We start from the raw sequence: 72,089 nt of genomic DNA on the forward strand, positions 1-72,089 counted from the left end.
TTCCCAACTTGATCTGGAGATGCTGTGCATTGAGACTGGAACTTTCTGCAGATAAAGCCCATACCCTTTCCCCAAGTTGTGACCCTTCCAGTTGTGACTGTGGAACCTGGTGTTGTAAACCAAAATCTGCCCTTTTTCCCTTATGGAGTATCCAAGAGCCCATATAGAGTCCTTATGTAGGTTCCCTATCGGTAGGAGAAAATAACAGAAGCCAACCAGAGAATATTGAGAAGCAAAGCAGCTAGTAAGCCTGATCTTTATTAGAACTGTTGCAACAGGGTGCTCCCCCCACACGCAGGAAAGGAGGAGGACCCAGAACAAAGGTATGCCTGCCCTTATATAGAAATTTTAAATTCCCTGCCCTGGAGCTCTAGACCACCCCTCCATACATCATACATACATCACAGAAGGGGTGTAACCCAAGACCACCACCCCAATACATCATACGTACATCACAGAAAAGGTGGTCTACAGCAGAAATCTGAGTGCGTTGTTTATCTCGTCTGACAGGTTACCTTTTAATGCTCACTTGATTGGATACCCTGGGGAGCCTGGCCAGTCTTTTGTAATGATAAATACTTAGTTTCTGAGCCAGGTCACTTTCTCACCCTATTCAAACACAGACAGACATACCCTTAAGACAGGATTTGTGAAGGAAATGACAATGGGGAGGCTTTTCCATTTTCCTTTGACCTTGCAGAGAAAACATTTGGTCAGTTTAGGAATCAAAAATGGTTTCAGGTCGGTCTTCCTGTGCTGATCTATGTACATGCTTGGTTGGTACGTTTATGAACATTTATTATATATCTAAGACTGCTGATCTATGTGTGTGCTTGGTTGGTACATTTATGAACATTTATATATCTAAGACTTTAAAATTCTTATCACACTGGTAAGATGAAGGGTGAGCTAAAAAATGACTTTAAGCTGTCTGTTCACAGTCTGCCTGTCCTCTATTTAAACCTTTTGTGGGATTGTCCATATAAGATGACACCAAACTGGGAGGGGTGGCTAACACCCCAGAGGACAGGGTCACACTTCAAAATGACCTTGACAGATTAGAGAACTGGGCCAAAATAAACAAGATGAAATTTAACAGGGAGAAATGTAAAGTATTGCACTTGGGCAAAAAAAATGAGAGGCACAAATACATGATGGGTGACACCTGGCTTGAGAGCAGTACATGTGAAAAGGATCTAGGAGTCTTGGTTGACCACAAACTTGACATGAGCCAACAGTGTGACGCGGCAGCTAAAAAAGCCAATGCAATTCTGGGCTGCATCAATAGGAGTATAGCATCTAGATCAAGGGAAGTAATAGTGCCACTGTATTCTGCTCTGGTCAGACCTCACCTGGAGTACTGTGTCCAGTTCTGGGCACCACAGTTCAAGAAGGACACTGACAAACTGGAACGTGTCCAGAGGAGGGCAACCAAAATGGTCAAAGGCCTGGAAACGATGCCTTATGAGGAACGGCCAAGGGAGCTGGGCATGTTTAGCCTGGAGAAGAGGAGGTTAAGGGGTGATATGATAGCCATGTTCAAATATATAAAAGGATGTCACATAGAGGAGGGAGAAAGGTTGTTTTCTGCTGCTCCAGAGAAGCAGACACGGAGCAATGGATCCAAACTACAAGAAAGAAGATTCCACCTAAACATTAGGAAGAACTTCCTGACAGTAAGAGCTGTTTGACAGTGGAATTTGCTGCCAAGGAGTGTGGTGGAGTCTCCTACTTTGGAGGTCTTTAAGCAGAGGCTTGACAACCATATGTCAGGAGTGCTCTTTTGGTGTTTCCTGCTTGGCAGGGGGTTGGACTCGATGGCCCTTGTGGTCTCTTCCAACTCTAGGATTCTATGATTCTAAGTCTTCCTAGTACATTTCTGAGTGTTGGTTCAAAGTGTTGCTGCTGACCTTTAAAGCCGGCCTAAACGGCCTCAGCCTAGTATACCTGAAGGAGAGTCTCCACTCCATCATTCTGCCCAGACACTGAGGTCTACTTCTGAGGGCCTTCTGCTGTCAGAAGTGAGAAGTGAGGTTACAAGGAACCAGGCAAAGGGTCTTCACGGCAGTGGCACCCACCTTGGGGAAGATCCTTTCATCAGATGTCAAGGAGATAAAGAACTATACAACTTTTAGAAGACATCTGAAGGCAGCCCTGTATAGGGAATTTTTTTTAATGTTGGATGTTTTATTATGCTTTTATATTTGTTGGAAGTGGCTGGGGCAACTCTGTCAGATGACCGGAGTACAAATAATAAATACATTATTAATATTATTGTAAATCCTCAGGCAAAGGCAATAGCTCAATATTCAGGTGCAGAATAATGACTGGGGGCAGCATTGAAAGAAAAGAAACACTTGTTGGATGTGAAATAACTCTCCCCCCCCCCCACAAACACTAGCGTGGAAAAAGACTCAAGGCATTTAAAACAAAGAAGCACAGATTTTATTCTCAAGATATACAGTACTTTGTGTTTGTTTGTGTAGTGAAGAGTTTTTCCCCCCAGCACTGCTAGCTCTTTCAGTGAAGCCAACGTTTCAAATGTGTCACATAAGTGAGCTGCATCCGGACCCAACCCTCAAGTCCAGTGGAGCAGGGGCTGAAAGGAAGGTCAGTCATTTTAATCTGTTTTGCTCTTTGTGCTCCCTGATGGACAGCCAAGGATGGGCAGAAAGAGGTGAGCAGTGCTCTCACTATTTGTCAACTGTAGTTATTTATATACATTTTTTTAAAAAAAACCACACCACTTTATTCCAAAACCGAAAAAGAATTAAAAACATCAAATTCAAATCCATATTCGTTTTGTAACATAAGCCTATTACATAGTTGACTAGCTTAAAATACAGTGCTGCCCCGCAAGACGAATGCCTCGCAAGACGGAAAACTCGCTAGACTAAAGAGTTTTCCGTTTTGGAGGTGCTTCGCAAAACGAATTTCCTGTGGGCTTGCTTCGCAAGACGACAATGTCTTGCGAGTTCCTGCTGGGTTTTTTTCCTCCTCCCCCCCTTTTTCTAAGCCGCTAAGCCACTTATCAGCTGATCCGATCAGCAGATAAGCCGCTAAAAGCCGCTAATAGCGCTAATCCGCTAATCCGTCAATGGGCTTTCTTCGCAAGACGAAAAAACCGCTAGACGAAGAGAATCACAGAATGGATTCTTTTCGTCTTGCGAGGCACCACTGTATACCTAATTGCTATAGACTTCCCTTTGCTATATATAAATGCAACACATTTAGAAATATTATATTAGAAATTTTTATAAATTCCTCTATACCCCCCTCTCCCCTTCACCCGTGTGTGATCTCAATATTTTTTACTTCTTCCATCTTGTTGTGTTGTTGTAGTTTAAGAATTATTCAATTGATTCTTTCCTTGCTTACCCCTGCATGTTTTACATATTATCTATTAATATTCCAGTTCCGGAACCATATTTTTTCATGTATTCCTTCACTCCATCCATTATTTATATATAATTTTATATCCCACCCACCTTCCCAAAGGATCCCAGGGTGTTAAACAACAAGGTATAAAGCAATAAAACATATCTAAAGTGATTCCAATCCAGATGCACACTGGGCTGAAAAGCTCTTGTTTCAAAGGTTTTCTAAAATGGGAAGGTCTTCAGCAGGTGGTGAAAAGACAATAGAGCTGTTATGTACTGAGCTGAATCTTAGAACAATAGGATCCAGAATGCAGCAGTCTGATTGGTCCACAGGAGCCACCCAATCCAGCTCCACATGGAAGTGAATCAGCAACCTGATTGGCCTGCAGGAGCAGCCAATCAGACTCCTGGAATAAGTGAATCAGCAACCTGATTGGCCTGCAGGAGCAGCCAATCAGGCTTCTGGAGGAAGTGAATCTGCAACCTGATTGGCCTACAGGAGCAGCCTGGAATTAGCCAATCACGTGGGACCAATGTGTAAATAATGTATATATAGCTAAACGTTTTGGGGAAAGAGTCATTCATTGCTACTACGAGCTGAATAAAGAGCATGAAATTCACACTCGACTCCAAGTATATTTCAGAGGCCGTGTCTGTCTCATATTCGAGGGGTGGGAATTCCAAAGTATAGGTGCCACAACACAAAGGGCCCGATTCTTAAATTCTTAAATGGGCCTCATAAGATGGTATGATAAGAGGTCCTCACCTGCACAGTGCAATGATCAATTGGGTATATAAGGTGTGAGATGATTTTTCAGGCTTCCAGGTCCCAAACTTCATTGGACGCTATATACCAAAACGAGCATCTTGAACTTAGCCCAGTAGCTACTTGGCCGCTCCCCCTGTCTTGCCATTTCTCCCAACTTTTTCAGCTCCAGAAACTGAGGAACCAAGGAAGCAGAGCTGTACAGAGTCAGACCAAAGACGGATCTAGGGGAGCGCAACTGGTATGGTCGCACCGGATGTGGAGCTTCTGGGGGACTGCACCACAACTATGACATCCAACAGAAGGTGGGGAGGGGGTTTGTTGGATTTTGGTGTTGCACAGGCTGCCACTGAAATTTGAGGTGCCCAAAGGTCTGCCACCGGTCAGGCCATTGACTAAGATGGGTGGGGCCCCTAACATCTGGTGGCTACCAGGTTAGGTAAGGGCTGCTCTACACCACCTGGCAGTGATGCTCTAGGGTAGGGATGGCTAACTTGCGACCCTCCCATCATCCCTGTCCATTAGCCCTGCTGGCTGGGGCTGATGGGAATTGGAGTCCACCCACACCTGCAGATCCACAAGCTAGAGACAACCGTACTCAAGAATGTTTGAGTCTTTCTTAGTCTTAGCTCTGCCACTGAGCTACTTCCCTGTCTTCATCAAATAAAGATTGATGCAATGCATATAAACTGCCGTGATATATATATGCATAAAGTAATCTGGCATGAAGATTATTTCATTTAGTAATGCCTCCCCCCCCACCCCCCAAAAAAAATTCCTGATCTACAATAAAAAGTGTGGGTTGTCTTGACTTTCAACAAAACAGCCCATTCAAATGCAAGCATTGAAACTAAGAACAATACACTTTGCATCATATCATATTGTATCATATCATTATTATTATTTTCCCCACCCTTCACCCTAAGGTCCCAGTACATGTTGCAGCATTAAAGCACAATAATAAAAACAATTTAGGGTTAGAATTAGATAATGATGTGCATGGGGGGGGGGAATGTGAAAGGAAAGACCATCTGTTTCCCGAAGAGATAAAGAATTGCTAACTGCAAAATCTCATCACCTTCAATATTATCACTGGGTTTCTTGATTCCTGAGCAGGGTCATTTCCCAGAAAGAAAAAACAGAGTGTAGTAGAATGCACGAGATGTTATTAATATTATTATCTATGCCCCATCAGCCATTTTCAAGCGTGAGTACCACGAAAACAAACGGAAAACTCTGCAAAAGCACAGGTTGCTCCTCACCACTCTTGTCCCTTTCAATGGGGCTTGTGTCAGAGAATAATAATAATAATAATAATAATAATAATAATAATAATAATTTATTATTTGTACCCCGCCCATCTGGTTGGGTTTCCCCAGCCACTCTGGGAGGCTTCCAACAAAGATTAAAAATACATTAAAGTGGTTTTCCGGTCCATAAACAGGCGGATAAGTGTTCATAAGCAAGGTATGGGATGGTTGGTTGTGCCTTTCACATCCGCCTTGAATTCATGAGGTCCTCTAGGCTGGTCTTCCCTGTTCCACTCTGCACCCAATTCAAATGCCACCCCTTCTACCTTCCTCCATCCTCTGGGTGGGAAAAATGTCCTTCATGCACTTTCATCCACCTTCCCTCTGTATTTTTGTTGGTAGCCGCCCAGAGTGGCTGGGGCAACCCAGTCAGATGGGTGGGACATAAGAAATCTATTATTATTATTATTATTATTATTATTATTATTATTATTATTGCATATAATATAAAAGAAATAAACAACTACAGTGGTACCTCTGGTTGCGAATGGGATCCATTCTGGAGGCCCGTTCGCAACATGAAAGGAATGCAACCTGCAGCGGCGAGTCTGCGCATGCACGGGTTGTGATTCGCCGCTTCTACACATGGGTGTGGCATCATTTTGCGTGTCTGCGCATGCGCGAGCGACGAAACCCCAAAGTTACCCTTTCTGGTACTTCTGGGTCGCCACGGGACGTAACCTGAAAGAACATAACATGAAGCGGATGTAACATGAGGTATGACTATATCTGACTTTTAGAAGACATCTGAAGACAACCCTGTATCGGGAAATTTTTTATGTCTGGTGTTTTACAATTTTTTATACATGCTGTAAGACACCCAGAATGGCTGAGGAAACCCAGTCAGATGAGCAGGGTATAAACAATAAAACTATTATTTATAAAATTATTATTAGTATTATTATTAGATGTCACATAGTCCTACTTCAACCATGGAGGGGAAACACAATCATAATGTACACATAGAATTTGTTCTTCCTAAGCATCAAAGCTTTCATTTTTCTTTTTTGAAGTAAGCTATACAATTGCAAAAGAAAAGTGGGTGGGTGCCAAAATTTCAGAAGCGCAGGTGGGTGGCTGTCAAGTGGTTCAGGGTAGCAGCGGTTCAGTGCCTCACTCATTCTTGTGACTTGCACATGATAAATGATGCAAAGACAGTAGAAATGTGCGCACAAAATGAGGCAACGCCGCGCAAATCGACTCCATTTGCACAGCGCATACCGGTTCCAGAATTCAGCAGCCCTTACTTTTTTCTTTTTTTCCCAAAATAACTTTTATTTAAAAAAAGACCAGAACCTTTTCTTTTGGAAATTATAGGGACAGAACTACCTAAACTGTATAGAAATTTATTCATGTATGCTACTACATCAGCAAGAATGCTACTTGCCCCAAAGTGGGAAGAAGCAGAAGTCCCAGCAAAGGAAGAATGGATACAAAAACTTATGGAATATGCAGAAATGGCAAAACTTACTGAAATAATAAGAAATCAAGATAACAAAATTTTTTTTGAGGCATTAGGGGGAGAAGAAAAGAAAAAAGAAAAAAGAAAGGGGGGTGGAGAGAGGGAGGATGGATAGGGGTGGGGTCGGGTGGCGGTGTTTCTATTATGTTTAATGAAACTGACACGGGGACAAACAGAAGAAGACGCCTTCATCCCGGTATGGCTCCCCTTTATCACATACACAGCCCAACAGGACAGTGACAATAATCCACCAACAGCATACAAATCAATATGGCTAACCTGATCCAAAACACCCACCCACCCCACTCACACACGACAACAAAGATCACCATAGCCAATCACAAGCAAACAATCACACCCTAGGCCAACCCCAACCTCTCTCACCACCAAAGGAACACAAGTGAACAACACAAGCAACGCTGACACCAAGCCCTTCCTTGATGCCGAAACTGGATTGCCAGAGAGTGGATTTGGCTCTTACCGTAGTTAGAGGGGCTTAGCAGAAAATCCTTTTACTGAGCTGAGTGCTCCTTCTGTAAGGGGGAAAAACCCATTTGATCGTCTGATGAGTTATGATATGTTCACAGACATCCTCCTCCTGGCGTCCTCTTCAAAGCTTACCCCTCCCCTGCTCCTTGCGAATATTATCTTGCCCATTCCTCACATACCAAGGTGGGCTGGCCGTGTGGGAGAGGAAAGGTTATCCACACATCGCTTTTGTGACTGGCTCCATTGTGCGGAGAGAGGCTGTGGAGCCAGATAAGTCAGAAACCGGCGTGCTGTCATGACTTGGAAGCTTGCCACCTGAGGGAGATACTGCTGACCCGACAACCTTATCTCATGCCATGCAGTTCCTGCGAGAATGAAAGAGGACCAAAGCCGCTCGCAGGTCTGGCTGGCTTGGTTTCAGGTAACAAAGTGACCAGGCCTTCCTTTGAAACAGGAGATGTGGGGCCTCCCCTGAACCTTCCGATAGGAAGAGAATCCATTTGCCAGGCGTTTCCAACCTGTTTGCATAGATGAGATGCCATTCTTACAATTAGCGATTGCACGAATGATTTTTTAAAAAAGGAATATTAAACAAAAACCAGGTTTAGGAGCCCAGTCTGGATCAGGATGTCGCAAGGAGAAATAAAGGAGATTTAATCCTCTGAAAGTGGGATGTGAGTGGTGCTGTGGGTTAAACCACAGAGCCTAGGACTTGCCAATCAGAGGGTCGGCGGTTCGAATCCCCGCGACGGGGTGAGCTCCCGTTGATCGGTCCCAGCTCCTGCCAACCTAGCAGTTCAAAAGCACAAAAGTGCAAGTAGATAAATAGGTACTGCTCCAGCGGGAACGTAAACGGCGTTTCCGTGCACTGCTGTGGTTCACCAGAAGCGGCTTAGTCATGCTGGCCACATGACCCGGAAGCTGTACGCCAGCTCCCTCAGCCAATAAAGCGAGATGAGCGTTGCAACCCCAGAGTCGGCTATGACTGGACCTAATGGTCAGGGGTCCCTTTACCTTTAATCCTCTGAAAGTCAGTGTCGTAGCAGCTGAAGCAGGGTTTCCCAAACTTGAGTCTCCCTCTGATTTTGGACTATAACTCCCATCATTCCTAGCTATCAGGACCAGGGGGTCAGGAATGGTGGGAATTGTAGTCCAACAATAGCTGGAGACCCAAGTTTGGGGAACCCTGGGTTAGAATGCTCGAATAGGTCCACAGGGGTCAGCAAACCTTTTCAGCAGGGGGCTGGTCCACTGTCCCTCAGACCTTGTGGGGGGCTGGACTATATTTTGAAAGAAAATAATGAACAAATTCCTATGCCCCACAAATAACCCAGAGATGCATTTTAAATAAAAGCACACATTCTACTCATGTAAAAACATGCTGATTCCTGGACCGTCTGTGGGCTGGATTTAGAAGGTGACCGGGCCGGATCCGGCCCTCGGGCCTTAGTTTGCCTACACATGGAATAGGACCTGCGAGACCAGGGTTCAAATCCCCACTCAGCCATGAAGTTTACTGCATGACCTTAGGCCAGTGACTGACTCTCAAGTGAAGCTACCTCACAGGGTTGTTGTGAGAATTAAATGAGGAGAAGGAGATCCATGTACAGTGGTACCTTGGTTCCCAAACTTAATCCGTTCTGGAAGTCTGTTCCAAAACCAAAGCTTCTAAAACCAAGTCCCATCGAAAGTAATGCAAAATGGATTGCAGCAATTTAACATGAATTTTGCTGTCTAACAAGACCATTGATCCATAAAATGAAAGCAATAATCAATGTACTGTACTATAAAATAAATAAGACAGTATTGTAGATGATAAAAATTAAAATAATATTATTTTTTTCTTACATGCAGTGATGATGGTCCTTGTTTGGATGTGGGGCTTTTATCCATTTCTGTAGTCACACAACCAATCCATCAGTAGCTGAACTGGGTTCCACACAGTCACAAAAACAAGTCACAAAAATGAAGTCACAAACCACAGTCACAAGTCAGTCCCATAAAACGAAGAACAAGTCACAGTCACAAAAACTAAAAAGCCAAACAAAGAAAAACGCCAAAAAAAGCAAAAATGAAAGCTCCAGATATCACCTCTGTGTTGTGTGGGTGCTCGGAACTCAACAGCTGACAGACTCAACAGGAAGCCTCTGATTAGCAGCGGGGGGCTCAATTTACAAACGGATCACACTCAACAGAAAACAGAACACGTTCAGCTTCCAAGGCAAAGTTCATAAGCCGGAACACCTACTTCTGGATTTACAGCGTTCTATTTCCAAGTTGTTCATAAACTAAGCTGTTCTAAAACCAAGGTACCACTGTACACTGCATTGAGATTCTTGGAGGAAATGGTAAACATAAAAAAATATAAGTGTAACATGCATAAATAAATATAAATATAAATAATAAACACTTTCATCACTGATGAAGATCAGGAATAGTTCCCCAACCCACACTCCTGTGCCTGTGATTTGCATGGGGGGGGGGAGAGCTCCCATTGGCACCAATGGGAGTTTTCCTTTCAATGCAAGTAGCCAAGGGGAGGGGGTCCAGTCCAGACTGAGACTATGATGGGGGGGGGATAGGTTGATGCACCATAACCCCCATCCACCAGGTTTCAAATTCAGATCAGTCCACATGCACACACCCCTTTTTTACTTGCATGAATGGCTTTTTGAAAAAAAGTCATTATCAGTGGAATGAATGGCATTTCCTGTACTTTGCCCAAAGAGGTACCAACGAAATGAACTCTAGCCGAGTTTCATAGTCCCTGTTTGCTCGATGCCATTGAAGGATTGCTAGGCTAGCTGTTGCTTTGATAAAATGAGCAAAGATTTCCCAAGCAACTTCCTGGGAACTCTGCCCTCTTTTATCATTTGCTTAGGCTAAGCCGCGGAACGGAAGGGAGGAGGGATTTGCAGTGGCATAGCGTGGGTTGTCAGCACCCGGGGCAGGGCAAGTAATTTGCGCCCCCTAACCCGTGGATTTGCGCCCCCTAACCCTAACCCCCAGATGTTGCACCCGCTGCGGCCGGCCCCCCCTGCACCCCCCACGCTACGCCACTGGGGATTTGGATTGAGGCTGCCACTTCCTGCACCTGATCGTGTAGAGAGCTCTGCCCACATTCAGGCAAATGTGCACAGAAGCCGAATGCAGCCTTCCCTCACATAACACAGGGAAGTTTGGGCACTAGGGGGCAGGTCATGCACATGGACAGTGGAGCTTGCATGTGTCCCCCTGCTTCTACATACACCTGAACACACCTTGGATGTGTTTATCCCTCCCACCAGATGCATGCAAACATAGGAAGAAGAATGCAAATTGTTATGGGTTGAATAGGATCCAAAAGGCAGCAGTCTGATTGGTCCTAGAACAATAGGATTCAGAAGGCAGCAGTCTGATTGGTCCACAGGAGCCACCCAATCCAGCTCCAGGTGGAAGTGAATCCACAACCTGATTGGCCTACAGGAAAATCACGGAATTAGCCAATCACGTGAGGCCCATTGTGTAAATAATGTATATAAAGTTTCTGGGGAAACTTCCATTCCTCCTCGCCACCATGAGCTGAATAAAGAGCATGAAATCCACTCTCGACTCTGAGTATATTTCACAAATGCAGCTGTTAACCATTTCCTCCCGTTAGGTTGAGAATGAAGATTGCTCCCCCGGAGCTGCTATTTGCCTTGGGAGGGAAGCTGGTCCCCAAAGTGGCTCTGAAAAACATCCTACATTATGAAGTGCCGGGTCAAGCATTTCGACTTTGCATTCAGTGAATGACAGTAGGACAGGCAAGTCTTTAATTTTTAAAACTTTGGCTGATGGACTACATGGAACTGGCGGAAATGACTGGCAGAATCCGAGACCAGGGAGAAGAGTCGGTGGAAGAAGATTGGAAAAAATTTAAAGACTATTTACAGAAACACTGTAAAATTAATGAATGTTAGAAGGATGCTGGAATGAAGTTATATGGCTTTAGCAGAAATGTTATAAAGAATTAAGTAAAAATAGACTGTTAATGGGCTAAAGGGGGAAAAAAATAAGGTCAGATTGTGTTAAGATAAATTATGGGACAAAAACTGAGAAAGATGGAAAGGATTTGCTGAAATAGCTAATTGAACTAGAATACAAAAAAGGGAGGTGTGAGGAGGTCGTCGAAACAAGTAAATGAAAGATAAGATATGGAAATATTGGATGCGTTCTTAATTGTTTCTGTTTTTGTTTTTGTTTTGTTAAGATAAGTAGTGTTTTCTGTTTTATATGTATTGTATTGTATTGTATTGTATTGTATTGTATTGTATTGTATTGTATTGCTTTGTTTAACTTTTTTCTCTTTTCTGTAATTTCTAAACTCTTAATAAACATTATTTTTTAAAAAAAAATTTTAAAAAAACTTTGAAATTACCTTTCCTCCTCTAAAAACTATGTGCGTGTTATGGTCGGGTGCGTGTTATAGAGCGAAAAATACGGTAGCTAATGTTCAGTGCGGTTTCCTTCTCTCTCCCATTGGCTGCAGACAAATGCTGGAGGAAGTGGGAGCTGTGATGCATCCAGGAACAGGAAACAACAAAACTGAATGACAGGAGTGCTCAGAAACCCAGGGGCCACGGCCGTCTGCCAGACCCCTCCAGCCTTCTTGTTTGCAACCATTCTGCAAAACTTGCAAACTGTTTTTCATTAAGATGTGGCATACCTTGGGTTTCTCTCCTGTACATTTTCAACATGCAGCATGAAGACAGAAATCAAAGCTGTTCTCTCTTTTGAAAGAAAAGGCTGCCCCCTCCTCACCTGGCTTCATTGCTAAGGCAGTCTGCGTTGGCATCCTGACTTGGCATGCGCCACAGCTGTGCCGCGCTGGTCCAAACCGCTTGGACCAGTTCACTGGATCCAGCTGAGGAGGTGCAGTCAATGATATCACTGGAAAGAAATGCTGTCAGGTGAGCTGCAATCCAATGGAAAAACAGGAGGTATGTTTTTTAAACAAACTGTTCGGAGTGGTTGAGAAGAAGTAGGGGAAATGGTAATAACTGAGGATAAAAAGACAGCACATATACAATATGAAATATACTCAGAGTAGAGAGTGGATTTCATGCTCTTTATTCAGCTCATAGTGGTGAGGAGGAATGGAAGTTCCCCCACAGTATCTGCTTTATATACATTATTTACACAATGGGCTGCACGTGATTGGCTAATTCCGGAATTCTCCTGTAGGCCAATCAGGTTGTGGATTCACTTCCATCTGAAGCTGGATTGGGTGGCTCCTGCGGACCAATCATACTGCTGCATTTTTCTAGGACCAATCAGACTGCTGCATTCTGAATCCTATTGTTCTAGGACCAATCAGACTGCTGCATTTTGGATCCTATTCAACTCAGTACATAACACAATAGTTGGTAGAATGAAGATTATATGCCACATAGATCTGTATCAGGGGTCAGCAACATTTTCCAGCCGTGGGCCAGTCCACCGTCCATCAGACCATGTGGGGGCCGGACTATTTTTTTTGGGGGGGGGAATGAATTCCTATGCCTCGCAAATACAGTGGTACCTCGGGTTACATATGCTTCAGGTTACAGACTCCGCTAACCCAGAAATAGTACCTCGGGTTAAGAACTTTGCTTCAGGATGAGAACAGAAATCGTGCTCCGGCGGCACAGCGGCAGCAAGAGGCCCCATTAGCTAAAGTGGTGCTTCAGGTTAAGAACAGTTTCAGGTTAAGAATAGACCTCCAGAATGAATAAAGCACACATTCTACTCATGTAAAAACGCCAGGCAGGCCCCACAAATAACCCAGGAGATCCATTTTAAATGAAAGGACACATTCTACTCACGTAAAAACACGCTGATTCCCGGACCGTCCGCGGGCCGGACTGAGAAGGCGATTGGGCCTTAGGTTGCCTACCCCTGATCTATATATTTAAATTCATATATTGCTCTCCTCCAGGTTTTTTCCGGAGGTCAATGCTCTACCTGACAGTGCATGAGCAGCTCAGACATCAGCAGGAGTCTGGCGCATGAGCTGGTCGGATGCGTGCAAAGCTCAATTGGTCAGAACTGTTAGGTTCCATATAGTAATCCATTTAGAATAAATTCCTCTTCCATCCCTTGTTGCAAAACTCTTTGGATGTCAGATGAGGACACAGCCTCTTGCAGAATATTCATTGTATAAGTGCATACCAAAAGAATATTTAGAGAAGAATTGCTTTCAAAATCAGTGGAAGAGGATTTTGAATAGATTTTTTGGGGGGGTGGGGTGGGGGAGATATTCTTAGCAGGAAGGCAGATTTGGGGCACTGCCCTCCTGTTCAACAGTGGCAGGGTTGTTAAAACACTGTGCATTGTATTCAATGCTAGTTATCTGCACAGGCTAACTTAGGTCCACTGGTCCCATCACCTCCTGGCAAATAGAAGGGGAAGAAATGGAGGCAGTGAGAGATTTTACTTTCTTGGGCTCCATGATCACTGCAGATGGTGACAGCAGTCACGAAATTAAAAGATGACAAACCTAGACAGCATCTTAAAAAGCAGAGACATCACCTTGCCAACAAAGGTCTGTATAGTTAAAGCTATGGTTTTCCCAGTAGTGATGTATGGAAGTGAGAGCTGGACCATAAAGAAGGCTGATTGCTGAAGAATTAATGCTTTTGAATTATGGTGCTGGAGGAGACTCTTGAGAGTTCCGTAGACTGCAAGAAGATCAAACCTATCCATTCTGAAGGAAATCAGCCCTGAGTGCTCACTGGAAGGACAGATCCTGAAGCTGAGGCTCCAATACTTTGGCCACCTCATGAGAAGAGAAGACTCTCTGGAAAAGACCCTGATGTTGGGAAAGATGGAGGGCACAAGGAGAAGGGGATGACGGAGGACAAGATGGTTGGACAGTGTTCTCGAAGCTACCAACTTGAGTTTGACCAGGCTGCGGGAGGCAGTGGAAGACAGGAGTGCCTGGTATGCTCTGGCCCATGGGGTCACGAAGAGTCAGACATGACTAAACGACTAAACAACAACAACAAACTTAGGTCCATTAACTTCAGTGGGTCTGATTAATAGCTGGCTACAAGCCATCAGTTCCTTTCCTGCCTTTGCTGGCCCCAGGGGTTGGGGAATGGTCTCCTGGAGTAACTTCTGAACTTTTAGAATGTAATTATGGAAGTGTCTGGTTCTTCTTTTGCTCTGCTGCATTACTTTGGTGTTACTAGTCAGTTAGTCAGATATGGCTGGTGTTAGTATGACTACCTTGTTTGCTGCGCCCTGAATCCCAAGCTCATCTTTTATAGAGAATGTCAGTTTGTAAAAAACTATTTGAGTTCCACCGAGATTAGAGAAGCCATAAAACAGGATCATTATCATAATCCTGTTGCATTATTGAACACTGAAGTAAGGGCCTAGAGAATATGCAGGCATATTTGTGGAATGACCTTTCCAAAGCAGACCCTGACCTTCCAGATAGCTACGTAGTGAATATTAAACAAGCCCTTAAAAGTTTTAGGGGCTGATGAATTGGCAGCTTGGTCCTCACTACTTCTCTGGGCAGACTGGAACCACCTCTTCTGAACAGAAAGAAAACCAGGGTTGCAATATTTAGTGGACTAATCAGTTGCACAAATTGATTAAAAGCATTTGGATGGATGTGGCAAGCAACCCTATGCACAAACAGCTGGCATAAAGCAAGTCAGATAGCATGAACTGGTTGGATGCAGAGGAACGGTGGAAGGAACCAACTGGGAAGGGAAGAAGCCTCAGAGCCAAGGGATTGGTGGTGGGACAATGATGAGTGGTCACAGAGAGGATCAGGAGAAGACTGGAAGAATGAGGTGTTGGCGGCACTAGCTGGGGATGCCCCAAGGGAACCCCCAGGGGAAGAAGGCTCAGAGCCAGGGGATTCCTGGTGGGACAAAGATGGGTGGTCAGAGGGAAAAGAGGGAGCAGACTGGGAGGAGGAGGAGATGTTGGAAGCGGAAGAGGCAACAGGGTTTAGTGAGCAGGAAGAGGCTGGGGCAGAGAGCAGTCCAGAATCAGAAGCCTCGTGTTCAAGATACAGAGTGGAGGCAGGCTACTGAAGAAGCCAGGGAAGCTCTCCCTCCTGCTGTGACCAACTCCCCTTTTCAATGGTCTCCTAGAACACAGAGAAGAATGAAGAGGGTGGAGCAAAGAGAGACAAAACGAAGGAGCCTTAGGCTGCTTGGGAAAACCCCCAGAGAGGAGGGGACTTGGGAAGGCAGAGACCTTCAGTCCTCACAACTGCCTCATTGGGGCAAGACCTACTGCAGAGCTTTCCAGACCTTTCATGTTGGTGGCACACTTTTTAGACATGCATCATTTCACGAAACAGTCACAGGATAACAGGGCTTCATGAGAATCTGTGGCAGAGAGAAGTCCAGGATCAGGGTCAGAAGCTGAAGTAGGAGAGTGGGATGAAGGGAGGCCAAAAGGCAAAGATAAGTCCAGCTGATGAAGAGTCATGGGTGTCTCCCCCTCCTGCTGCAACAAGCTCTCCACCTGCCTTGTCTTCCGGAACCAGAAGAGGCATGAAAAGAGTGGATGGGAGGTTGGCTGCATGCAGGTGTAGTCTCTGATTCTTGGAAAAAAGCCCTGAGTAAGAAGGACTTTCAGACTCGGCAACTGAGTTTCATGGAGGATGACCACCAGGAATGAACAAAACAAAAAAATTCCTTCCAGTAGCACCTTAAAGACCAACTAAGTTAGTTATTGGTATGAGCTTTCGTGTGCAAGCACACTTCTTCAGATACACTGAAACAGAAGTTGCCAGATCCTTCTATATAGTGAGAAGGTGGGGAGGGGTATTACTCAGAAGGGTGGTGGGAATGGGTGATTGGCAGATAGCTGAGATGAGCCTGTTGACGACTCTTAACGACTGCAATAGGTCTTACAGGAAAAAGCAAGGGGTGAGAAGGTGAGAAATGGCTTTGTCATGTATAATGAGATAAGAATCCAATGTCTTTGTTCAGGCCAGGTCTCTCCATGGTTTTAAGTTTGGTAATGAGTTGTAATTCAGCAGCTTCTCTTTCCAGTCTATTTCTGAAATTCCTTTGTAGTAAAACAGCTACTTTGAGATCTTGTATAGAATGTCCTGGGAGATTGAAGTGTTCTCCTACTGGTTTCTCTGTCTTGTGATTCTTGATGTCAGATTTGTGTCCGTTTATTCTTTGGCGTAAGGTTTGGCCTGTTTGTCCAATATAGAGAGCTGAAGGACACTGTTGGCATTTGATGGTGTTTTGACTATGGCAGACCAACACGGCTACCTATCTGCACCAGGAATGAGTTGTTCTTCTCATTAGTCCTGATGCTCAATTAAGTCTGTGGAGATCATGGTATTTTTTCCTAATGAAGAGTTAACTCCATCTTTGAACTGTGGGATTACTGACTGGCAGGCTCGTGTGACACCAGGGTAGGTTAAGCCGGTGTAAAGTTACACCTGAGCCAAACCCTGCTTGGCAACAAGACTGCAGCTGCCAATCTGCCTAACCCTTGCAGAGAGGGGGAAGAAAAGCCTTTAAAATAAGTGTTCTACGCTAGGTTGCCAGGTCATGTGTGAATGGGCTTGGGATCCGGCCTACATAAGTTCCCCTCACAGTTCTCAGATCAACCCCTCTTCCCAGATAACTCTGGGAATTAGAATCATGGAATTGTAGAGTTGGAAGGGACCATGAGGGTCATCTTAATCCAACCCCTTGCAATGCAGGAATCTTTTGCCCAATGTGGAACTCGAACCCACAACCCTGAGAGTAAGAGCGCTCTTGTGCTCTACCGACTGAGCCATCCCAGAACTGCAGCCCTGTGAGGGGCTCTCCTAGCAACTCTTGCACCCTTGACAGACTACAATTTATAGGGTGCTTGTGGTGGGATAATGTGGCCTGAAACTGCTTTAAATGCAGCATATTGCAGAAATGGGGCCTTTGTGACTGGGCTGCGTTGTGCAGAGTGGCCCAGGATTATGGAAGATGCCACGTTCAGTGCTGTGTGCTCACTTATCATCATTCATCTTCATTCCTTTTCCACAGTTGACATTACTATTGCCACTAAGGGGAGCTGATACCTTCCTTCCAGCTTCGGGGGAATGTGGTCAATGAGATGGAAAACACCTGATTGCCCATGATCGAAACCAGCGTTTATTCATGTCTGAGCCCTAATAAATGACTCATCGGACAAAGCTGGTGTTCAGCCTGCAGCTTGGTGGAGCAGACTCTTTATCCTTTTTCTGCCAAAAACACCAGTCAGAAAAGAGACACCGTCTTTTCTTGATCATAAGGTATGCTAACCTTTGCATTGCTTGGAACTCAACGAGGCAGGCTGAGGGGGAAATCGTGGCTGTCTGTACAAAAGGGTGTTGGTTTCTTTAAAACTCAATCAATTGGTTTAAAATAAGGCGGTAAATTGGTAGAGATATGCAAACTGCTCAGCGCTAGGGGTAGCAGAGGCAGCACACTTTCACAGAAAGGAAGTGTAGTTCTGCGGAATCCTTTTCCTGTGGGTTTGTTTTTTACATATATATACCAGCAGTGGGTGACTTCAGGTGCACGGAAAAAGGAGCTTTTAATTAACCATTTCCTTCCCAGCTGTTTGCTTGACATCATAACTCTGTTCCAGGTGCTTTTCTCCTCAAGAAGGAAAAATATATATACAGGATGCTTATCCTTTTCTCTCTGGGAGAGAAAAACAGCTGGGGAAAAGAGGCAATCTGTTGGGTAGACTTTTAGGACTGTTATGTACTGAGTTGAATAGGATCCAAACTGCAGCAGTCTGATTGGTCCTAGAACAATAAGTTTCAGAATGCAGCAGTCTGATTGGTCCTAGAACAATACAGCAGTATGATTGGTTGGCAGGAACCACCCAATCATGCTCCAGATAGAAGTGAATCCACAACCTGATTGGCTTACAGTAGAATTCCGGAATTAGCCAATCATGTGCAGCCCATTGTGTAAATAATGTATATAAAGCAGATACTTTGAGGGGACTTTCATTCATTCCTCCTCACCACTATGAGCTGAATAAAGAGCATGAAATGACTTTGCGACTCCGAGTATATTTCACTGGCGATGAAGGTGGGATCCCACTGAGCTGACTGCCACACACAGCACCGCAGCACCGCCACCTGCCACACCGCTGCCTTGCACAGTGTATCCAGGCTTCAGCTCCGTGACACAAGGAACTCAGAATGGCAACCAACAGCAGCTTCTCGCCATTCAACCCAGCATCTGGAGACTGGGAAGTGTACGCCTCCCGTTTCACCTTCCTCCTAGAAGCCAAGGGGGTCACCGACAAAGAAGACGCCAAGAAGAGGGCGATATTCTTCAGCGTCTGCGGAGAGGAGACGTTTGAAATCTCCCGGGCTCTCCTTGCGCCTGAAGACGTCGCTACTGTTCCATACAAAACAATAATGGAACAGCTGAAGGGGCACTTTTCGCTGCAGTCCTCAGTGGTGGCTCGTCGAAATGCCTTCTACGCAAAGCGGCAAGCCCCTGGGGAAACCATAACTGGGTTTGTGACCTCTCTCCGCCAAGCCGCCCAGTTCTGCAACTTCTCAGAGCTGGAGAACATGCTTCGTGACCGCCTCGTCGGTGGCCTGAAGGATGAGAAGCTGCAACGACGCCTCTACGCTAAGAAGGACCTAACGTTCCAGGTTGCTCTGGAGGAGGCCCTGGCAACGGAAGCTGCCGAGAGGTTGACGCAAGAGGCACGGCCGAGCCTGCCATCCCAACCGAGGGTCCACCACGAAGACCTCACCGACAACTCAGGATCTGACAGGGAGGAGGTGCACCGAGTACAGCAGCGCACTCAAGCAGTCCACATACCACAGCTGCCTCGACGAGAAGGAGGGAACTGCGCAAGCTGTGGGGAAAGTCATGAGAGGAGGACCTGCCGTTTCCGCAATGCAGAGTGCAGGCAGTGCAGAAAATTGGGACACATCGCGCGGGTGTGTCGAGCTCGGCCCACCCGACGCCAGGCATCAGATGACCAATCCAAGAGCCCCAGGTCCCGGGGCCCAACGCACCAAGGCAACTCTATGGAGCTCACGGACTTCCAGGTATACCAGTTGCCCCACCCCAACGTAGAGAAAATTTATGTAGAGGTACAGATAGAGGGGGGCCCATGCCGCATGGAGCTTGACACGGGTTCAACTCTATCCATAATCTCGGCAAGGACCTTAAGGAAACTGTGTCCTACTGGGGGTCCCAAACTCAGGCCGGCCCCATTCACCCTCTGGGACTTCCAGAAACGTAAGGTCCCCACAATGGGGGTGGGGACCTTCAGGGTGCAATACCGAGGGCGGACGCGGCAACTGGACTTGCTTGTTGTCAAGGGCCCCTACATTAGCTTACTGGGATTGGCATGGTTTGGACCACTGGGGCTAGCTGTCACCAGGGTGAACCACGCTAGCTTACAAGTGGACGTGGACTCCATATGCAAAGAATTTCCGGGGATTTTCGATGGGAAATTGGGACAGTATACGCCCCCCATTGCTCTACAGCTTGACCCCGCAGTACGACCGGTCAGGCTCAAGGCCCGCCGGGTCCCGTTCGCCCTGAAACCCCGTACAGACGAGGAATTGGACTGACTCGTGGAGCAAGGAGTGCTGGAGCCGGTGCCTAATGCCCCCTGGGAAACCCCAATCGTCACACCCGTCAAGCATAATGGTTCGGTCCGCATCTGCACAGACTACAAATGTACCATAAACAAGGCCCTCACGGCCCACGCATACCCAGTGCCAGTGGTCAGCCATGTCCTTGCCACCCTGGCTGGGTCGAAAATTTTTGGCAAGCTGGACTTGGCCCAAGCATATCAACAGCTGCCAGTAGATGAGGCCACAGCAAAGGCACAGACAATTGTGACGCACAGAGGAGCGTTCAGGGTAAAGCGGCTGCAATTCGGGGTCAGCGTGGCACCAGGCATATTCCAGAATATAATGGTCTCTCTCCTTAAAGGGATTCCTGGCAAGAACCCACCTTATTTTTTTATGATTGTAAGTTGTTTTAAACTGTTGTTAATGTTTGTGTTTTAGCTGGCTTTTGAAAACCTCCTCCTCCTCTTCTTCTTCCTCCTCCTCCTCCTCCTCCTCCTCCTCCTCCTCTTCTTCTTCTTCTTCTTCTTCTTCTTCTTCTTCTTCTTCTTCTTCTCCTCACAGAGATCCAAAGTCCCCTCCCCACTCATTAATGCAAAGGTCAGCATACCATAATATCAAGAAAAGATAACGCCGCTTTCTGGCTGATGTTTCCTGCCATAAATGAAGCAAGAGCTGGATATCATGGGAATATAGGGTGAACTTAAAAATGGAAAGCGTAATGCTGGTGGTCAACAAAAGAGGTTTAAAGACTGTCTCAGGGCAAATCTAAAAAAAATGTAGTATAAACATTGACAACAGGGAAACACTGGCCTGCGAGCGCTCCAGTTGGAGAACAGCCTTGACCAAAAATGTCATGGGCTTTGAAGAGACTCGAACTCAGGACACAAGAGAGAAACATGCTAAGAGGAAGGAACGCTTGGCAAATCCACACCATGATCAACTCCTGCCCGGAAACCAATGTCCCCACTGTGGAAGACTGTGTGGATCCAGAATTGGCCTCCATAGTCACTTACGGACACATTGGAAGACAATCTTGCTTGGCTACGAGTGATCGCCAAAGAAGAAAAAGAATAGCGTGAAGGTCAGGTAAGAAATAAATAATGATGAAAATAATAGTAAATAATAGTAATTTTGACCAAACAGCAGGGAAAGAAAGGGTTAAATATGTCCCTCCCTCCCTCCCTCATGTTTTTTTTACCCTCCCCACCCAGGTTCTCCACATAATCTGTACCCACCCATAGCTGTTGTACCTGGTAAACGAAAGCTATCGGGGGGGGGGGGATAGCACTGGAAATATGAGTAGAACCTACATCTGTCCTATCCAGTGGAGACTGGCCTATTAGGGCAAGTGGGGCACTGCCCCACCAACTTCAGTCTGTCCTGTGCATAACGTAACGGAGAAGAAGATCATTAATTGGTTCCACCTACCATTGGGATGTGAGTGGTGCTGTGGGTTAAACCACAGAGCCTAGGACCTGCCGATCAGAAGGTCGGCGGTTCGAATCCCCACAACTGGGTGAGCTCCCGTTGCTCAGTCCCTGCTCCTGCCAACCTAGCAGTTTGAAAGCACATCAAAGTGCAAGTAGATAAATAGGTACCGCTCTGGCGGGAAGGTAAACTGCGTTTCCGTGTGCTGCTCTGGTTCACCATGTCATGATGGCCACATGACCCAGAAGCTGTACGCCGGCTCCCTTGGCTATTAAAGCGAGATGAGCGCTGCAACCCCAGAGTCGACCACAACTGGACCTAATGGTCGGGGGTCCCTTTACCTTTACCATTGGTTCTGGTGCCACCTACTGTTGACTTCCCTGCCTTCTGTTCCACCTGTCCCAATGAGCGCCATCCTCTGCACGTCCCCTGGCTCATAGGATATAGGACATATTATTTAGAAGAAGAAAAAATGGGATGTGGGTGGTGCTGTGGTCTAAACCACTGAGCCTAGGGCTTGCTGATCGGAAGGTCAGCGGTTTGAATCCCCATTGCTCGGTCCCTGCTCCTGCCAACCTAGCAGTTCGAAAGCACGTCAAAGTGCAAGTGGATAAATAGGTACAGCTCCAGCAGGAAGGTAAACGTTTCGCCAGAAGTGGCTTAGTCATGCTGGCCACATGACCCGGAAAAACTGTCTGCAGACAAACGCTGGCTCCCACAGCCAGTAAAGTGAGATGAGCAACTCAACCCCAGAGTCGTTGACGACTGGACTTAACTGTCAGGGGTCCTTTACCGTTTTATTTAGAAAAATAATATTGATGTAGATACAGATGTGCATCAAGATTGTTGACAAAAAGGCATTGGCAAGTTGTATCTTGCAGCTCTGAAGCAGACCCTGAAATACTTCTTGATTCAACTCCGAGGTTCTCTGTGCACATAATTTTCACATCTCCACAGAATAACCTGAGTAACTGGAATGTGGTGTGGCCCTTGGGGCAGATAAATCTGTCTGGCAGATCTACTGTGATCTGTGAGGATGCGGAGGATGACTCTGATCCTACAAAGCCAAATCCTACTTTGACAACAGGAGATTTTGAGCAAGTTTCTGAATATATTTTATTGGTCGGAGACTAGTCATTTAGCTTTGCTGAGGTTGCTAAATCCTTGCTCTCACCTGAAAAATTCAAAATGGATTCTGTCCTCCTGATTTAATAGTTCAGTTAGAAATATAATGACAACAACAGCAAAAAATCTATGAAGCCAGAAATGATAATGGCAGGTTTCAATTATTGTGATTGGTTTCTTTTTTCTTTCCCAGACTTGTTCAAGTTCTTCACATCTGAGGAAAACAGAATCTAAAGATATTTCCGTGTAAGTACAGCATGTTCCCCAACTGTATTTTGACAGCTGCCAGGTTTATGAAATTGACAAGTGATGCTAATTACATGCAATTTGAACATGCTGATTAGCAGAAGTGTTTCTCCCCCTCCCCCAATGCATGGTAAATTCCTAGAGTGGCCCTCAGTGATCAACAAATTGCCCCTTAGGGTTAATATGAAGTCTCCACATAGTAAAACACTAGGCATGGTGGTTGGTTGGTGGGGGTATATGGAAAGGAATTGAAAATAAAGCTACCACTATATTAATGTCATTATACAAATCTATGGTATGACTGCAATCGAAATACTGTGCTAGTGGTCACCTCTAAAAGGATATTGTAGAGTTGGAAAAGGTTCAGAAAAAGCAGCTAAAGTTATCAAGGAAATGGAGGAACCATTGTCCTTATCTTCAAAAAAAAGGAAACAAGAAGATCCAAGTACAGTGATACCTCGGGTTACAGACGCTTCAGGTTACAGACTCTGCTAACCCAGAAATAGTACCTCGGGTTAAGAACTTTGCTTCAGGATGAGAACAGAAATTGTGCTCCAGAGGCGTAGCGGCAGCGGGAGGCCCCATTAGCTAAAGTGGTACCTCAGGTTAAGAACAGTTTTAGGTTAAGAACGGACCTCCAGAATGAATTAAATTCGTAACCAGAGGTAACCACTGTAACTTGACACTGATACCAGAAAAGGCTGTGGTACAAATAAGTAAGCAGTCCATGAGCACTTAGAAAAGGATCCCGGGGTTTACTATGATCCAGCATGGGTTACTAAAAAATGCCAGATGAATCTGTTTTCTTTTTCTTTTTGATAGATTTACAAGCTTGGTGGATCAGGGGAATGCTGTGGACATAGTGTATCATGATTTCAGGAAGTCTTTTGACAAAGTCCCCCATGATATTATCACAAGGAAGCTGGTAAAATGAGGGTTGAACAAGGTAACTGTTAGGTTGATTTGTAATAATAATAATAATAATAATAATAATAATAATAATAATAATAATAATAATAATTTTATTTATATCCCACCCTCCCCAGCCAAAGCCGGGCTCAGAGCAGCTAACAACAGTAAAAGTAAGACTGTTTACAGTGGTACCTCGGGTTACAGACGCTTCAGGTTACAGATGCTTCAGGTTACAGACTCCACTAACTCAGAAGTAGTACCTCGGGTTAAGAACTTTGCTTCAGGATGAGAACAGAAATCGTGTGGCGGCAGCAGGAGGCCCCATTAGCTAAAGTGGTACCTCAGGTTAAGAACAGTTTCAGGTTAAGAACAGACATCCAGAATGAATTAAGTTCTTAACCCGAGGTACCACTGTACATAAAATCACAATCAATTAATTAAAATATGTTCTAAAATCAATTCATTCTAAAATCAATTCAGAATCAAATTAATGGCAACCATTGGGCTAGAATTCTATGAGGGACAGAAGGGATAAGCATAACGGACAAGAACTCCCCCTACATATATAAGTGCTCAGTTAGAATCCTTTGTGTGGTGAGTTCCCGCCCTCCCCCCAGTGGAAATAAAGACACATGACACAATTATTAAGGTTAATGGGCTAAATATGGCCACAACTTTATTGGTTACAGGTGATGAAAAGTATTGGCTTAGGCATTGGTCCTAACCGACTATCCGGCTTCAGCCTGTTCACTTGAAGTCTGGGAAGGGTTAACCACCAGTAGGGGGAGTCCTGCTGATGCACATCAACTAGGAACTCCCCCAGGGTCACCGCTAGAGGGGTGCCTTAGGCCCTCACCTCCATAGGCTTCGGACAGGGCCACGCCCCCCGGAATCCTTTATCGGACTACCCTTCAATATGTGGGGCAGGTGATGGCACTTCCTCCGTTCTTCCATCTACAAAACAAAACCAATACCAATGCTGTCAGGGGTACAGGGACAGAGGCACAGGGAAGGCAGGAAATGGAGAGCAATGGAGAGGAATCCCAGGATAGCGAGGAAGAGGATAGCAATGACGCAGGGGATTCCATGAGTCTCTCCAGCGAATCAGAGGATTCCCAGAAGGGGGCGCCTGTGGTAAGGGCAAGGGGAGCCCCAGGGGGAAAGTGTCAGGAGCGGGGGGCCAGCAGGGGACCCCAAAGCGGCAGCTGGGAATCAGGGCCAGCCTCCCCACCAGAGCGCAGCGAAGGAGGGGGAGGTTCCAGTGTGTCAGAGGGAGCAGCTCCGGCGACAGAGAAAGGGGAGGGATCAGAGCAAGCCGTTCTCCCGGAAGGGGAGGAGGGCAGTGAGGGGAGTAGCATAATTGTCAAAAGGAAGGTCAGAGTTTGGGCGCACGCGCCAAGTTCAAATGAGGAGGCGCGCGGAAGAACAGGGAGCCCGGAGGAGGAGGAGCCAGGTCCCAAAGCCCGCAGGAGGGGGGAGGAGCAGTCTGGAGACTCCGCTTCAGGAGAAAGCAGGAGGGGAGGAACCCCGGCGGGCAGAAAGACCCTGCGGAAAAGGAAAGAGAGAAAAAGGTGGAGCAGCGTTAGCTTATTAAACTGGTGTAGGGGAGGGACAGATTCAGAGGGGACTTCTAACGTCTAAGGCTAAGAGACGCGGGGCTGCGCGCCTCGGTTGTGGAACCAATAATGAACTGCAATAAACATCCTTGTATATAAGAAGAACTTGGCGTTGGTCTTTTGTGAGCTGAGACCTGAGGCAGCCCTGACAAATGCCTAACCACCAATGCTAAGAAAGTTGTGACGATTTGTTATGAGGTAGGTGGAAACCAAGTGGCTGGTGCCAATTTGTCAAATGGAAAAATTCCTACCAGGCCCCTCAACGGCGACCAACCAAGGTCCAAGCAAAGTCAAAGGACGAAAACCTTAAAGGGTAGGAGGGTGGGAAAAGCAGGAACAGCTGGCAGGTGGGAAAAGAGGGAGATCCCCGGCTGTGCCTGCGTTAAATAGGGCAGGCCATGCCCCCAGAGCCAGCCGATTGGCTGGCCAGGGGGTTACGCGGCTGGGGATTCCCCCAATCACGCGGGGGCTGGGCTCCAGCAACTGCGTGCGTGGTGGGGGTGTGAAGCCTGCAATCCCACCTCGTCTGCAGGGCGGAAATGGTTTTCCCACACTGTCCAAATACATGGGTGGCAGGGAGGTTGCGAACAACAGCAGAGGAAAGTGAGACCAATCCACACAGCCCCCTCCTTGGAGTTTCACCACATGGGGAGGGAAAGGTTTTCCGACCCTCTGTACAACCACCACTGAATAGCCTCTCATAAAATACAGGAATTAAAATCCATTCATTTCCTTGAAGTTAATATTCCCAAAATTTGTATCTCTTAAACAACAGCACACACAATCCATACCAGACTACAATGATTCAAAAAAGAAACTCTGTACAGTTTGGGGGAAGGTAAACTAGACATACAGTTTATAAAGAAAAGTATTCTAAAAGTGAACTACAGAAGGGGATCATATGATATCAAATTGCTTAATTTCCCCAGGTTTTGTCACATAGCACATTTTCATTAACAGCTAATTTAGATCATATACAAATGGCATACCCAGGCATATCTCAGAATCTTCTTCCCACTAACAAGAAGTGTTTGCCATCTGCTTACTTAATGAATTAATTGTCTGGCCGATACTCAAGAAACCAACTCGATGCTAACTCCACCGGCTATCTACCATCTTGTATCTATTCTTTCCTTTTGGTGTAAGATTGTAAACTGAAGATTGCCTCTCATCTTACAGGAAACTTGGACGACCTCACAGTCCTGGATCCATATGGATATGCTATTAAGACGAGGATCGTTTGGGCTTGTGGGTGAGGGGTACTTACGTATTGTCAAAAGAGGAAACGCATCACCAAAAAAGAAGGCGGGAGAGGGCACATATTTGCATAAGATTTGCATATGGTAACTTATATGTGTAGATGTAAATATTACTGTAATTCAAACAAAAATAGCAGGGGAGACTGTGAGAGAATAGAGGGCAATAGAAAGGGACAGGGGCTGGCTCTACCCATGTTTGGCTCTGATCCTGCCCATTGTTGCCCATAAGGGAATGCAGCTTTTAACAGACATATGAGGTTGCCCGCCCTGTTGTAGCTTGCCTTGTTAACTACCAGTAGAGTTTGTTGTCTCCCACAACTCTTTCTGGGAAATCAGATTATAAAGACTACATGCCACTGTGCTCTGGAGCTGTATTGCAAAAGGAACTGGATCAGTTTTACACCTCCCTGAACTGCCATGTCAACAAAATGATTTCATTTGGGGCCCCACAATTCCATGGCGGTTGGAGGATGGATGGCGGCTAACAGATTGAGGTTGAATTCTGGCAAGACAGAAGTACTGTTTTTGGGGGACAGGGGGCAGGCTGGTGTGGAGGACTCCCTGGTCCTGAATGGGGTAACTGTGCCTCTGAAGGACCAGGTGCGCAGCCTGGGAGTCATTTTGAATTCACAGCTGTCTATGGAGGCGCAGGTTAATTCTGTGTCCATGGCGGCTGTCTACCAGCTCCATCTGGTACGCAGGCTGAGACCCTACCTGCCTGCAGACTGTCTCGCCAGAGTGGTGCATGTTCTAGTTATCTCCCACTTGGACTACTGTAATGCGCTCTATGTGGGGCTACCCTTGAAGGTGACCTGGAAACTACAACTAATCCAGAATGTGGCAGCTAGACTGGTGACTTGGAGTGGCCGCTGAGCCCATATAACACCAGTTCTGAAAGACCTACATTGGCTTCCAGTACATTTCCGAGCAAAATTCAAAGTGTTGGTGCTGACCTTTAAAGCCCTAAATGGCCTCGGCCCAGTATACTAGAAAGAGCGTCTCCACCCCCATCATTGGGGGTGACACTGAGGCCCATCTCCGAGGGCCTTCTGGTGGTTCCCTCCCTGAGAGAAGTGAGGTTGCAGGGAACCGGGCAGAGAGCCTTCTCGGTAGTGGTGCACGCCCTGTGGAACACCCTGCCGTCAGATGTCATTGGAATAAACAACTATCTGACTTTTAGAAGACATCTGAAGTCAGCCCTGTTTAGGGAAGCTTTTAATGTTTGTTGTTTTATTGTGTTGGGACCCACCAGAGTGGCTGGGGAAACCCAGCTAGATGGGTGGGGTATAAATACCGTATTTTTCGCCCTATAGGTTCGCTTGCACTCCAGGGCTTCTTGCAGCTCCGCGCCACCCTCCGGAACCCCGGCGCGAAGCCGCGCGGGGCTCCGGAGGGTGGCGCGGAGCTGCCTGTGCTCCAGGGCTTCCTGCAGCTCTGTGCCATCCTCCGGATCCCGGCGCGAAGCCATGCGGGGCTCCGGAGGGTAGCGCAGAGCTGCCTGCATTCCGAAGCCTGGTGCGCGCTGAAGAGCGCCCCCGGGCTTCGCGCACCTCTCCGCAAGCCTGGGGAGACCGGCGCGGCTCCCTAGGCTTGCAGATAGCAGGCTGTTCTGGGGGCTGGGGTCGGGGGAAGCTTGGGCTTCCCCCGCGCCTGCCCCGTGCCTGGGGGGGGAATTCTTTATCCCCCCCAAAAAAAAATTAGGTGCGTCCTATGGGGTGGTGCGTCCTATGGGGCGAAAAATACGGTAGATATATAATGATGATGATGATGGCAGTCTGTCGTTCTGTTTTCTCCTGTCCCCCATATGCTCTACTTTTCTGTGTCTCTGTCAACGCTAGGTCTGTGGGCTTTGCAAGAAGTGAAGTGGTCTAATGTTGCCCGTGGCGCACTGAAGAGCTCCAGATTGTTTTGTAGTTGCTGTTAGAGTGGAGGATTAGAAGCTTCATTTAACTTTAACAAAATAATAATCCGATGGTCCGTTGTGAGCTGGCTGCCTCCAGCTCCTCAGCGCTCTTAAACATTAAGGACAGCCTCACCTTGTGACGTTAGTGGAGGACGTCCCCACCCGACCCAAAGAAAGCTCTGGGAAATCTAAGATGGGTGTTGTGAAGTTGTTAAATGCTTTACAAGTGGGCAGGCAAAAGGATGCACCAGTTGGTTGAGTGGGTTTCTTACTTCCAAACTCCTCTTGTAGCTGTAGCGGTAACAACTGCAGAGGAAACAGTTTAGGGGAATTAATAGTGGAAGCCGGAAACAGGCAAGAATTTAATTATAATTAATGTTGCATTTTGTATTCACTCTTATATCTTGTGGGGAATCATACGTATGTCAATGAGCTAATCAATTTATCAACCAACTCCATAATCAGATTGCTACTCTTTGCTCTCCTTCCGTCATAGATTTCTCTGCTGCTAAGCAGCCTGGGCACAGAAAAGTGGTGCTAAATGAGAGAAATCGGCTCAAGTCCAAAGGTGACCTCTAGCTATTAAGTGAAAATACAAACACACCAAATTGGAGCAGGCTGATCTTTCCTTTCAAAAAAAAGTGGGAGGGGAAAGAAAAGGAGAGGGTTTTATAAGGCATCCGAAACAAGACTGTATTGATGGTAAAACTTCTATGCGGCCAAGGTTTACGGAGCAAATCTAAGCCAAGATGACTTGAAGAATAAATCATGAGCTGCTGGCGTGAATGGCTTATCTTTATACTTCTGGAGAGCTGTGCCACTGTTAACTCCTTCACTGCTTAGGAAAGAACTGCAGTCCGCCACAAACATCTCGCTGAAATGAATGGGGCTTGCTCAAACATACAGGTCATATTGTAGTTTAAAAAATGGTTCACCCTGTGGGTTTGTCAGGTGGCAAAGTTCCTAACGACCATAGTTCTATCCTTAAGCAGGAAGATGGTTGCAGGTGACATGAAAGACTTCCGGGTTGACGCGATCTGGAAATGGCGGATTCCCTCCGAGCTCCGGAGGGAACCGGCTCCACTGAGGATGGGTCTTTGCCGCGCCGGCGACGCGGGGACCCTTAAAAACCGCAGGCGCGGAAGCCTGCGGACTGAAGACTCGGCGGGTGCCTTAAGCGCCCCCCCTGATTCGCAAAGAGCCTTTTTAAAGGCTGCGGAGGGGATACGGGGGTGGTGTGGCACTGAGAGTCGATCGCTACCTCGGTGGAGCGAAGCCGCGAGCCATGACCGGAGAGCGCTGACTTCCTTCCTTGAAAATTTGGACTGAAAGAATCACCCGTGAGTAAGACGGATTGGGACTTTATAAAAATTTTACCTTCAATTGGAGACGACCGGGGGGTGTGCTAAAAGGAAGTCCGCACCCCCCCCCCTTGCAGACCATCTAAGCAACGACACAAGAGATAAGCTGGAGAGCCTACCCTTGGCGGGGTGAGTTAAAAAGGACACTAACTTTCAAGATTTTACTAAAGGAAATTTTGTGCAGGAGAGTGGAGTTTTGGAAACCTTCCTTTTGTTTTAAACAACCCCCCCTCCCGGGCTCGGGAACGTCCTGCCTTTGTGCCTGCGTTAGAGCTGCGGAGTTTGACAGCTGTCAAAGCTGCCAAACGGGCGGTTTAAAGTGAGAAATTGCTATTTAAGATTCCTATGGACTAAGATGAGTTATAATTGAGCTGAAACTGTTGGAAACAAAGTAATAATAATCAGTTAAAGGATTGTTGGTGAAAAGGCAAATAAGTAACCAGATTCCCCCTAGGGGGAACTCTGTGAAACTACAATGGATACAATGGCTGTGGAAGGAAAGTTACTAGTGGAAATCGAAAGGATGTTTCAATTGGTGGGAATCTTACAGGAGCAGAGCTTGGCCATGAACAAACAACTTGAGACTATGACCTTGGGAACAGGCAACTCTGCTCTTTGTATTGAGGACCTTAATGAGAAAGAATCCACAGCTGATTGGGAAACAATATCTACAGAGCTGGAAGAGACTAAACAACAAGAAAAAGAAGAAGTAATCCTGGGAAGCAACAACCAAAAGTTGACATCTGTGGAATACAAGCAAGGAGACGCTGGGAACATATCCACCACAAATCTGCGAGAGATACAGAAGAAGAAGGAGGAGGCCCCAAGACAAAATGGAGTACAGGAATTTAAAATAAAGAAATATGATTGGGGCCTCCGTTTGGACTTAGACTTGGAAGAGATAGACTTTGTGGAAATACTTCAGCAGCTACCTTTGAATCTTCTTGTCGGAAGAGGACATACTTTGATGGTGAAAGAACTTTTCCCAGATCTGACGACTGCTATAAAGGACTACCAACAGGACAGGCGGAGAGGAACGGAAATAGATTTGAAAGCCTCGGACGTGAGGAACCCAGGCTGAGAACTTCGAATTTGGATTCTTATTGGGAAGGGACAAAAACCGGGGATGGGAGGGAGGGAAGAAGAGACTCTTAAAAACTCTCAAGATTTTTAGGTTTGGTTAAGATGACTCTTAATTAAGATAAAATGAAAATCGATGGAAGAGAACTTAAGTCCAACTTATGAAAATTAATTTTTATTATAAAAAAAAGGAAATAAGATGAATAAGATTGTTAAGAGGAGAAATATCAACTTGCTGACATAATCTTGAAACTGGGATGCATGAGGGGGGGTGGGGGGAAGTCAGGGAACAAGGTTATGAAATGGGGATTTGCTGATTTTATACATGTTTTTGTCTTTTGTTTTTTCTTTGTCTATGTTTTGTCTTTATAAAAGCAGAAAACCAAATAAAAATTTTATAAAAAAAAAAAATGAAAGACTTCTGGTTGAGACTGGAGGGTTACTGATCACATACCCTCCAACATTTCTCTGATGAAAATAGGGATGTCCTATTCCATAATAATAATAATTTTATTATTTATAACCCGCTCGCCTGACTGGGTTGCCCCAGCCATACACACACACACACACACACACACACACACACATACACACACACACACCACAAAACATCAAACATTTTAAAACTTCCTTATACAGTGGTACCTCTGGTTGCGAACAGGATCCGTTCCGGAGGCCCGTTCACAACATGAAAAGAACGCAACCCGCAGCAGCGCATCTACGCATGTGTGGGTTGCAATTTGCTGCTTATGCGCATGCGCATGACATCATTTTGCGTGTCTGTGCATGTGTGAGTGGTGAAACCCGGAAGAAACCCTTTCCAGTACTTCCGGGTTACCGCAGAACGTAACCTGAAAGAACATAACATGAAGCAAACATAACATGAGGTATGACTTTACAAGGCTGCCTCCTAAATGTTGTACATTTAGGGTCCTGAATGCCTTGCGAGTTGAACATTTTGGCTCCTGAACGCCGCAAACCCAGAAGTGAGTGTTCCGGTTTGTGAACGTTCTTTGGAACCGGAATGTCCGATGGGGCTTCATTGGCTTCTGATTGGCTGCAGGAGGAAAACCGCCCTTTGGTTTCCAAACATTTTGGAAGTTGAATGGACTTCTGGAATGGATTCTGTTTGACTTCTGAGGTTCCACTGCATAGTTACTTATCTACTTGGCTTGGGGGGGGTTGCATAACTCCTCATCCTCCAACATTTCTCCAGTGAAAATAAGGATACCCTAAGGAAAAGCAGGACATTCCTGGATCAAATCAGAAACCGGGACGGCTTCTGTAAATCTGGGACTGTCCCTGGAAAACAGGGACACTTGGAGGGCCTGCTATCAGAACAGAGGTGTTGTATGTGTGCTTCCAGGCGGGTGGGCAAAGAATATGCAGGGCAACACAGGATATGCAGTTCTAGGACATTTTCAGAGCAGAGGTAGTTATGGTATGTCATCTGCTGGAGCGCCAGGGCAATTCATGGATCAGCCTTGCTCTGACACTGTGAGGCTTTCACATTTATGGGGAAAGCCATAGCTCATTGCTGGAGCATCTGGTTTGCATACAGAAAGCTGCAGGTTCAGTCCTTGGCTTCCTCAGGTAGGGCAGGAAGGGATCCCTATCTAAAATCCTTTGGTGTGGGGGGCACTGCCACTTAGTGTACACAGTATTGAGCTAGAATTCTGGGGCCAGCAAACTTTTTCAGCAGGGGGCCGGTCCACTGTCCCTCAGACCCTGTAGAGGGCCGGACTAGATTTTGAAAAAAATAATAATAATGAATTCCTATGCCCCACAAATAACCCAGAGATGCATTTTAAATAAAAGGACACATTCTACTCGTGTAAAAACACGCTGATTCCGAGACCATCCTCAGGCTGGATTTAGAAGGTGATTGGGCTGGATCTGGCCCCCGGGCCTTAGTTTGCCTACCCACTAGCTAGTTGGACCAATGATCTGTCTCAGTATAAGACAATGGTCTGCCTCCTATGTTCATATAGTTGGTGTTGGATCAGCACAGAAGAAGGCAGAGAATGGGGAAATCATCGTGGCACGTTACCGCTTTCCTTTTGACGAGATTCCACTTCACACCAGCATTTTAAATAATGGCCCTTCTTTGCAAGATTGTTTGCATTTCTAATTAAAAGCTAAAGATTGCCTTTCAGTTGACTGAAGATCTTTTGTTAAAGCTTTTACAAGTTGAACTTACACAGTCAGAGAATGTAAGTCAGCACTGCTAGGAATGGGAGGAGGAATTTGATGCAGTGTGCGTTTAAAACTGAATGTCAACAATATGTAAACCAAACACAGCTCTCTGAAATTTGCCTGATTTTTTTTTTTTTTTTTTTTTTGCATTGCAGCTCTCCAGTCAAAGAGTGTTTATAAAAATGTGTCTATTAGGGGAGCATATGCATAAAAATGAAGACTTTTTTGGGGCGGGGACATATAAAATGCATTGTGTTAGATAAAATAGCATGCAAAAAATGTGTGCGTTGGTCAAAACTCACTCTGAAAATATGTTCATTCAGAAAAATTTCCACATCTCAGAATTCTTGGTGGGAAATGTAGGTTCCTGCCCCATGGTAAGTGGGTTGAACCTGAATCACTCCTCTCTCCATTTTGCCCGTTCAGCCATTTTGACACAAACTGGTGTTGCAGGAATTTATGTATAGATTGGGGGGGGGGGTTGCCCCTCCAGCAGATATCATGCACATGCAGCCCACTGCCAAAATCAGCACAATCGCTTTTGTGACTTTTGTGATTTGTCCTCACAAAACACTTTCTTCCTATCTATTCAAAGGGCCTCTGCTGCAGCATACCAAATGTAACAATTCACTGATCAATGTATCTATGTACTGGCTCACTGGGAAAACTTCAGAAATTCATATAGACATGTGAGCTCAGCTACTCAGCAGCCCCTCTGCCTGAGTGATAATCCCTGGCCTCCTGATACCTGAGTGCCAGACAGGTAGCCATTCCAGAAATAACAAACCCAGATGAAGACAAAAGAGTGTGATTAACTTGGCTGGGAAACAGGGAACTGTAAATATCTCTTTTGTTACACTTGATGGGTGTTTGGTGGAGGGCAAGGGGAACCATGGGGCAGGGTCCAGGATGCTCAGATTACTGCCACCAGACCTCCCCTCTCATGATGTAACCGTGATTTATGAGTGATGTAGTTTGGGGGGAGGTGTAACATGGGGATTCACAGCTAATAAAAGTTTGGGGGCTCTTTTGTTCGGGGCTTCCATCTTGTTCCAACTTGTGGCAGGTGGGAGTCCTGACACGACAGTCTTCAATAAAGACCAAGCCTACTGGCTGCTGTTTTGCTCTGGTATTCCTTGGCTGGTGTCCTTGTTTTTTGTCCAAGGGAGCCCTTAGATTTCTCTGTTAAGACTGGAGAAGCCTTCAGTGGCACCGGAATAAGCAGAGAGTTGTTCAAATCCATCAAAATGCGTTATTAGACCAAACTTGCTTTTCTGTGCAAACAGAAACAAGTTAACAATGCCTATCAGGTCCTTCCAGAGCCTGAAAAATAAATAAAACCTTGGCTTGAACTCGTCTGCATTCTGGTCAAGCGATACACAACACTGTTCATGGAATGAATTAGCAATTGTGTGAATGGCTTTCTAAAAGGAGGCTGCAGTTGTGGGAGTCTGATCTGGACTGGGACTGAAGTAGAGGCAAATGGGTAAAGGCTCCCCATGATTGGGTCCTGATCTGGGTCAGAGTTCCCCTACCTGCAATTAACCCCTGCGGGTTTTTTCCAACAGTAAAGCATTTTTCTGACCGTAAAGCGTGATCCTTTTATGTTGTTTGCACTGCCTTTCCAGCAGGAAGTAAAATCCCTACAGTTCTCTTCCCGTCTGTCCCCAGGGTAAGAAAAATAATGGGTGCTTAACTTCCCCTCCCACTGAATAAGAATGTGCGGTGGCAACACCTGCGCAATTCTAGTCATACCTGAATGTGGGTCATTGTTTGCAGACAAGGTCACAGGGCTCACATTTCTAGGTGAGAAGCTCTCGTGTAGCAAGACTGGAGAGACCGGTGCCTGAACTAGGCCCATACTAGGCTAAAGATTCCAAAATTCCACCTTGATATTGGTTGGTTGAATCCTGATAAGACAGAAGTACTGTTTTTGGTTTTATTACAATCAAGCAGTGTATAAGTTTTGTGATATAAATAAAATAATAAGCAAACAAACAAACAAATGAAATGAAATGAAATAATCCATGAGTTAACCCACAAACTGTCCCAACCATATGATAATGCTAATGTCTATGTGCCTGCTGAGGAACAGATTGTTTCAATTGCATGCCTCCCCCCAAAAAACCAACCCAACCCCCAAAAAATCCAATCCAGGAAGGAGGCAAAGAAACCAGAAAGACAGCAGAAGCAAAGTTGAAGAGAAGCTGGTTAAAACTAATTTTTAAAATGTACATTTCAATGCATTTTGGAAAAAAGGATTCCTTTTTAAGGAGCAATATAAAAACAATTAAAAATGCAAACGTCAGCTAACAGATGAGCGTAATTATGTACAATTCTGTTTAAAATACTTGAAACAGCTATGAGTGAAATATGTCAATCATTTAAGACTATTACATCAAACTAAACAGTAATACAGTTCATTGGGCACAATATTTATTGTTGATCTACATAACTAGACACCTCTAGAAATGTCTAAGCCAGGGTCAGTGAACCTGTGGTCTTCCAGATGTTGTTGGACTACAAATCCCATCATCCTTGACCATTAGCTGTGCTGGCTGTGGCTGATGGGATTTGTAGTCCAAAAACATCCAGAGTGCTGCAGGTTTCCTACATCCCTGCCCCGGCAGTCTAAGCCGAATGTGTCAGAAGATGGTTGGGTCAGGATCCTCAGTCACAATGCAACCTGACAGATAGTTATCAGCCTGTAGAGCTTAACTGACACCACAGAGAGCTTTAAAAGCAATGGCAAGACCTATTCCTGAGTCAGACATGAAGGCTTCATTAGGAATTACTGGAGCAAATATGCTTGTTGCAACTTAATCGAGGGAAAAAGGTAATTCGAAGGTAGGAACTGCGACTGGAATGCTTTTTCTATTTTCGCTTCTCCTTGCTGATTTTGTAAAGTCCCCCTATGCAGGCTCGTTTTCTATAATGTGAACTTATTTTCCAACCCAGCCTTGGAAATGATTGAGTTACTGAATGCCCCAGCACTCTTTGCTGCAGTCACGACTAAAAAAAAGCCCCAGTAACCATAAGCGGACTGTGATGACCTGCGTCTCCCAAGGGATTGTCCCCAGTTATAAGGGCTGAGTAGGGGGAGTAGGGGGACGCGGGTGGCGCTGTGGGTTAAACCACTGAGCCTAGGGCTTGCTGATCAGAAGGTCAGTGCTTTGAATCCCCACGATGGGGTGAGCTCCCGTTGTTCGGTCCCAGCTCCTGCCCACCTAGCAGTTTGAAAGCTCGACAAGTGCAAGTAGATAAATAGGTACCACTCTGGCGGGAAGGTAAATGGCGTTTCCGTGTGCTGCTCTGGTTCGCCAGAAGCAGCTTAGTCATGCTGGCCACATGACCTGGAAGCTGTCTGCGGACAAACGCCGGCTCCCTCGGTCTATAGAGTGAGATGAGCACCGCAACCCCAGAGTCGGCCACAACTGGACCTTCACCTTTACGGGGATAGTACAACCTACCATTGGTCTGCTTTGGCAGTGTATCATAATCCAAACAACAGTGAATATTCAGATTCTATGTAGCCAATTCAGAGTGAGGGTATGTAGCAATGCCATCTCTCTTAATAGGTGTTGGGGCTTAAAAATGGGGGGGGGGAATGAGTCACCTCCCTTTTAGAGGGTAAAATATCAATAAGAAGCACTCCAACTGTGGCAATTTTGACTGCTCTCAGGCTGACAGTGTCATTTTGTTACTAAATGCAATTGTGCCTAAGTTTGCTTTTTTCCTCCTCCCTCCCACACCTTTATTTCCTTTTGTGACGCGTCTCTTCGGCTGTAAGCTTGAGGTGATGGAACTTTACCACTGATCAAATAAAGAAAAAATCAGGAATAATAGCATGGAAAGGAAAGTACCTATAACTTCCTTCCATGGCTGGTACCAGATTTCAGGTTGGAAAGTGGTTCCTAAGGAGATGAGGAAAAGTTCCCAAGAGAGTGGATTGGCTTAGAAAAATTGCTCTCCTGCTAATTTTTCGTTTTCCTTAAGGAACAACTCTGGTCATTTCTGAGTTGGTGGGAATATTACAAGGTAAGCATACTTTGCTCCAGCCCTCCATCTCTCTGTGCAATTTGAGTCATTGCACGGGGATGTAGTCCTGCGTTCCTACCCTTTGTCGGAAAGACAGCTCATGGAGAACGCCTGAACTGCCATTTAAACCATCACAATCACTCAGAACCCGAAGCCGCTTTTCCACGGAGCTTCATCACTGCCTCTTCCCTTCACAGAGGCAGGAAGTTATTAACTTCCCAATAAAAAAAATGTTTAAATGTCATTAAAAAGTTCCAGTTGTATCATAATTCTCCTTAATGGTGGAAATTTCAGGCCTAGCCCCATAGTCCTGAGATTGCATTTTCAAACAACCCTGTGCTTTAAGTCTCAAATTACCTAATTACCATATTTATTGGCAGATTCTGTTTTCTAATCCCTGATGACTTTCTCAGATATATTTATGCCTCCTTGCTTTTTACTGTTATACAAGGGAAATGTACAAAGGCGGGTGGTGGGCTGCGAAAGGGGCTTGCGGGACCCCAAACTGGGAAATGCTGTCGCTACTGAGCGGCGTTACAGACTGATGACACCCTGCAAACCAGCCAATCCAAAAACCATTTGCCGGCATTATCAGAATGAAGTACAAACAGGTTAGCTAGGCAAAACTGAGAAATCAATGAAGTAAGATTATTCTGTCTCAGTTTTACACATGCAGGTTGCAGGGATTCAAAAGCATGGAGAGTTGGGTTCAAGTCCTGCTTTTGGGTTCCCCATTCGCATCTGGTTGGCCATTATGAGAATTAAGCTAGATGAGCCTTCGGCCTGGTCAAGCAAGGCTCATATTTTCTTTTGATGTCTTTCTTTTTTTAAAAAAAATCAAAGTGCCGCCACGCCAAAACCGTTTTTATGCACCGGATTTCAAGCCCACCTTTCTTAAACAAAACCAAGGCAGCTGACAAAGGTTAGGACAATAAAGTCACAATAAAAGAACGACAAAAGAACCCGCAGCACCAATGACTGTTCAAATCAGTACATTCTTAATGCCCCGTCTTTAAAAAGCCAGCTGCAATAAAGTTGCTTTTATAGCTCCATCTGAGAGCAAACATCAGTGGAGAGTCAAAAATCCCTCTCTTAAGGAGGCTATTCCAGGTAGGGGCATAGGAAGGGGGGCGGTGGGGGAGGAACGCCCCGGATGCCCTCACTGAGGGGGGTGACATTCGGCACGCCACCCGCCCATGACTCCAAAGCCTACCCAGAGCCGCAGGGGTAAGGGGGGAGCTGCGCCGCTTTGGCGGCGGTATTCCCCCCCCCCCTGTCAGGTGTGCATGCTGGAGCCAGGCCCTATGACCAATAGGATTTTGCAGGACTGGGGCCTTCCTAAATTTGTTTTGAAGAGGCAAGGCATGGCAACAGCACCTGGTGGCAAGAGCCGGGAAGGGATATAAGGTCAGCATTTCCCTTCGGCTCTTTGCCACAGCAACACACCTTGCTGCGTTTGACTCCTTGCTTCTTGATCCTCAGACCCTTGACTTCATGACTCCTTGCTTCTTGATCCTCAGACCCTTGACTTCTTGACTCCCGGCTCTCTGACCCTCGGACTCTTGGCTTTCTGACTCCTGGCTTCTGGTTCCTGCTCCCACCCCGCCATCTTGCCCCCAGTCCTTACGTCCCCAGCTGGGACTTCGATCGCCTGTGAACCGGACGGTGACACCCCCTCCCCCCTTCTTTTTGACAGCTTGGGGGAGGCTTGGGAGCCTAGGGCGGGTGGTGCGCTGAATGTCCACCATGGGAGGCTCGCTCTGCCCCATTGTGTGACTCACTCAGTGCCTCTGGCTGCTTGGCACGTGCGCCGTTCCAGGCACCCAAGCAGCTATCCTGCACCTGGGAGGGCAGCCTTTGTGCCATGCCCCCCTTGGGAGCACAACACGCACTGGGCAGCACGGGCATATGCTCTGCCGCTGATTCCAGGTTGTGAGCACAAGGGTCCAGTCACTGGTGCCCCTTCTGCCATGCATGAGATAGCAAGGGACCCAGAGAAGGCCCTCTGGAGTGGAGTGGGCTTCTTAGACAGATTCACATAGAGATGATTCTCTTTTTTTTCCAATTTTCAAAACCATTTTTACAGATCCAACTGGACTTCCCCACATCTCCCGAACCTTGCGTTCTTTACAATAAAAATGTCAGCAAATTATTACCTTGTTTCATACCTTACTGTATCTTTCAAATATTATGTTTCTGAGTTCAAAATACTGTTTCTCATTTACTTATGCCTTAAAATAAACATAATAGAGTTGCTTTAAGTTTCCACCTTGTCTTACTTATAACATAATTTCCAATTCACCGAAACTAATTGCTGAAGCTAATATTTCCAAATCATGCACGTTCTTAACATTCATACAACTTATAGTGTTTTTGCAAATAGTCCTTAAATTTTCCCCAGTCCTCTTCCATTGTTTCTTCTCCCAAATCTCGGATTCTGCCAGTCATTTCAGCCAGTTCCACATAGTCCATCAATTTCGTCTGCCACTCTTCCAGTGTGGGTAGATCTTGTGTCTTCCAGTATTTTGCAATAAGAATTCTTGCTGCTGTAGATGCATACATAAAGAAAGTTCTATCCTTCTTTAACACTTTCTGGCTGACAATGCCCAGGAGGAAGGCCTCTGGTTTCTTGGGAAAGGTATACCTAAATACCTTTTTTAACTCATTGTAAATCACTTCCCAGAAGGCCTTCACTTTTGGACAGGTCCACCAGAGGTGAAAAAATGTCCCTTCAGCCTCCTTACATTTCCAACATTTGTTGTCAGACAGGTGATATATTTTAGCAAGCTTGACTGGGGTCATGTACCACCTATATATCATTTTCATAATGTTTTCCTTCAAGGCATTACATGCCGTGAATTTCATTCCGGTGGTCCACAACCTTTCCCAGTCCTCAAACATAATGTTATGCCCAATATCCTGAGCCCATTTTATCATGGCTGATTTGACTGTCTCATCTTGAGTATTCCATTTAAGCAGCAAGTTATACATTCTCGAAAGTATCTTAGTTTTTGGTTCAATCAATTCTGTCTCTAGTTTCGATTTTTCCACCTGGAACCCTACTTTTTTATCCAGTTTAAAAACCTCTTGAATTTGAGCGTAATGTAGCCAATCTCGCACCTTATTCTTTAACTTCTCCAAGCCCTGCAACCTCCAATTGTCTCCAATTTTTTCTATTATTTCCCAATATTTTGGCCAGCTGGCCTCCATATTGGGTCTTTTTCGAGCCTTGGCCTCCACTGGTGATAACCACCTCGGGGTCTTACCTTCTAGTAAGTCTTTATATTTTGTCCAGACCATAAATATTGCTCTTCTGACCACATAGAGATGATTCTCAAGGTCATCTGGCCTCCAATTGTGTGTGTGTGTGTGTGTGTGTGTACACAGTGGTACCTTGGTTTACGAACTTAATCCATTCTGGAAGTCCATTCTTAAACCAAAACTGTTCCTAAAACAAGGCGCACTTTCCCTAATGAGGCCTCCCACCGCCGCTGCCCTTCCACTGTTCAGATTCCGTTCTTAGACCAAGGTAAAGTTCTCACACCAAGACACTATTTCCGGTTTTGCAGAGTTTGTAAGCCAAATCATTCTTAAACCAGACTGTTCTTAAACCGAGGTACCTCTCTCTCTCTCTCTCTCTCTCTCTCTCTCTCTCTCCCTCCCTCTCTCTCTGGGTGTGGGTGTGTTTGCATTTTCTATTTTACATAAATTCATTAAAGACATAAACATAAAATCCCTTTTGACTCCCCCCCCCCTTTGTGGATCTTAATAAATCAGCAGCTGATGGATATGGGATAAGGGGGGGGAACAAAATTAATAATTGTGAATTGAACATAAGGAATGAAATGCGAATTAGAGATAAGTATGTAGCATCAAGCAGCAATGGAGCGAAATTAGAGACGCATCCAGGATGAAGAGTGGGAAATTAACTTTTTTTGGAAAAATTGTATTAAATTTGATGTAATTTGGTATGGATTCGTTAAAAATTTGGAAAACTACTAAATACTATTTGGCGGGGGGATGTTATTTTGGGGTTTTTTATGGAGCAACATTCAAACATGCAAACTCCCCGACACCACTTCCAAACATGCAGTCTAAAGTCCAGGAAAACATTTAGCGCTTGATTCTTTGGTATGTACGAACTTGCTGTACAATGCCAGGACTTCACTGTCGCTTTCCTGGGGCATGAAAAGAAGAACGCCGGTGCTCTCGATATATCATAGGAAAAACCATTAATAATTTCACCCAGACCTGGCCCAAACAATGCCTGCATTGCTTAGGCTGGCCGTTGTTTCTGCCACGCTGAACTATGAAATATTCAGGAATAAATCAAAAGTTGCTCCGGAGATGGATAGGAATTTTATTTTCTAATCCCACATTATTAAATGGAAATGCTGGTGTGTCTCAGAGGATTTAGGTACCTAGGACTAATTAGTGAGAAGCCCGGGGGCATAATCAAATCCACTCCGGTCCAGTAAAAAACAAATAGAGTGAGACCTACCACAGCCAGCTGGAAGGAGCTAAAGCTCACTTGACAGGAAAAATTCAGTTTCATGAAAACGAGCAGCATTCATGGGACATTACTTTCAACAGTCTCTCCTGCATATAAATGCGCTTCACCAGGCCTTCACTTGATTTACCTCAAGAGTTTTAAAAGGGTATTTTTTAAAAAATGGAGAAGTTACTCTTATTCTGCACACACAGATCAAAGACTTAAAAGCGGGGGGGGGGGGTGAGGAGTTCTATAGGAGACTGAGTAAAACAGGCAAAATTAAAATGTAACACATTGCATTCAGCAACCCAATAAAAAAACCATAAATCAATAAAACCACCCCAGCAATATTACAAAAATAAAATCCAACCATGAAATCCAACACCGACAGAGGTAAAATATATCCAGGGGGAGTGGTTGAGACATCGTTTTTATTGTGCGTTCACAACGATTCGTGGTCATGATGCTATTGGGGTGGTCACATATGCATTGCTACTTTCTAATACTGGAGTACGCAGGTGGCGCTGTGGTCTAAACCACCGAGCCTCGTGGGCGTGTCGGCAGTTCAAGTCCACACGACGGGGTGAGCTCCCGATGCTCTGTCCCAGCTTCTGCCAACCTAGCAGTTCGAAAGCACACCAGCACGATTAGATAAATAGGTACCACCACGATGGGAAAATAAACCGCATATCCATGCGCTCTGGCTTTCTGCGGACAAACACCGGCTCCCACGGCCTGAAAGCGGTGATGAGTGCTGTACCCCATAGTCAAATTCCACTGGACTTAACCACCCAGGGGTCCTTTACCTTTGATCTTTATCGTTTGCACCTGCAAAGGTTTAGAGGTGGTCACACTGCTTCGTTTCCAAACAGTGCACATCATGTAATTTCCTGCAGAAATCCTGTGGCCTTTTATACCACAAATGCTCTGGCTAATTTTTGTCCCACTTTTGATGCACTACATAGCCTTGCAGACAGCAATATTGAGGTAGCATTGGGGCCAGGGGTGGAGAAAGGGGTGTGTGGTGGGGGTGGTACACCCTGGGTGTTACCACTGAGGGGGGTGACAAAAGGCCGGGTGGCACTCACCACGGGGCCTGCTGCGCGCCTGAACCACACGTCTCTCCTGGGACGTCTCTCCTGCCCCAAACGGTCCGCCCACCGCTTCCATCTCAGCTTTAGGGTGGCTGAGTGGGAGGAGGCAGGCAGACTCCTCAGAGGCCGCGCCCCGGTTGGCCCCGCCCCATGGGCAGCTGGCCCCGCCCCTGGATGCAGGGCATGTGTGCCACCCCAGATGCCCAATCCACCGCTTGCTCCACCGCTGACTGACACCACAGACACTGAGGTCCAGCGCCAAGGGCCTTCTGGCGGTTCCCTCGCTGCGGGAAGCCAAGTTACAGGGAACCAGGCAGAGGGCCTTCTCGGTGGTGGCGCCTTCCCTGTGGAACGCCCTCCCACCAGATGTCAAAAAGAACAACAACTACCAGACTTTTAGAAGACATCTGAAGGCAGCCCTCTTTAGGGATGCTTTTAATGTTTGATGTATTACAGTATTTTAATATTTTTTTGGAAGCCACCCAGAGTGGATGGGGAAGCCCAGCCAGATGGGCAGGGTATAAATAAATTATTATTATTATTATTATTATTATTATTATTATTATTATTATTATTATTATTATTAGTGACTGGGGCTTTCCATCAGCATCTGCTTGGCCACTGTGATTCTGGGCTAGATGGGCCTTTGGCCTCATCTAGCAGGGCTCTTTTTTTAGATTTTTAAACAGAAGAGCATGATTCAGCAACATAGAGTTCCAGGTGGAGGCAATACCCTTGCAATACATGGGTGATGCCCTCTGATTGGTTCCCCGCCAGCCTCGCAATCTCATCACCATTCCTAGAGAAGCAGTCCGTTCTTCAGTTGTACAGGTGTGTTTTGAAATCCATCACCATATAAATTTCCCCGATTTCCTAAGCTGCATAAGCTCAGCTCCTTTAACTTCTAAATTGCTTTATCCAACTCCAGGAAACATTAAGGCTCATAAAAGGGGTGTATCGGAAGGAGGTGTATGTGATACATTTTAGGCTTTGGTGGTCCCCCCCCCTTTTGAATAATTATCAGCCTTTAATATATAGCAATAATTTTCCAGAGTGTTTACCCACAGCTAAGGGTATTTAATTTCCCTCTGATTTTATGAGCCATTGGCTTTGATATTAAGCCGCTGAGCTCCAATCAGATGACTGTCAATCACCAGTTTGAAAGAAGAAGCCAAGGTATTGTTGAAAGGTGATTTTAAAAACACACACAAGGTCTATGCACTTTTAAAAATGTATTCTTTCACTAAACATTGTTCTATGCGTTGCTCTGCTCAAGGGAAGCCACTGCGTAAATCAGCCTGTGTTTTCACTGAACTGGAAAGGGAAACTGACATTACGTGAAGAGCAATGGTTGCTCCTCAGCCAAATTTCCATAGCAGAAAAACTATGGATAAATGTTTTTACAATGGAGGTATTGGGTATCGGGGGTCGGGGGGGGGAGAGAAAACACCAACACACACGGAGCTGTCACCTAATGCTTAAATGTGTCATGAAGCATTTTAAGAAGTTTAAATAACTCAGGATCTTTAGAGTATCACAGGTTTTGTATATTTGTGCCTGGACAAACGCCATAAAAGTGATTGAAAGCATATTTGCACAGAGTGTTCATGGATGCGTGATTCCAACACCTGGTTCATGCAAGCTTTGTGGCCAAAATACACACATATCGAGAGTTCCTATACTCACTCAGACCAAACTTTTTGAATTAATTTCATTAACAACCTATTTATACAGCCTGATAATTAATGTTCTCTGAGCAGTGAACAATACAGTTTAAAAGCCATACTTATTTATTAAAACAAAACAAAACACAAAGCAAATTACCTTTTTTTAAAAAAAAAAATAGTTGAGATAGAAACCACCAGCATATGAAACAGAACTGAAAACTATTTGAGGATCTGAAGAATTCAGAACAACTGGAAAATATATTTAAAAACAAAGTGTTCACCCAGTGCCAAAAATTCAACAACTGGGTGCTGTCAGGTAAGCCTCTCTGGAGAGCGTATTCTGAATTCAAGGCACCTCCACCAAACAGACTCTCTCTCCAACAGTGACCTGTCACTATTCCTTTGTTCTTTTGGTGGGGGCAGATGGGAAGAGACTCTGAAGATGATCTCGATAGGAGTAGCATACCCCACAAGTGTCCTGGAAAAACCGGGGCATTCTGTTTGTTCTTGTGAGAGAACAGCTGCCATTTAGGATGCCGTGATCTTGTGCAATTTCGTGCCACGATTTCAGAGCTGCAATCTCGCACGGCACCCCAAAATGCGTGCCTTTGGGTGTGGTGCCCGAAAAAGCGCTTTTTTTTCAGTGGAACAGCTCTGACCATCAAAATGTATTTCCTGATGTTTGGTCAGAATCTCCTTTCTTGTAACTTGAATCCATTGGATCAAGTCCTACCCACCAGAGCAGGAAGAAACCTTATATGGAAGAGGCCATTGGTCCATCTAGATCTTTATTATTAAACAGAGTGCCAGTAGCTCTCCAGGCTTTGAGACAATGACTCCTTTCCCAGCGGTACTTGGAGAAGGTGGGAAGGAACCTGGGACGCTATTCAAATCATGAGCTCTACCACTTAGCTACTGCCCTTCCCATTGCCACTTCCACAGCGTCTAATAAGCTGTGGTGTAGTGGTTAAGAGCGGTAGACTCCTAATCTGGTGAACCGGGTTCGCTTCCCCGCTCCTCCACATGCAGCTGCTGGGTGACCTTGGGCCAGTCACACTTCTCTGAAGTCTCTCAGCCTCACTCACCTCACAGAGTGTTTGTTGTGGGGGAGGAAGGGAAAGGAGAATGTTAGCCACTTTGAGACTCCTCAGGGTAGTGATAAAGTGGGATATCAAATCCAAACTCTTCTTAATTTGATTTATATTACAAAATCCACACATTCTAGTTTCAAAATTTGTTTTTTTTTAAAAAAAAAACAAAACATTGCACTTTTTTTACTTTAGAATTGTTTTGCGGTGCTAAGCTTAGCCTCCTCTATATTATTCATTTTCTAGTATAAGTTGTGGAACATCTGGCTGGGTGCCGATGGCTCTGTTCAGTCGCCACAGAAAACCTGACCTCAAACTTTGACTATTTTCTAATGCAATCCTTGCATGTTTCATTCCATTCTGCAATCTGTTCTGGCACGGCACGTGGGGCCTAATAAATAACAGGAGCCGTGCTGCATATCAAGCCAGCTAATATTTATTTCTTGATATTTGTTGAAATAGCGATCACTCCAAGGAAACATTGACTTATTGCGGCAATCTGAAGCGTAAGATAAACTGTCGCAATTTTGACAGTGTAGTTATGAACATCTACGACTGGGTATAATTCTTTCTGCTGTGATATTTGGAGTGGGGGATGTTTCTTTCAAAGTGGGACTTTGCATCCTCTCACTTGGCCACCCCATAATTGCCCACTCTGGTAAAGGAGGACCATGCTTCTAAGCAAATATGCGTACATGCATATCATGGCCTAGCATATCAACTAATGCAGAACTCAGCAGCCAGGTTGCTCACTGGGGCAAGACAGGTTCAGCATATTACACCAGTCCTGGTCCGACTACACTGGCTACCAATTAGTTTCTGGGCCTAATTCAAAGTGCTGGTTTGACCAGGGGCAAATGAAGGCATTGTGACACCCGGGGCGGGGCATCGCTATGTAGGGTGCATGTGTGGCGTCCCTACGTACGACGCAAGTACCGTACGTAGCGACGCCACACATGTGCTGTACATAGCGGTTTGCTGGTGGCGCTGCTTCAGCGCCGTGCAGATGGTGCCGGGATCCTCTGCTTGTGGCTGCAGCTGCAAACGGAGGATCCTCCGTTCACAGCTATAGCGCTGACGGAGGGATCCTACCGCTGTCCATAAGGCAGTGGCGTAGCGTGGGTTGTCAGCACCCGGGGCAAGGCAAGTAATTTGCGCCCCCTAGCCCATGGATTTGCGCCCCCTAACTCATGGATTTGCGCCCCCTAACCCTAACCTCCAGATGTTGTGCCCGGTGCGGCCGGCCCCCCCTGCACCCCCCACGCTACGCCACTGCCATAAGGCGCTTGAGTGGTGCAAACCACTATGTACAGCACATGTGATTGATATCCAATGCCCTTTTAAAATGTGTTGGCGAGGGAGGGATTATTGGGTTGTTTTTGCTTTTATTATGTATTTTGTGTTTTTGTGTTGTGATTTTATGTTGTAACCACCCTGAGACCTGTGGGTACAGGGCAGTATACAAATTTAATAAACGGCTTAGTTATGCTGGCCACATGACCTGGAAAAACTGTCTGTGGACAAACACTGGCTCCCTCGGCCTGTAAAGCAAGATGAACGCCACAACCCAGGAGTCGTCTATGACTGGACTTAACTGTCAGGGGTCCTTTACCTTTACCTTTTACCATACCACCTGTGATGGGATGATGAGCTGCTTGTGCGTAAAATCCAAGTCCCTCAGAGTTTGCTCAAGTCCGCAAACCTCTGTCTGTAACGGAGCCCCTTAAGCATGGCTCCGTCAGTCGCTGGCAGATTCCGACAGTGGTTGCTTTCGGAATCTCTTCCAACATAAAAGCTCCTTAACGGAAACACGTCTTCTGGACTCTCTGCGTGACAGTTTCCGGCAAGGAGTGGGTGTCCCTACAGGAGGTCCTGAAACCTCCCCACTGTTTTCGCTGGAAGTGTCTCTGAGCCATCCCTCCTGCTCACTTTCCCTCGGATCACCTCCTCTCCCCCTGCTGGTTCCCTCGTCAGCTGCTGAGTCTCTCCCAACCTCTGTGAGCCCTTCCACCTCCCGTCCTTCCGATGGCAGTTCCCTGACACCACCCAACATTTCTCCAATGGAAATAGGGATGTCCTAAGGAAAAGCAGAACATTCTGAGATCAAATCAGAAACTGGGACGGCTGCTCTAAATCAGGGACATCCCTGGAAAATAAGGACACTTGGCAGGGCTGGGAAGGAGACCCAGATGTTAGGCCTGCCTTCTCCCAGGAAGATGCACCTGCCAGTTAGGTCGGTAGGTCTCAGCCCTTTCCCCGTGGATTTTCCACCCTGCCTGCCTCTCCTTCCTGCCTGATGCTCCACCCATCATTGAGCAACGGATCACTCTGGGTCCATGAAACCTGACATGCAAATATCCATGGCTGTCAGTACCAAATCATCTGAGGTCCTCCAGATATGCTTGATTTGACTCAGGATTTGGTTCTTGCATGAATCCAATGCACAACCCTAGTAATTGCACCCACTTCCTTAATGTAGGGCAGTGACACTGAAGGAGCATCTCCACCCCCATTGTTCAGCCCAGACACTGAGGTCCAGCACCGAGGGCCTTCTGGAGGTTCCCTCACTGCAAGAAGCCAAGTTACAGGGAACCAGGCAGAGGGCCTTCTTGGTAGTGGCACCCGCCCTGTGGAACACCCTCCCACCAGATGTCCAAGAGAACAACAACTACCAGACTTTTAGAAGACATCTGAAGGCAGCCCTGTTTAGGGAAACTTTTAATGTTTGACAGACTATTGTATTTTAATATTTTGTTGGAAACCGCCCAGAGTGGCTGGGGAAAGCCAGAGCCAGATGGGCGGGGTATAAATAAATTATTATTATTATTATTATTATTATTATTATTATTATTATTATTATTATTATTATTATTATTATTTTCAAAATGGAGTGGGAAACTCCTAGCCGATAGGCTGAACTCAGATGAAAATGACTTTTCAGGCACTGCTGATAGCTGGTTGATAGGGGGAGATAAGGATCTGGCCCTCCTGTCCGATCCAAATCTGAACCCCCTGGGGAATTTTCACCACCAATCATTGCATGTTCCTTTGGTTTTAACCACAGCAGGCGTCTGCCCCATGCACCAAAATGCCACACAGCCTCTAGCAAACACGCCAGGATGCAATGGGAAAGCATAAATTTGATGCAGCGATATAAATGGAGGGAAGCATGCGATGGAGATGAGGGCTGTTATCATTGTGACTAAAAGCAAGGTGAGTTGTTCCCTGAAACTTCACAACTGAACCATCTGTACCTGTTTTCCGCTTTGATGCCTGCCTTAAATGGCAGCATTTAACGGAGTGGCTGTCAGCGCCTGCTTTAGCTGCTGAGGCAGCGCACCCTGGGAAGGCAGGAGTGGCGCTGGGACATTGAATCCCACACGCTACAATTAATACAGACACCGCAGATGCTCATGAAAGCATTTTGGTCTCGAGCCGTCCAATTTTAATCCTATTCTGAGCGAGAGTTTTTCTTTCAAAAACCTTGTTTGTCTGACAAAGGGGAGCATGTATTAAAAATTGCAATATGCCTAATTTTTCCTCTCTCTCTCACGCACAAGCTTGCGAACTTTCAGTGCACAGCAGACTTCTGGAAGCCTACACTCAATGCTTAACACGTAGAAAAAGAAAAAAGGGATATGTTGGGGAATGTTCGTCTTCCAAAGGAATATAGCCTCCTTCGTGTTTTATTCCAACTCAACACCTGCTCACTTGAACACCCTCTAGTCCACCTTCACTGTGTAGCTCACTTGGTAGAGCATGAGACTCTTAATCTCAGGGTTGTGGGTTTGAGCCCCATGTTCCTGCATTGCAGGGGGTTGGACTAGATGACTCTTGGGGGTCCCTTCCAACCCTACGATTCCATATTTCTCTTGCAGTGTCAAAAAAGGTCAAGGAAGTAACCATTTTGGAAAAGAATTGTAACTCGCCAGAGTGGTGCATGCTCTAGTTATCTCCCGCTTGGACTCTCGCAATGTGCTCTATGTGGGGCTACCTTTGAAAGTGACCCGGAAACTACAACTAATCCAGAATGCGGCAGCTAGACTGTTGACTGGGGGCGGCCGCCGAGACCACATAACACTAGTCTTGAAAGACCTACATTGGCTCCCAGTACGGTTTTGAGCACAATTCAAAGTGTTGGTGCTGACCTTTAAAGCCCTAAATGGCCTCAGCCCAGTATACCTGAAGGAGCGTCTCCACCCCCATCGTTCTGCCCGGACACTGAGGTCCAGTGCCGAGGGCCTTCTGGCGGTTCCCTCATTGCTATAAGCAAAGCTACAGGGAACCAGGCAGAGGGCCTTCTCGGTAGTGGCGCCCACCCTGTGGAACACTCTCCCATCAGATGTCAAAGAGATAAACAACTACCTGACATTTAAAAGACATCTGAAGGCAGCCCTCTTCAGGGAGGTTTTTAATGTGTGACATTTTAACGTATTTTTAATCTTTGTTGGAAGCGGCCCAGAGTGGTTGGGGAAACCCAGCCAGATGGGCGGGGTACAAATAATAAATTATTATTATTATTATTATTATTATTATTATTATTAAGATTCAGGGAATCTTCCCCCCTCACGGCAGGCTGCCAAGGAAGTAAGCTGTTACCCAGTCTTTATTCAATATTCACTGAGAGAGGCTTAGGAATGCTTCCTCTTAGAGTAAGGGCGCTGCTGCAAGTAATCTCCACCCCTTCCTCTCCTCAATGGTCAGCAGCAGCAGCAGCCGCCCTTACGATGGCCGCAAAGGGCCATTTGTCTCTGAGCCCTTTGCTCTCCCACTTTTAATGCTCGCCGGGTTCTGGGAGAAGGGGGGTCTGGAATGCTGTCTAGTGATAACATGTCAGCCAGTTGCTCCGACTCTGTCTCCCCCTCCTCTTCTCCCGTTACCTCCCAACTCTTCTCTTCATCTATCTCTGAGCTGTGACCTCCCTCAAACCACTGTTGTAAATCTATACTGCTTCTCTCTTCTCTGGAATGTCCCAAGACCGGGAAGAATGTGGAACCACTGCAGGCAAGGATTGAGCTTGAAGCAGGAATCTTGGCAGAAGGTGGCTGTGGCGTTTGCCCTCCTAGGTGTGTGACATCATGCTGGGTTCATAGGGAAAAGGTTAACTAATTGTAAAATGACTAACCAATGGGAATCCGGGGGCGGAGTTAACTGTGTATAAGGTTTAAGCACAGAGGTTTTGAGAAGAGGTTTTGAGAAGTGAGAGTTAGAGTTAGGGTGGAGAACATAGCTGTCAACTTACAGATTTGAAAATAAGGGACCAGCAGCCTTGAAAATAAGGGACCAGCAGCCAAAATAAGGGACCTGCAGCCTCACCTGTTCCAGGTACTCCAGTCTTCCTGTCCTCCTGCAGTCTGGTCAAACTCATGCTGGTAGCTTCGAGAACACTGTCCAACCAACTTTGTAACCAGAGGTTCAACTGAATAGAATCTGAATCACATGCACCACAAGGCCTATGCAGCCTCAACTTAAGATGGCTCCCCGGCCTGGCTTTGCGCTGCAAAGTTTGCAGCAGCACGTGCAACAAAATGGCATCCAGCATTCAAAAAACCCCTCAGCTTGCATTAACTAGCCACACACACACAGCCTCACCCCCTCGCCACGAGATCGTCAGTCACCCACCGTTTTAGTCAACCAGCTCCTTTCTTTCCCCCCATAAGTCAATCGAAGGAGCCTCCAAAACAAATTCAAAAGCCCCCCCCTCCCATGAGATCTCCTTTCCTTTCCTCCCACCATGTGCCCCCGCTCCAGACAGACCTTTTCGCCGGCAAGGGTGAGTGGGCCGTCGATGACGTATCCATCCGATTCCGATCCGAGCACTCAGCACAGGTATGCTCAACTTCTGAGCCCCTCTTAGCCAAAGGCAGAAAGCCCAGCCAGCAGCCAAACGAAACCTCAAGGAAAACCACCGTCACATCTCCGCTGGGAAGCGCTGAGCAATGGCGAGTCCCCAGGCAACGCAGCCGATTTGATCAGCACAAGGCATGCAAGCTCCACCCCCCAGTTGTTCTTAGACTTCTTATTGGGTGAGCAACACAGCCAAGCAACACAGTTGGAGCCTCCCTCCTCCCTGGCCGGCCGGGAGGGAGGGAGAGGAGCTGCTTCCTTTGAAATTTAAGGGACATCATTTAAGGGACATTTAAGGGACATCCATCAATAAGGGACAGCAGCGGGACATGGCACTGGAATAAGGGACTGTCCCTCCAAATAAGGGACACTTGACAGCTATGGTGGAGAAGACAGCCTGGAGTTAGAAGAGACAGATAAGATAAGTCTGTGGGTTGGGCTAGGCTGGTGTGAGAGAGTGAGAGAATTTGTTAAGAGGAGTCAGTCAAACAGTTGAGATAATCAGTCAGAATGTATTAGGAAGTTAGAGGCCAGTAAAGAAACTAAAGTTAAGGTACTGACAGGAATATTATCGGAGAAACCATAAACTTGTTAATGTTTGTAAAATAAACTTGTTGGGGGGTTTTGTGTTCACTTTTAACAACTGTCTGGACTCAGCGTTTTACCAGAGAGTAACTGGTTGGTGGCAGCGGCGAAGCGAGTACAGTGGTGGCACAGGGATCAATAGACTGTTAAACGTCCAAGGACCCTGTGTGATCGCTACAGTGGCTTTGTGTGTTCCATAGCAAATATTAACACAGAGAGACAGAGAGAGATCCCAGCTTTCTCTGTGAGTCACGCTCACTTCCTTGCAACTTGCTGGTGGTTCTAGTGGTTCTAGTGCGTACCTGGTCCTTCAGGGGCACAGTTACCCCATTCAGGACCAGGGAATCCCCCACACCCGCCCGCTCCCTTTCCCCCCAAAACAGTACTTCTGTCTTGTCAGGATTCAGCCTCAATCTGTTAGCCGCCATCCATCCATCCATTGGGTACAAACACAACACAAAGGCTAACAGTTAGTAGAAAATATATAATAGAATAATTATATCATTCAAATTATAGGAGTAAGCCAATCAAAGTTCTTATATACAATCTAACAGAGTGGTAGTTAGGACCATGAAGCCGTGTGTTCAAAACAGATGTCTAAGGACAGTCTCACAATAGTCTTTCAAAAGTATCAACAGAAGACATCTCAAAAGTTTCAAAAGTAAAGTTTCTCAATTGTTTTTCAAGAGTTTCAACGGAAGACGCCTCAAAAGGACAGTTTCTCCGGAATGATGCTACTGTTTCGTAATAGTCTTCATCAGCCGATATTTTTCAGCAGATTATATAAGTAAGATTCATGCTAAGGATCAGTGCTCACTAGATATGAAGACTATTACGTGTTGTGTTTGTATTGTTGTGGTTAGTTCTTATTGCAACACAGGGGTTTGTTTGTTTTTTGTTTATTTAGCTACAAGCATGTTTGGGGAGGCAGAAACACGAAGAACTAGTTTCAAAGAGAAGTTCTTGTCTTCAACAAGTACTGATTTCAAAAAGCATATCCACACATGTGAAATGGGTGCAAGTTCCTCAAATCGAGCGTGTCCCTTCCACACAGATGTCTATCTGAACCACAATGTTTATCTGTTTAGAGATCAAGCACAGCTTCGCAAGCCCCGGTGGGATGTTATCTCTATCTTCAGGAAGCACACACAATCACGATGGGTCAGAACTTCTCATTGCTTTGCATGTGACATTTCAGCTGCTGCTCTCCGTACCTTCTCCAGCTGTATAATACATTTTCCTTTTTATAAAAACCATAGCCCTAGTTAAGAGAACTCAAATCCTACAGTGCTGGAAGGCTATGGTGTTTTGTGCTGGAAATGAATGCGCTATACATTTGCAAGCTCAAAATAGAAACCTGGGCAGAAACCACAATCCGCGTTTGTGAAGTGCTGTGCTGTAATCCCATCAAAAAGATGAGAAGGGGGGTTGCATCCTATTCCAGGGATGCTTTTGTCTCCCAAATCCCCTTCATTTTCTCCCATCCTATTTAGAGTTTGTCATAGAACAAAGCAAAATTTCAAACGTGGAGAGGCCGGCCAAGGAGTTTTGAAGGAAGCAAGAAGAAGCATTTGAGTACAGCCAGAATGTTTTCTGAGGAGGACGGGAGGGTGTTTATGCACGTCCCACAGAAAACATTCATGCAGGTTGTGGTAGCCGAACAGACAATACATGGAGGATCTGGGTTTCCTCATGATCAATTCTGTGTCCAGGGCAGCTGTTTATCAGCTCCATCTGGCAAGCAGGCTGAGACCCTACCTGCCCACGGACTGCCTCGCCAGAGTGGTGCATGCTCTGGTTATCTCCTGCTTGGACTACTGCAATGCGCTCTACATGGGGCTACCTTTGAAGATGACCCGGAAACTACAACTAATCCAGAATGCGGCAGCCAGACTGGTGACTGGGAGTGGCCGCCAAGACCATATAACACCAGTCTTGAAAGACCTACATTGGCTCTCAGCATGTTTCCAAACAAAATTCAAAGTGTTGGTGTTGACCTTTAAAGCCCTAAACGGCTTCGGTCCAGTATACCTGAAGGAGCGTCTCCACCCCCATCGTTCTACCCAGACACTGAGGTCCAGTGCCAAGGGCCTTCTGGAGGTTCCCTTGCTGTGGGAAGCCAAGTTACAGGGAACCAGGCAGAGGGCCTCCTCAGTAGTGGCACCCGCCCTGTGGAACGCCCTCCCACCAGATGTCAAAGAGAAAAACAACTACCAGACTTTTAGAAGACATCTGAAGGCAGCCCTGTTTAGGGAAGCTTTTAATGTTTAATAGGCTATTGTATTTTAATATTCTGTTGGAAGCTGCCCAGATGGGCGGGGTATAAAACAACTATGAGGAGGAGTCCATATCTGGTCAGTGCAGTGGCATAGGGTGAGAAAAACTGCTGTCCTGGTCTAATTAATCAACCTCTTCTCTCTCTCCATCCTCCTTGTTTCTACACTACCCCTTCTGCTGGACTCTGGCTCTTCATCCTAACTGGCCAGACAGCAGTGGCAGAAGCAGCAGTTCCCCAAGTTGGTTGGGGAGGAGGAAGGTGACCAATAGCATCACCAGCCAGCCTAGAGAACTGGATCCCAGAGGCAGGAGTCCTAAAGATGGCAGGGTGAGGAGCCAGCAGAGCTGAGGGGCTGCTGCAGCTTGTTCTGGCTGTCTCTCCATAGCTTGCCTAGGCTGCGCATCCACCACTTCTCACGTTGCAGTTCACAGTGCCACCTATCTGTGGGAAAGCAAACTGCAGCCTGATGACATTCTTACAATTTTATTTCTATAGGAAGCTATAACCCAGTAAGGCTAATAGCAGTTTTGAGGGTGGTTTAGATCCACATTTGAATTACAGAGGGAAGGGTAGAGCATCCTAAGAAGCTTTTATCTCCATGGGAGGGGGAGAAGCAGCTGGGGCTAATTGTCAATAGGGGGAAAGAAAGGAGGAAGAATTAATAAGCTCTTCTCCCCTCCTACCCTTCTATGGGTCTTTCACTTCTGATTGCAGCCTCTGTGGGTGCATTTTATAAATAGCTAACACAAAACCTCCAGGGGGGTAAAGCCATATGGGACTCAGCATCACATGTGGTTTGGCCCTTAGTAATATTAGTCAAAGAGTTTTGGATTTGCATAGAGAAGTGATTATTCATAAAGCTTCCTGTGCATATGTGATAAGGAATAATATTTGTTTCTGGTGAAGGCACCATTTGTGCATCATTTTCAGGTTTTATGTGTGGAAAACTTCAGTTGCCTATGAGTATGCTGATACAATATCTTCTCAAAGCCAGGTCTTATTTCAGCAAGAGTTTAACCCATGAGTAGGCAAACTAAGGCCCAGGGGCTGGATCATGCCCAATTGCCTTCTAAATCCGGCCCGCGGACGGTCTGGGAATCAGTGTGTTTTTACATGAGTAGAATGTGTGCTTTTATTTAAAATGCACCTTTGGGTTATTTGAGGGGCATAGGAATTTGTTCATATATTTTTTTCGAAATATAGTCCAGCCCCCACAAGGTCTGAGGGACGGTGGACTGGCCCCCTGCTGAAAAAGTTTGCTGACCCCTGGAGACTCTAACCCCATCTTCTGTGAGCCAGTACCAATGTAGCTACTTATGCAAAAAGAAAAGGAAGTTCACCCAAAAAAGGGGACACCGATTTGCATAAATTTTGCATATACTAATTCACACTGTGGCTATGCTTGTCCTCCACAGTCAGAGGCAGTAAAGTTTCTGAATCTCAGTTGCTGCAAACTACAGGAAAGGAGAGGGTTATTGTGCTTGGGTCTGGCTTGAAGGTTTTCCACAGGCATCTGGTTGGCCACTGTGAGAGCAGGATGCTGGATCAAATGGGCCAATGGCCTGATCCAGCAGGCTCTTCCTTTGCTCTTACATTGTTGTTGTTGTTTAGTCATTTAGTCGTGTCCGACTCTTCATGACCCCATGGACCAGAGCACGCCAGGCACTCCTGTCTTCCACTGCCTCCTGCAGTTTGGTCAAACTCATGCTGGTAGCTTCAAGAACACTGTCCAACCATCTCGTCCTCTGTCGTCCCCTTCTCCTTGTGCCCTCCATCTTCCCCAACATCAGGGTCTTTTCCAGGGAGTCTTCTCTTCTCATGAGGTGGCCAAAGTATTGGAGCCTCAGCTTCAGGATCTGTCCTTCCAGTGAACACTCAGGGCTGATTTCCTTCAGAATGGATAGGTTTGATCTTCTTGCAGTCCATGGGACTCTCAAGAGTCTCCTCCAGCACCAGAATTCAATGCATAGATACAATTACAGTGGTATCTCGGGTTACAGATGCTTCAGGTTACATACGCTTCAGGTTACAGACTCCGCTAACCCAGAAATATTACCTCGGGTTAAGAACTTTACCTCAGGATGAGAAGAGAAATTGTGCAGCGGCAGCGGGAGGCCCCATTAGGAAGTACAATTTGAAAAGAAATGCAGCACAGTTCACAATACAGTGGTACATCAGGTTACATACGCTTCAGGTTACATACACTTCAGGTTACAGACTCCACTAACCCAGAAATAGTACCTCAGGTTAAGAACTTTGCTTTAGGATGAGAACAGAAATCGTGCTCCAGTGGTGCGGCTGCAGCAGGAGGCCCCATTAGCTAAAGTGGTGCTTCAGGTTAAGAACAGTTTCAGGTTAAGAACGGACCTCCGGAATGAATTAAGTACTTAACCCGAGGTATCACTGTATTGGGGAAGACTGCGACTAGGCTACCTGCTTACCTGCTCTTTCTGCTGTCTAACTTCTGATGATGGGCAACTTTGAGGCTTCCTTCTTAGGAAAAAGTACATCCCTTTAGAGAAAAGACTGTCCTCTGATCAGGGACTGACTCTCTTGTAGCATGATTGTCCCTGTTTGGAGTAAACGTATTGTAATAACCTGCAGTTTCGTAAGAGTATATATTTCAAGTAGATGAATAAATGAACAAATTAAGTTAATTTGGATATGCAGAAAATATTAAAAATAAATTTAAGGAACCATAGAAAGAGAGGGAAGGAAGTCAAGTTTTGAAATGTTAAAATGACTGTAAAATTATTGAAGTGTATAAACCTGAAAATTATAAACAAACAAACTGTTATGTATTAAGCTTGGATCCTAGAACAATAGGCAAGTAGGATCCTAGAATGCAACAACTGATTGGCTTGCAGCAAAAGACCAATCAGGCTCCAGGAGGAAGTTAATCAGCCTGTTAGGCTGGTAGGATCCTAGAATGCAACAACTGATTGGCCTGCAGGAAAAGACCAATCAGGATCCAGGAGGGAAGCAGAATCAGCCAATCAGACAGGACTCATTATGTAAATAATGTATATAAAAGCCTGAGGTTTGGGGGGCAATTAAACCACTGTTTTAGAAGCTGCAATAAAGAGCATGAAGTCACTACAGGACTCGGAGTATATTTCACAAACATACATACATTTGGGTTCTACATTGGATGCACCCGACTTCTGAACTTAATCAAGTCAATTCAGGGGGATCCTGTCTTGGGCCCAGTTGGGTCAAGTGAACAATTTGACTTAGGTGAGAAAGAAAAACAACAACAGAAGTTAATATTGCCTTATTTTAAAAATATGCATGGCTTTCCATTGTATTTTTTCTATCTCCACTATTTTCTAACTTGGAGACAAAGCAAGCTTTTTCTTTCCCTCAGCGCTTGCATCTTTTGTGATGGTATTTTTATACCTCCGAAACAGGCAATTACATTTATGCAACTTTGCAGACGTTGAATGTCATGTTCCCTTTTTAAATATTTGCAAATTTTCAATGGGGGTAGGGAACCGCATCTTAAAAGAAATAACAAGATCCAGCTGGTTAAGAAATGGATGTGGCAGGATCCTGAAGTATGCCTTATTCAGAATAGCTCCTCTGCTGCTTGATGACTGTGAGTAAAGCGGGAAAGGTGGAGAGACACCCTTGTACTTCAGACAAAAGCCACGGCTGATGGTCTCGTACTTATGCATGACACACCACACGCCAGCATCAGCAGCGATAAAGAGCAGCTATAGGGAACTGCAGATTCACCCTTGTTCTGCTTAGGAAATTTCAGCAGCCAGAGCGTTTTCAAAAGACTAACCCACCACACATTAAATAAAGCTGATTTGACTTCTCAAAAGGGGATGCCATGGCTTTTGTACTGAGCTTACTCAGTTGTTGTTTTTTACAGGGCCTCATTCTTACTATTATCACCACCTCGGCAAAGTCCCCACTGTGATTTTGCTGTCACTACTTCAGTGTTTCCGAGATGAGCTCTCGAGAACGGGGTGGGGGTGGGGGGAGGGCTTGTCAATGAGAGGAGAAAATTGTTCTGAAATCTATTTGCCTTGAGATGTTTCCCCTTTCTTTCTCTTCTTCTCTTCAGTTATGTTTATCTTTAGTGCCTTCTGCATTTTCCGCTTTCTTTTCATAACATTGTTTGTGCCACAGCTCTTAGATGGATTCGGTCTCCTTCCCAGTCTCTGGAAGGATCTGCGAGAATTCAACTCTATCTCTGTCAGCAGAAAAAAATAAATAGAATTGTAAAATTTTTAGTAGGGCCCTCAAATCCTAGCTCTAAGGCAGGATATCCTATTCATAAAACATTCCTCCTTTGTATTCCTCTCTTTAAAAAGAGGGGGGGAGACTCTCTGAGGAAGCTGTAATGAGGGAACTGGGTGAGATGGAGATGGAGAAATATGATTGTATTATACAGAATAGTGTATTCAGTTTATCTGTAAGGTGTCTTATCACAGATGCCAACATTCATCTGATCACAATATTGCGGCTTTGCATTTTCCATTGAATTTCTCTGTGACCAACCTTCCTAAAGGCTTTTCTGAAGATTGACCAGATTAGGCTAAGTGACCATTTTCCTTCCTTCTGTGTCAAATTAAATGTGGATTGGCCATTGTTAACTGGAAGAGTCTAGGAAGTTGATGCGATAGACCTCATATAGATATGACAATGATGTCAGGATTGTCCTACTCATGTGTAGGACCCTAGCAGAGACACATGCCCGACGGGCATGTTCTCTCCCTCCTGGTCGGTCGTTCGGGAGCTTCAAAAGCTTTCTCCAGCCCAAACATCATAGTGACTGATACCAAAAGGTATTAGCATGCTTAGGAACCTGCAGAGTATTGGCAGTTTGTGTAACAGATCTCAGTAGCTCAGCATTTTGGCTAATCTACTTTTATTTATATAAAATATACTTGGAGCATTCTGCCTCATCTACTTCCTCTTTTTTATCAGACAGCAAAGAAAAAGAGCAAAGAGCAATAGTCCCACATCACGGAACACAGTAATACCAAACATCCTGTCTCCGTCATTTCCCACACTGTGGAATGAAAACATACACTGCCATGTGATAGACAACAATCCCATGACTGCAAGCACAGAGCAAGAATCCTAACAAATGATGTGTAGTGTGTATGCTCAGATCCTCCATAGGCTACTTCTCACAATCACTTAAAGGGAATAATACGAACTTCAGTTTCCAGTCTGGTGGTCTGATTAAATATTGGGATGGTAGGGCAGTGAAGGAATCCCTACAAAACTCTATATGCATTGTCCTTTGTGATGGGATATAGGAAAGCAGGAATATGGAAGCTGCCCTTAGCCTGTCCATCACAGCATTGTGTATTCTGATTGTGTTACATTTGCCCACGGGAACCCCCTGGGAACCCCCCCCCCCCCGGGAATCCCTCAATGCACTGCATAGGTGCCAACTCCCTGGGGCCCTGGATGCCTGAGCATCCACACAATTCCTCATGCAGGGGCCGTGCACCCACATTTTGTGTGTGCCAGGGCTACGCAAGCTGCATGGCACCCAAGGCCAAGGGAACCCATGGTTGCTGGGCCAAGCTGGCACTCCTGATACGCTGTATAAGCTAATACAGTGGTACCTCGGGTTAAGAACTTATCGTATTTTTCGCCCTATAGGACGCACTTTTCCCCCTCCAAAAATGAAGGGGAAATCTGGGTGCGTCCTATGGGGTGAATGCAGGCTTTCGCTGAAGCTTGGAGAGCAAGAAGGGTCGGTGTGCACCGACCCCTCTCGCTCTCCATGCTTCAGGAAGCTATCAGCAAGCCTGGGGAGCCTGCGGGAGTTCCCGCAGGGCTCCCTAGGCTGCGGATAGCAGCCTGCTTCCCGGAGCGCGGGGCGCGCTGAAAGCAGAGCGCCCCGCGCTTTGGGAAGACATCGGGCAGCCCCACAAGCTTGGAGGACAGCGGGGAGGCGCAGCACCGCCATCCCGCTGTTCCCCGACCTGGTTTGGAGGCTGGAACTGGGGAGAAGTGCGCTTCTCCCCAGCGCCAGCCCCACAAGCTCGGGGGACAGCGGGGAGGCGGAGCGCCGCCATCCTGCTGTTCCCCGACCTGGTTTGGGTTCCCCGACCTGGTTTTGGGGGGGAAATAAAGGGAATTTTTTCCCCTTAATTTCCCCCCAAAAAAACTAGGTGCGTCCTATGGGCCGGTGCATCCTATAGGACGAAAAATACGGTAATTCGTTCTGGAGGTCCATTCTTAACCTGAAACTGTGAGGTACCACTTTAGTTAATGGGGCCTCCCGCTGCCACCGTGCAATTTCTGTTCTCATCCTGATGCAAAGTTCTTAACCCGAGGTACTAGGGTTAGCGGAGTCTGTAACCTGAAGCGTCTGTAACCTGAGGTACCACTGTAATGAAAAGTTGTGCATGGAGTCAACCGCACTGTTCTAAATATATGCCTAATCAAACTCTTATATGCAAGAAACACACTTTTGCGCAGCTCCACGCAAAACATTGTTACATGAAAGAGAGCACACAGATTACAATGGTACCTTGGTACTCGGACGGCTTGGCTCCCGAACACCGCAAACCCGAAAGTAAGTGTTCCGGTTTGTGAATGTTTTCAGAAGCCAAACATCCGAGTGCAAGAAGCTCCTGCAGCCAATCGGAAGCCGTGCTTTGGTTTTCGAACAGTTTCGGGAGTCGAACGGACTCCGGGAACGGATTAAGTTCCAGAACCAAGGTATCACTCTATATGCTCAGTAAGCAAGGTGGATTAATTATATAGGAGACACCCAGGTTAGCATTTACAACTGATATGTTCTGATGCATACTTAATAATAATAATAATAATAATAATAATAATAATAATAATAATATTTTATTATTTATACCCCCGGCTCCCAATCAGTGTTAAAAACAGTACAGCATTACATATTAAAAACTTCCCTGAACAGGGCTGCCTTAATCTCTTCATAAGAGATTAAGAAGCTGTCAGACAGTTCCAACCCCTAGACTGGGGCCACATTCATGCCTCCATTTAAAAGATTTTGATAACACTGTAAAGTCATGGTTTCCCCCCCAAAGAATTGTGGGAACTGTAGTTTGTGAAAGATACTGGGAGTTGTTAGGAGGGCTCTATTCCCTCCTCAGAGCTACAGCTTGCAGAGGTCTCTGTGAAGAGCGATTGATTTGTTAAACCACTCTGCAAATTGTAGCTCTGAGAGAGGAATAGGGGTCACCTAACAATTCTCAGCACCCTTAACAAACTAGAATTCTCCCAGAATTCTTTTGGGGGAAGCCATGACTGCTTAAAGTGATATCACAGTGCTTTAAAATGGATGGTGTGAATGTGGCCTTAAACGAGTTTAAAACTGGGTTAAATGTCTAGTGTGGGCAAATTTCTTTCCCAACATTTTCCATTAGGGACAGGATCAGAAACGTTTTTGAAGGAGTGCCATAGAACTTATTAGGAAACCATCTGTCATGTGCGGTTAAGAGAGGCACAGGAAGCCATTGGTATCACTGTTTTGGAACCCAAATTATTTTTGTTTCTCAAGTAACACTCCTTGTGTTCGCGATAGACTGCTGAAAAATTCAATTCAGTGCAAACTGAATGAGTCACTGTGGTTCTGTCATTCATTCCATTTCTTTTGAAATGTTTCTGAACATGCCATTCTCCTTCACCACGCAGTCCCAGTGCATGCTTTCCCATTGTGACATCACAGTCACAACATGCTCAGCGTTTCATAATCTGCCTGCCACACACCTGTGCTTGGCAAAAGGGATAGAAGACAGCAGAGCAGGTTTGGGGTTGCAAGAATTTTCCTCCCCAAGAGGAAACACCATGCATACTGGAAACTATCACAGTTAGGACCGGTGGCGTAGCGTGGGGGTGCAGGGGGGGCCGGCCGCACCGGCTGCAACATCTGGGGGGGGCGCTCGCACTCGCAGCTCTCTGCCCCTACCTGGCTCTCTCTCTCTCTCTCACTGCAGTGCTGGCTGTGCAAATCCGATCCGAGCCGCTGGGTCGCCGCCCACTGTGGAGGGGGTGGGTGCCAGGCGTACGGTGCGGAGAGAGAGAGAGGGACTATCTGGGGGAGGGACAGTGCAGTGGCCGCCCAGCGCAGCGCTGAGCACGGGAGGGAACCACACCACACCACACCAGACCAGGCAGCAGCAAGAAGAAGCTGGCAGCGGCGGCAGGTTAGGGGTTAGGGGGCGCAACTTACTTGCCTTGCCCCGGGTGCTGACAACCCATGCTACGCCGCTGGTTAGGACCAGTAGTGTTGCCTGGGGAGGGCCAGAGGGGTGATTGCTCCAGCCACATTTTAATATGGGGGGGGTGCATTTTACTCCTCACTGCCCTGCCAGCCCTGCACTGCTGCACCCCTGGATCCCGGAATGTCCCTATTTCCCCCAAGTGGCATCATTGCTGGCAAGCTCAGGGAGAAGATTAGCCAGTGCTTTTCCTGAGTGATGACATTGGGGATGGTTGCTTTTCCGTGGCCACCTCTGCTCCCTTCAGCAGCTTGTAGCAGCTGCTGGAGAGCAGGAGAGGAGGAGGAGAGACTGCTACTGCCATCCCAGCACCATATGACACACCTGCTCTGTGGGGCAGGTAGAGGGCAGGGCTGCCCTATGTGGGAAGAAAGAAGGAGCAGAACGGAGCGCAAGGAGTCTTGTTTTTTTAAAAAAATGAATGCTTTGTGCATTCATGTCTAATCTTGCCCCTTTCTAAGTTTATTTCTTGGTGTGTGTTTTTTTCTTTTTGTAAATCTAGCAAAGAATAAAATTAAATCGGGATTAAGGGGTTTTCTTAGGACGATGGAGGGCATGTGTGTTGTGTTCTGGTGGTGTAGTGCTCGTGGCACTCCCCCTTCTTCAGACAGGAAATGCTCTGTGGTGGGGACACACATTGTCAGGAGTGCATGCAGGAGAAAGGCCCTGTGACTGGTAGGGCCTCGCAGGACTGGGGCCTTCCTGAGTTTGGCCTGGAAGGGCAAGGCGCGGCCGCACAGGTGAGGCTTGACAGAAGACTCTTAGCACCTGGTGGCAAGGGCCAGGAGAGGTATATAAGACCAGCATTTCCCTCATACTACCCACCTAGCTGTGCTTCAGCTTCTTGACTCCTGGTTTCCTGATTCATGGACTCTTGGCTTCCTGACCCCTGGACTGCTGACCCTGGACTGCTGATTCCTGCGTCCTGTCCTCTACCCCGGTACCGACATACCAAGCCAGGACTCTGACTGCCTGTAACCCGGACCATGACACACATACAAAAATGGAGGGCCAATTGGAGGGGGAGTGAGAAATGTCCCTATTTTCATCTAAGGAATGTTGGAGCGTATTTGACCAATGGGAGTAGTATGACAGAAGGAGGGGAGGTCAACCATAGAAGGAGACAGAGCCAATGATAGGCTTTGTTAGGGGTGCTGGGAGTTCTTAAAAGGTAAAGGTAAAGGGGACCCCCAACCATTAGGTCCAGTCATGGCTGACTCTAGGGTTGCTTCGCTCATCTCACTTTATTGGCCGAGGGAGCTGGTGTACAGCTTCTGGGTCATGTGGCCAGCATGACTAAGCCGCTTCTAGCGAACCAGAGCAGTGCATGGAAATGCCATTTACCTTCCCGCCAGAGCGGTACCTATTTATCTACTTGCACTTTGACGTGCTTTCGAACTGCTAGGTTGGCAGGAGCAGGGACTGAACAATGGGAGCTCACCCCGTCGTGGGGATTCGAACCACCGATCTTCTGATCTGCAAGTCCTAGGCTCTGTGGTTTAACTCACAGTGCCACCTGCATCCCTCTACTGGGAGTTCTTAGGAGGCCCCTATTCCTGTCCCCAAGCTAGAATTCCCAGTTTCCTGTGAAGGTGGATTGATTGTGAAACCAATCTGGAAACTGTAGTTCGGGGAGGGGAATAGGATTGTTTTGATTTGATTTGTTGTATCTCTACACCGCTTTCCATTCAAACAAATCCCAAAGCGGCTTCTGTACAATAAATGTCAGAAACGTAACAGAACATCGCGAGTACAGCACAAATCATATAATTAACAAATCGTCAGCACAATCTATGAAACACTATTACCAAACAAGCAAAAAATACACATCACAATTACAGCACAATTCATGCTGTACGGTTAACAAATCAATAAGGCATTTCTAACCTATAAAACAATATTAACAAAATAGATACTAAAAAGTAAGCTGAATGCTATTAAGTTCGTACACACACTCTCCCCTCCCTGCAATGACTCACAATCTTTCCACTTTATTCAGTTCATTAAAATACACATCCGCCATACAGAAGGACCCTGATCTAACAGAAATTCCTACAATAGAGCTATCTGTAACTTATTAGCTATAAAGTTAAACCTGTGAACCGTCTCCAAACAACTCTCAACACCCTTCACAAACTACAGCTCCCAGAATTCTTTGGAGGAAGGCATGCCTGTATCATAGAGCTGTCAAAGTACAGTGGTACCTCTGGTTGCGAACGGGATCCGTTCCGGAGGCCCGTTCGCAACATGAGCAAAACGCAACCCGCGCCTGCGCGTGTGCGGGTTGTGATTTGCTGCTTTTGCGCATGCGCGTGATGTCATTTTGCATGCTTGCATATGCGCGAGCGGCGAAACCCATAAGTAACCCTTTCTGGTACTTGCGGGTTGCGGCGGGACGCAACCTGAAAACACACAACCTGAAGCAAACGTAACGTAAAAAGAGGTATGACTGTACAGTATGTTGTGAATGTGGCCAAAGGCGACAGCCTGAAGTGTCTGCCACACTCTACTGAATGGTAGGGCTGGAAATAGTCCATAGGATTGGAACCTTAGCTATTGTGGTGAAACCATGGAGATGGCATTGCTCTCCAGTGAATGAGGTTTTGTTTTGGCTCAGGAGCTCACTCTGTCTGCAATCTCAGCAAGTCAGTCTATCCGTGGGAAATGGCCCATAAATACCACTACAGGAGGCACATTTGAACATTATTGTTCCAGACCCGCTCATTTGAAATCCCTTCCATCTCTGTGAGGTTTTCAGGCATGTCAGGGGAGAGGAGGGAGGAAAGTACGAAGGGGCGCCAGACGCAAATGAAGATCAATGTTTGAGAATAACTGGACCTGAACTGAAAAGGTCACGAGACATTTTATCAACTTCCTAGCCAAATCCTAACAACCCCAAAGCATGGCCACTCTATCGTCATTGCCTCCAAATGAGAAATAAAACATCTGAAATCAAAACTCAGCGGTGCAGAGGATGTGGAATGAGAATCGCCCCGTTTTTCATTTCGGTTCATCTCCATTAACTTGCCACTCGTTAATAAGAGCAGAAGAACAATCAATCTAAATAGAAGCCCAGCAATCAGCTCCTCTAATGTACGAGCAAAGGCGATTAAATCATCCTTTTCACAGCTCAGAGAGGAATGCTACTCACGGAGGAGAGAGCGAAGGGAACTTTATTAGAAGCATGTCAGGGTGTAATTTTTATTTTACAGTTTCTCCATCTGATGAAGCTCCAGCCACTGTTGGATCCAATTCTGCCTTTGAAGCCTGGCAAATTGGCTTGGAGAAATATCTTGTCATCATAGTTGTCATAATCAAAACTGCAAGATGCATATTTCAGAGACTTTGCAGCTTCTGCAGAGTTTTTGTGGGAATTAGAGGCACAATCTCGGGGTGGGGTTTTTTTGTTTTGTTTTTTAATAAAAAGGAATCACTCATATTACAGGGCAAGGAGCTCATTTCTCAGAACAAAGCCATGATATTGTCAGAGTGAAAGTGCTCTAGCCAGGATTAGGGATGCTTGAAGGATTCAATTTATGGGAATCCCAAAGCAAAAGGACCTGATCCGCACCTCTGGGACTAATGTGTAAATCAGAACTTCCCATCAGATTTCGTACCTTGGTTTTCGAACAGCTTAGTTCTCAAACGTTTTGGCTCCCGAGCGACGCAAACCCAGAAGTGACTGTTCCGGTTTGCAAACTATTTTTGGAAGCCAAATGTCTGACAGGGCTTCAAGTCCGATCAGCTGTCACCTTCACTAACATTACTTAAGCTTGTTTGTTTGTTGACACTGAGATGAACAAGAACAGGGGTGGAATCTACACACATATTTAAAAAACGCTTTGAAAATACTTTTTTTTAAAAAAGGTTTTCAAAAATAATTCAAATTTGCCATATCTCGCCATCGCCATCTAGTGTCACATTTGTATGTTGTGCTTTACAACACACTGAAAACATTTTATTTGCTGCTGTGTAGCTGCACCAGGGGTTGCGGGTGAAAACAAAGCACTTTGCAAGACATCTCCTCGGCAAAAAAGCCTTGCCTTCATAGAGCAGGGAGTTGGGCTACATGATTTTCAAGGAACCATCCCTCCGTTTTATTCTATATTTCATGAAGCTGAGCTTCTTCTGGGCTAAAACAGAACTTGGACAATGAGCCATGACTCACTTCGCTCAGTTGTCTCACACACATTACCAACATCTCGGTGTTACAGAAGCTGAAATTGGATGCAGGTTTCTCCCCTATTTGTTCCTCTGCTAATTGTAGTGGTTTGAGACTTCATCACCCCCAGTTTCCAAAATGCTGGCTCCTTGCTTGTGAGTATCTCAGGTTGTACACACCCTAACCCATTTGTAGCACAAAGTTTTTCTCGATCTGGAATCAAAGCTGGGATAGCTCAGTTAGCAGAACACAAGACTCATAATCTCAGGGTCTTGGGTTTGAGCCCCACGTTGGGCAAAATATATTTGCATTGCAGGGGGATATACTCACTGACTCTTGTGGGCCCTTCCATCTCTACAATTCTACGATTCTATGCTTGCCCTCAACACGCTGTTTTCAATCTAAATTGATTGCGGATCCTGCCATTGACAAGGGTGAGTGTGAGTGCTTGATATGCATTTGAAAAACCATCCCTTTGGTTAACTTATCCATGCCTTCCTTACATTCTTACAAGGACCGCATTGAAGGAGCGTCTCCACCCCCCTCGTTCTGCCCGGACACTGAGGTCCAGCGTTGAGGGCCTTCTGGCGGTTCCCTCGCTGCGAAAAGCCAAGTTACAGGGAACCAGGCAGAGGGCCTTCTCGGTAGTGGCACCCGCCCTGTGGAATGCCCTCCCACCAGATGTCAAAGAGAAAAATAACTACCAAACTTTTAGAAGACATCTAAAGGCAGCCCTGTTTAGGGAAGCTTTTAATGTTTAATAGGTTATTGTATTTTAGTGTTTTGTTGGAAGCCGCCCAGAGTGGCTGGGGGGACCCAGCCAGATGGGTGGGGTATAAATAATAAATTATTATTATTATTATGACATCAGAGGGGCTGCTGAAAAGGAAATGAAGTAGCTGATCACCTTTGATCAGCAGTAGAAATTCGGCAGGAGCGAAAGCGAGTTAGACAGGCTAGCGGACAAAGACAAAGGATATGGGTGATCTGGGAGGTCCCTTGGCACCCTGTCCTAGAAGGCCCACAGCTGCTGTATAAAAAGGTTGTTTTCTGCATTTAGGAGGCATTTGAACAGGAGGAGGGGGTTGAGCACAACAGCAAGACAGCAGTCTGAACAAACACACACATTCATGCAGAGGTTTTTCAAATTATAACTACCCCACCCTTCCTCCAACAATTCCTTTTCATCAAGATTCCAATTTGCCTCAGACCCTGTAAGCACAGCTTAGCGCTTGGTATTCAGTACCACAAACTCAGCCTTAAACAAGGGAAAACTTCTCTTTCAAGAAAGGCAAAAAAAAAAAAAACAACAACAACAAAAAACCTTGCTTGTGCTTTAAATTCCCTGCAGGCAAACAGCAGAGTTCTGGGATCATTTCCAACCTGTTTTAATAGGCTAATCTGCTTACTGTATCACACACCAAGAAATTAGGCTTGTTTGTTCTGATGGCTACATGGAAAGATGGAAGGCTGTACCCAGCAACCAGATCGTTTGGGGAAGAACTACAAATTAGGGCCAGAAGTAGGAGCTGGTTTTGGTCTTTCAAATTTAAGCAGCACCCAACGAGAGCCCAAAAATCAACACACACCCCTCACCTTCTGTTTTGCTCAATTCACTATAAAGGTAAAGGACCCCTGGACATTGAAGTCCAGTCAAATTCAACTATGGGGTGCAGCGCTCATCTCACTTTTCAGGCCGAGGAAGCCGGCGTTTGTCCAAAGACAGCTTTCCGGGTCATGTTGCCAGCCTGACTAGACCGCTTCTGGCACAACTGGACACTGTGACAAATGCCAGAGCGCACGGAAATGCTGTTTACCTTCCCGCCACAGTAGTACCTATTTATCTACTCATGATGGTATGCTTTCGAACTGCTAAGTTGGCAATTCACGATATCATAATTATGACACCCGACAGCGCTTCCCTCAGCTCAGCATCCAGGGCAGAGGAACTGGTTGTGCTGCCCTAAATCCCCTTTCCCCCTATGTGTAGGGAAGTTTATCTTTAGCAGAGGAACTGTTCAGTCATGCAAGTCCCTACCTCCAAAATAAAGTGAGGTAGCACAGAAATAGGTCTACTGCTTTATCAGTTAGTTCTGAGAACTAGGCCCTAGGCCATGGGTAGGCAAACTAAGGCCTGGGGGCCGGATCTGGCCCAATTGCCTTCTAAATTCGGCCCATGGACGGTCTGGGAATCAGTGTGTTTTTATATAAGTAGAATGTGTGCTTTTTGTCAAAATGCATCCCTGGGTTATTTATTTAGGGGATATAGGAATTCGTTCATCTCCCCCCCCAAAAAAAAATATATAGTCAGGGTCCCCACAAGGTTTGAGGGACAGTGGACTGGCCCCCTGCTGAAAAAGTTTGCTGACCCCTGCCCTAGGCAGTATCTTTTAAATGCAAATATCCACACACGCTAGAGAGGTAGCAAGTAAAGGTGAGGCTGCTTCACCTGTACCTGTCAGAGAGCATCAAGAGATGTGCCCAAATCCTTCTCTTGTTCAGAAGATAGCAAGGCCCATTTTTGAAGAAGATCCCTGTCAGCTAACCCTCCAATAAGCCTAGAAGATGTGCTCAGGGGAGCAAACTAGGTCTCTCAGCATTTAGCCGCGTTGAAGCTTCTCCATTAGTGCTATCCCTGAGAGAATAAGAATGCATCACAACAATTGCTCATCCAACAGAGGGATGGAATGAGGGACAAGGGACCTCTCTCACTCGACTCCTGCAGATCTGTACAGGATAGGATTTCAGATGAACCACCAAAATGAACTTTTCTTGTCTCCTATTCTTTCCCAAGTGTTTAGAACGAGCCGAGGGGCTATGCTACATGTTTGTCTTCATCCATTTCCGAGTTAAAAGTAGTACTTTCAAGGAGGAAGGGAAGAAATTTTCTTTTGGACTTGTGGAACAGCAACATGTGGAGGGCCATAGGTTCCCTGTTGTTGTTGTTTAGTTGTTTAGCCATGTCCGACTCTTCATGACTCCATGGACCAGAGCACGCCAGGCACTCCTGTCTTCCACTGCCTCCCACAGTTTGGTCAAACTCATGCTGGTAACACTGTCCAACCATCTCGTCCTCTGTCGTCCTGTTCTCCTTGTTCCCTCCATCTTTCCCAACATCATGGTCTTTTCCAGGGAGTCTTCTCTTCTCATGAGGTGGCCAAAGTATTGGAGCCTCAGCTTCAGGATCTGTCCTTCCAGTGAGCACTCAGGGCTGATTTCCTTCAGAATGGAGAGGTTTGATCTTCTTGCAGTTCATGGGACTCTCAAGAGTCTCCTCCAGCACCATAATTCAAAAGTATCCATTCTTCGGTGATCAGCCTTCTTTATGGTCCAGCTCTCACTTCCATACATCACTACTAGGTAAACCATGGCTTTAACTATATAGACCTTTGTTGGCAAGGTGATGTCTCTGCTTTTTAAGAGGCTGTCTAGGTTTGTCATTGCTTTCCTCCCAAGAAGCAGGCGTCTTTTAATTTTGTGACTGCTGTCACCATCTGCAGTGATCATGGAGCCCAAGAAAGTAAAATCTCTCACTGCCTCCACTTCTTCCCCTTCTATTTGCCTGGAGGTGATGCGCCCAGTGGCCATGATCTTCGTTTTTTTGATGTTGAGCTTCAGACCATATTTTGCGCTCTCCTCTTTCACCCTCATTAAAAGGTTCTTTAATTCCTCCTCACTTTCTGCCATCAATGTTGTGTCATCTGCATATCTGAGGTTGTTGATATTTCTTCCGGCGATCTTAATTCCGGCTTGGGATTCATCCAGCCCAGCCTTTTGCATGATGAATTCTGCAGCTGCTGCTGCTGCTGTATTAATACAGCCAGACACTTGCAAAGAGTAGCTCTGCTTTGATTGACAATTCACTTCTTTAGTAAGACACACGAAAAGTGTGGAGTGCTGGAGACAGAGCCAAGGAACTGCTAGATGATACCTACTCTAAAAATGGAGAATCAGTTATGATATATCTTTTCTTTAGCTCAGAAGCCCTCACTGCAACCTGCAATCTGATGAGCACTTCGGAAAGGATAACCGAGTGAGCCTGCAATGCAATATATACTCGCTTGGGAGTAAATCCCATTGAACTCATTGGTGTTTCTGGGTAGGGATGGGAGATAAATTTGTTTTGCATTTGAATGTAAACCTAGCTAATTTGCACTTCCTGAATTAAAACACTGTGCACCTTTGAAATTCGCACTTCTCCGAATTTTGCAATGCAACTCTCCAACCAGAGATATCACTATCTTTGCTAGTGGAAACCACTTAGAAGCATATTTTGGCATTAAATGGTATATAAATTAACAAGTAGTCAGAAGTACATGCAAAAAAATGTGTACATATTAGTAAAAAAAAAAAGCACACAAATTCACGGTGTGACTGGTGTACAAATGTGTTTTCGCCATAGATCATGCAGCCCCCATCCCCTTTTTAAGACTGTTAATCAAAATGAGCTTCTGTAAACCATGAGAGGCTGGTCCACAACTTCAAATGGGGCACAGTCACAACAGACCCTCTAGGTTTCCCTATTTTCCAGGGACGTCCCTGATTTAGAGATGCCATCCCGATTTCTGATCCCAGAATGTCCCACTTTTCCTTAGGAAGTCCCTATTTCCACTGGAGAAATGTTGGAGACTATGACGTTATCTGATCCCCGAGCTGTCTGAAGGCAATCCTGTATAGCAGGGATGTCCAACAGGTCGATCGCGATCTACTGGTAGATGTGTGGCTGTTTTCTTTTCTTTTTTAAAAATTAATCCTTATTAATTTAAATTACACACACATACAAAGACTTTACAAAGAATTTACAATCTCATACTACAAAAAGAAAATTAAAGAAAAAACAAGTAAGAAAAAAGAAAAGAAGAAAATACAGAAAATACAGAAAAAAGAAAGAAGAAAAAGCAGATTTACGTGCATAAAAAACTTAATCTTCCTAATTAATATTTTAATAAACACTTCAATAAAAAAGACTTCTGACAAAACAAGACTTCCAATCATTCTCATTGTACTGTTTATACTGTCGTCGGTTTCCCCCCACAGTTTTATATTCTTTAATATTGTTCCTGTCTACTCCACAAACGGTATTTGTTGTGTTTACAAGTATCACTCAAGTTCTGCAGATGTGTGGCTGTTTTCATTCATAGCGATGTTCTTGTGAATAACTTAACCCCAACTTCCCTTGCCTTCCTCCTCCCCGAAAAAGCTCAACAACTTTGAGCTGAACCCCTAAAAAAACGGGGGTAGATCACTGCCAGATTTTAATTCTGAAAGTAGATTGCAGTCTCTTGGAAGTTGGCCACCCCTGCTGTATAGGGAAGGGGCTTTTTTTTAAAAAAAATGTTTAATGTTTTACTATGTTTTTACATATGTTGGAAGCTGCCCAGAGTGCCTGAGGCATTCCAGTAAGATGTGTGTGGTTGAAAACAGTAAAATTATCATTATGAAATGGAACGTCCCTATTTTCATTAGAGAAATGTTGGAGGGTAGGCCTTCC

The 72,089-nt window shown here is 45.8% G+C and overlaps 1 long non-coding RNA gene across 1 annotated transcript; it reads left to right on the forward strand.

Moving 5' to 3' along the window:
- The first annotated feature begins 21,006 nt into the window (after window positions 1-21,006).
- LOC310713267 lies at window positions 21,007-26,529 on the forward strand. Its single transcript, XR_014529168.1, has 3 exons — window positions 21,007-21,070; window positions 22,731-22,783; window positions 26,491-26,529. It is a non-coding gene; the product is annotated as an uncharacterized lncRNA (long non-coding RNA).
- The last annotated feature ends 45,560 nt before the right edge of the window (window positions 26,530-72,089 follow it).

The sequence above is a fragment of the Podarcis liolepis genome, assembly GCF_965112155.1.
Source record: "Podarcis liolepis genome assembly, chromosome: 8".
NCBI lineage: Eukaryota > Metazoa > Chordata > Lepidosauria > Squamata > Lacertidae > Podarcis > Podarcis liolepis.